Source organism: Magallana gigas, chromosome 4 (assembly GCF_963853765.1).
Source record: "Magallana gigas chromosome 4, xbMagGiga1.1, whole genome shotgun sequence".
Classification (NCBI taxonomy): Eukaryota; Metazoa; Mollusca; class Bivalvia; order Ostreida; family Ostreidae; genus Magallana; species Magallana gigas.
Genome location: NC_088856.1, coordinates 22,505,775 through 22,577,863, shown reverse-complemented (window position 1 = coordinate 22,577,863; position 72,089 = coordinate 22,505,775). Strand labels below are relative to the sequence as shown.

Here is a 72,089-nt window from a genome sequence, read left to right as displayed (position 1 = left end):
TGAAGATATGTTTACTATGTTTTGTATGATCCGGCGTAACTTCCGGTCGTCACAGAAAGTACTCAAAAAATGACGTTTTGTCTTATTGTTTTGTTTATTTCTTGGGAATTCCTTTAAAGTATAAATTATATCCGTTTTCTGTTTACAAGAGAAATGGATCTTTTGTACAGATTTATATGTGAGGAACGGAAGACCTTTTTGTTGCTATAGCAACAAGAGTCTAGTTATTATTATTTTTATTATTATTATTTTTTTCCCCGATTTTCTCAGAGATGACTGGATAGATTTTCTTGAAATTTTCAGGAATAATAGAGAATGATAAAGTGTAGGAAAAATTTTTTCATTTTTTAAAAATTCATTTCCGGTCGTCCGTTTCCTGCCCCGCAATGAAAAAGCTTGTCACCTCGAGACCTCATAGATGGTAAAGACTTGATCAAACAATTTTTGTAGGATGATAGACCTGTGTATGTAGATGTGTTTAAACACTTTTGTTTTGTTCGTCGTAACTTCCGGTCGTCACCGGAAGCAGTTCAAAAATAGTTACTTTACGCATTAAATTCATTTTCCGTAAATTAAATAAATAAGTATAATTCTATGCATAACTTATCTATGCAATGTTAAATCAACAAAAAAATTCTACTTCCGGTGAGATATCTCAATTATCTCAGGAAGCCTTTTTAAAACACATTTTGTACCCGCGAGATCTCAGAAACTATAAGTGATCAAGACACGGAACTTTCGTGGATGATAGACATTTGATTGAAGATGTGTTTAACTGGTTTCATTTTGTCTTCCGTCACTTCCGGTACACACCGGAAGAGTTCAAACAAATCGAGCTGTTTATCAGTTTAACTGTTTTTCTTTGACATTTTTAGCTAGATAAATGAAATATAACGTACAAAAGGCAAGTATACAAGAAATGTTTAATACAATTTACATTGAGCACTTCCGCATATCCGTTTCCTGTCCCACGACAAAAAACCTTATTTCGACGAGATCTCAAAAACGGTCACGACTTGAACAACCAAACTTTGTGGGATTATAGACCTATGTATGAACATGTGTTAACACTGTTTTGTTTTGTTCGGCGTAACTTCCGGTCGTCACCGGAAGCACTTCAAAAATTTTGTTTTCTTCATATTTTATTCATTTTACATAAAATGAAAATATCAGTATATAATCTTACATATGTCATCTATATAATGTTAAATTAGCAAATAAATTTTACTTCCGGTGAGATATCTCAAATGTCTCTGTGTAGCTTTCCATTTTACAAATTTAATGTCCGTGAGATTTTTGTCACTGTAAGTGATTGAGATTATTCACAATATTTATCATATCCACTTTTTTTTCTATGTGAGAGAAGCAATGTCTTACAGTTAAATTGATACATGTATATCAAAACGGAAGACCTTTTTGTTGCTTTTGCAACAAGTGTCTAGTTATTATTATTTTTTTCCCAGTTTTTGTCCACAAGATATCTCAGAGATGGCTGGATAGATTTACTTGAAATTTTCAGGATTGATAGAAAATGATCATATCTCTAGGCGATTTTTTCATTTTTTTAAAATTCATTTCCTGTCGTCCGTTTCCTGTCCCGCGACAAAAAGCTTGTCACATCGAGATCTCAGAAACGATAAAGATTTGAACATCCAAACTTTGAGGGATGATAGACCTGTAGTTGTAGATGTGTTTAAACATTTTTGTTTTGTTCGGCGTAACTTCCGGTCGTCACCGGAAGCTCTTCAAAAAATTTTGTTTTTACGTATTTAATTTATTTTCCATAGAATAAAGATATTAGTATAGATCCTTACATATGTCATCTATACAATGTTGAATTAACAAAAAAATTCTACTTCCGGTGAGATATCTCGATTATCTCAGGAAGCTTTTTTAAAACATATTTTGTACCCGCAAGTTCTCAGGTACTGTACGTGATCAAGACACGAAGCTTTTACTAAACATAGACATTAGATTGAAGATGTGTTTAAACAGTTTCATTTTGTCTTCCGTCACTTCCGGTCCACAGCGGAAGAGTTCAAACAAATCAAACTGTTTATCCGTTAAACTGTTTTAATTTGATAGTTTTAGCTACTTCGATGAATAATAATGTAAAATAGGAAAGTAACAAGATATAAAAAATTTAAATTTCATTAAGCACTTCCGTTTGTCCGTTTCCTGTCCCGAGACAAAAAACCTTATATCGACGAGATCTCAAAAACGGTAACGACTTCAACAACCAAACTTTGTAGGATTATAGACCTATGTATGGACACGTGTTAACACTATTTTATTTCATCCGGCGTGACTTCCGGTCTTCACAGGAAGTACACCCAATTTTGATATTTTTAAAAATATTTTGGTTATTTAGCATGGAAGTAACATTTTAGTTATAAAAAATACAAGAGGTCATCCACACATGGTAAAAAAAAACCCAAAAAAGATCTACTTCCGGTGAGACATCTTAAACATCTCAGGTAGCCTTCTTTTTAAAAAAAAAAAACTACACCCAAGATCTCAGAAACTGTGAGAGATCAATACACAAAACTTGAATGGATAATGGACATTTGAATGAACATGTGTTAAACGGGTTCCATTTGGTCGTACGTCACTTCCGGTTTTCACTCGAAGTGTTTAAGCAATAAAAGTTGTTTTTTTTAACATTAGAATTTTTTTAACATTTTACTCAATGTGATGAACAAAAACATATCATAGGTAAATGTACTAAAATACGTATTTACAATTTCTTAATCACTTCCGTTCGTTCGTTTCCGGGCCCGAGATAAAAACCTTTTCTCAACGAGATATTATAACTAACAAAAACTTGAACATCCAAACTTTGAGGAAAGACAAGGCAATGTATGAAGATTTGTTTACTATGTTTTGTATGATCCGGCGTAACTTCCGGTCGTCACAGAAAGTACTAAAAAAATGACGTTTTGTCTTTTTGTTTTGTTTATTTCTTGGGAATTCCTTAACGGTATAAATTATATCCATTTTCTGTTTACAAGAGAAATGGATCTTTTGTACAGATTTATACATGAGGAACGGAAGACCTTTTTGTTGCTATAGCAACAAGAGTCTAGTTATTATTATAATTATTTGACACATTCTTAATCTTCTTTAATCTTTAATATTCTATTCTCTTTACATGTACATGTACTTTCAGTCAACTAGCACGCAAAGTGAAAACAATGAGACTCCAAAAAAAATTATAAATACTTTACTCTTTATAGCATTTTTGTAGAAAAATATGAAGAAAAAAAGATATAGTATGAGTGGTAAAAAAACTTTTAAAACTATCTGGATACCCCCCCCCCCCACCCCCCTCCACCTCCGTAAAAATCGCCAAGGTAAAATTGCGTTGTTTGGGTTATTTTTATTTAACTTTTCTTTGAAAAATGTGAAATGCATTTTGAATCACATGTACGCACTTATCCAATTTTTCCAAAACTGGCCAATGAAGAATGGGAAATGCTGATATGAGGAAAATGCAGATTCTGAAGTTATTAAAGCTCAGACTGTTACGTTCTTACATGTATGTTTAAAATAAAGTATCGTTATTTTACAATTTGTATTATAATTAGAGAATGGTTTAACTGATATTCGTAAAGATGTTGCACATGAATAATTGTGTAATCTATGCATCCCTTTCCTGTACTGTCGTATGCTTCATGCTTATATTTAGGAAGTTGTTCTATTTTACCTCCATGGCCAACCAATTGAATGAATAAAATCCATGAAATACAAATAATTTATCACCCCTTCCAATAAAATGCTTAAAACACTTTCAGATCATATGTTTCAAATTCAATTGACTTTTCAATCTTGTTATCTTGAAGCAAATTTTCGTCTTTCAATTAAGCACCATTTTCATGATTACATGTGAATAATTATGGCTATTTTGTACATTCTGTATAGTATTATACTCAGGTAAGCGTCAAAGCACTTTGTCGTTTGTTAAATAAGTTTTCAAAGTGCATGTTGCATTTCAAATTTCTTATCTTGTTAAAACATATAGTAATAATTATTTTAATTCCTTATTCAAGACACATGCACAAATAACTTTTAAGCTAAATTATATCGCACTCATTAATTAACTATAGTTGTCATGTTGCAAATTTTCTAGTTGTCATGTTGTAAATATTATATTTACTGCCACGCGGTAAATTCAAAATTTACAACATGACACAATCCTTAAATATTTAAAAAAAATATCACTAAAAACAAGAAACTCACATATTTAAATGTTATTGCAAAGATCTTCATATGAATGTAATATATTAATATTCATTCTTCTTTATTCTGATACCTACGAGTTCAGCAAACCACCGGCAGTATTACAAACCGAAAGTGGATATATGCATGGGTTTTCCAGGTGACGTAGTCGATAGCTGAGTGTTGTACCTTGATCACTAAACGGCAACCCCAGATGAGATAAACATTGCTATATCTCGCCTATACGCCATCAGATGTTTTTTTGAACTTATTTGGTGCATTGCTATAAATTTTGGTTGGATATTTTATCCACTAGGGATATTGACTCGATGAGGATATCTGTTGGAAACCTGTATCATTCGATCCAACTGGTTGAGGAGAAACCGCCATTTTGATTTATAAGGTATAAACACTGTCAGCTACGATCTAACAATTCCTGTAAAATGAATTAAAGGACATCTGTATTTTAAATTAGTCTTTGTTTGGACAGCATAAAACCGTCTATAAAACCAAAAAAAACTGAACTGTTTTTGAATGGATTTATAAACAGTAGATAAACCTTGACTTTTTTCTGACTTAGATGGATCCCCGCCACAGTGCCCAGGACGTGGTCCGATGTGACCTCTGTAAGGAGAACATAGTACAGAGCTACTGTGACTTTTGTCATGTCAGCCTCTGCAAGCCCTGTATAGGAGAACATATATCGGATGAGTATGACAAACATAAAATAGTTCCCTTTAAGGAAAGAAAATCAACCTTAATATTTCCAACATGTAAAGCGCATTCCAAAGAAACATGTAAATTGCAATGCAAGTCATGTACTGTCTTAATTTGTGCTTTGTGTGCTGCATCCGAAACACATAAAGGTCATGATTTCATAGCCCTTGAAGACATCTACAAGGCAAATAAAACGGGTATACAAAAAGATGCTGAAGAAATAGAAAAAGTTATTGCCCCTACGTATGAAGAAATAAGGAACGAGTTAATTAAACAGATTGAAAGTCTCAATGGAGACTATGAGAAAATTACAATAGTTATATCAGAACAAGGTGTAAAATGGCACACAGAAGTTGACAGAGTCATCAACAAAATGAAAAAAGAAATAACAGAGATAAAAGAAAAACACCGTGATATATTGGAGAAACATTTGAATGAAATCATGCAGATCGAATCCTTGATTAGAAGAAACGTATCTACCTTAAAGGATCTTGAGGAATCTAAAGATGTGTCGGTTAGCGTAAAGTACAGAACCAAAATTAATAACTTTAGAAAAATGCCTTTCAAGGTTAATGTCACACTGCCTTCATTTTCTCCCAAGCCTATCAACGGAGATCAGGTTTGCGAAATGTTTGGAACCCTAAGACCTTTAGTCTCAACAATAAATGAAGATGGCTACAAGATTGAGTTACCAGAGGATTCATCCGGAGAACCGATAGATATACCTGAGGTTATCAACACGTTTAACACAGGGTTTAAACATCTTCGATGTGTCTCCTTTTACACTGATGAAGAAATCTGGACAAGTGCGGGCAGTGGTAATATCATAAAATGCTTTACTACAAGTGGCAAATGTATGAATACCATCACAACAAAACAAAGATATTATCCAGATGATATAGCAGTCACAAGTGCTGGAGATTTAGTGTATTGTGACCGTACATTAAAGACTTTGAATCAAGTCAAAGATGGGAAAATAGAAGCGATAATTGTATTTCAAGGATGGAACCTATGAATTTTTGTGTTAGCTCTACCGGTGATCTTCTAGTAGTTCTTTCTAACGATGACAAAACTCAATCTAAAGTTGTCCGATACTCAGGAAGGACAGTGAAACGGACAATTCAAGTTGATGATGAAGGTAAGCCTCTGTACTCCAGTAGTTTTAGCATTAAATGCGTTGCTGAAAACAAAAACCATGATATTTGTGTAGCTGACTGGGGGGCTGGTGCAGTAGTGGTGGTTAATCAGGAAGGGAAACTCAGATGGAGATACACCGGTCATCCCACAAGAGCCAAGAAAAATCTTTATAGACCCCGTGGCATCACAATAAACGGTCATAGTCAGATCCTGACGGCAGACTGTGACAACAGTTGTATCCACATACTGGACCAGGATGGGAAGTTCTTACGTTACATCGAAAACGTGAAATATCCGTACGGTCTCTGTGTTGATAATCAAGACAATTTGTATGTTGCCGAGTACTGGACTGGGGATGTAAAGGTCATCAAATATCTGAAATGAATACTGACATTTTGTAAATAATGTACGCTGTACATTACTCAGTGTTTATGGGATAAAACTGTAGTCACTTATTTGACATTAACTGAAAAGTCGAAACTCTTTTCTTGCTATTCTGATAGTGATGCATACATACACAATGCTGGTAAGGTGAAGATCATCATTTATCTAAAATATATGGCAGTGTGTAAATACGATATACTCTGATCCACAGTGTTTCTGTTTCTGTTTATTTTTATTTTATTTTATTTTATTTTTTTCTTTATATTGAGTACAGTATATGGGCCTATAAAATATATTCATTCATGTTAACTGACATATTACAGTATTGTTATAAGTGTTCTGTGTTGTGTATTTGATTTGATTGAAAATAAATACGATTTACAATCACAGTGGATGTAAGTTACTTTTTATATTTTGTACGCATTTATCATTACACGAAAAATTTACCGTTTAAGCATGATATTTCCTATGACTTCACAAAACTTTATGAACGTCGTACTTGAGAATGTCAACATGTGAAATGAGTAGGTTGACATGGTAGATAATTATGTCAACATGCAATATAATATGTTGACATGCAAGAAAATTGAAATCAAATCAAAATGATTGGAAATTAAAAAAAAAATCGCCCACATATAACTTCCGACTTGCCAGATGTTACCTATTTATGTTGACATGCAAAATGAATATGTTGACATGTATAATTTGTTTATGTTGACATGCAATTTATCTATGATGTCATTCTATTTATTTATGTTGATATGCAACTTATTTATGTCGACATGAAACTTAGTTGTGTCGACATGCAACTTAGTTGACATGCGAGGTAAAAATGCTAGCATATAGATGCCCGTGAATGGTGATTATTTGTATCAAATCATCCATTTCTACATCTGCATTCTTGACCATGACAGAATTAATTTGCCTTGATAGATCAGAAAGGGGGCATTTCAATACAACCCTGTGTTATTGTATCTTATTTGATGACAACGCTTTCAGTAAATTGCCTTTATAGAATTTACCCCCTCGCTCTCTGGGGCCCTGTGGGTAACATTTGTTAAATGGCTGTTGTATAGCTATCTAGTAAATATAAGAAAGATGCCTTAATCGTTCGTAAAGATAGCGCTATCCAACGGGGTTTCGTGCAATGATTTTTTTAATGCACACACAAATCAATGTAGAAAACCCCAAACAAGGACGAGGTCTGAATTAGCCACTTATGAACTCCTGATAAGAGAGATAACTTCTGAATGAAATAATCAAACGCAATGAAAAAGAATCCGTTTACCACTTACATATTTTCATATATAAGACCACTAAGAAAGGTTATACGGTTAATTGATGAACTTCTGTACTTAATTTGAAACTAAAAACAAAATACAAATAAACAATATTTCTTACCTCAATAAAACACGCTTTATTATGCCTTTTAATTCAAGTGTAGATAAATTGTGTAATAACTGTTAACAAGTTTAAATACATTATTCATGTAGTTAAGTTACCCCATTTTCACTTTTATTATTATGCAATGATGATTATTATTTGCGTTTTCGATTCACTGTAAAAGTAATTTTGAAATTATTTTGAGTAGACCTGATTTTAATCTCGTCCTATATTCAACTACGGTATAACCTTTCTTTGAATCTGCTATTCTTGTTATTAATGAGAATTTTGTTGTATATGAACATGTGTTCAAAGTGATTATATAATGAGAGGATATAACCGGAACGAATTAATATTAATAACAACAGAATCAGATGTGTGGTTTAATGGTGCCCGATGATCTACGTATTAAGAGTCAATATTAAATGTTAAGGATGCTCGGTGGTCAATAAATCAACCACTAGATATACATCGCATTTGAAGATATGATTTGTTTATGTTTAAATTATTATAAGCTTTTAAAAAAAATATCCATATATTTTGACTTCTTTATTTGGGTATTTTTTTCATAATTTATATATACAGCTCCTCTTTACATAAAGGAGACTCAAACCGTCTAAAAATGTCCTCCACAATCGAGCACTTTTAAGGTTAAAAACATAGGCTTGCTATTCAGTCACCCTTTCAGGCCTTCCAAAGCAAGTAATATTTAGAGTTTTTTCATCTTGCGTCTTTACCTTTTTTCAGTCACCAAAATAATTCATATGATATTGCTATCCGAGGTTGCTCGACGTAATCTATTAGTTCAAGATTCATAGCTTAAATAGCATTTGTAGAAAAAATGAGATCATAGATTGTAAAACATTAAATCCCACCTATATGGGCCCAAAATACTTAACAAAGTTCAATTTTTCTTCAAAAACATGTTCTTTATTTTTGGGTATCCGACAGAAAAATCATGTACATGATGATTAGGAACAAGAAAACATTTGCCAAAATTGAGAAAACATATGCCGCGGGATCAGAGTAACTGGTGTTGGGTCTGTTATCTGTTGTTCATGTATTGGAAAATAAATGCATTTATTCTTGGAAGTATTTTTTTTGTTATCCTAAAAAGTTTTTAAAATCCTCTTCTATACTACAGTTCAACTGTTGCTGGCAGGCAAAAAAAGTGCATCGGTCTTATGTCTATATCAAAAGCTTTGAATTTAATTATTCCATGGTATTTTTGATATAAATTAAGATGATGCCCTTTTGATCAAATTTTAGGAAAAAAATTAAAACTGCTATAAAGTTACTCTTTTAATGGTAATCTCTTGTTTGAAAGGAAAGATGGTGTCAGAGTTTTGGAAAACCTTTTTAGCAGTTTGAGTTGATCTCCCCTTAGATAAAAATCACCAACGTTCAGACACTGAGGTGGTATTAACATGGTTGTTTTTGATAAACTTAATCAACTTTACAGATCAAGTTTAAATAACATGTATTGACTCATCTACCTTCTTACAGCAGTAAAGGCATTTTTCATAGTGTCTGAAAGTGTGTGTGTGTGTGTGTGTGTGTAGGGGGGGGGGGGGCAAACCCATCCAAAATACTTTGACAAGAAAAAAAGAAATTCAGCGGACTTCTCAAAATCATGAAAATCCTAATCCGTTGTGGGGAGAGTAGGGGAGGGGGCAAAGCACAGTGTATTCATAGCTATATATAACATCTAATTTCACTGTTGGTATCCTTTCTTTCAATTCCAGCCCCCCCCCTTCCCCCCCCCCCCCCCCGATGCTACGAGCTTGTAGTATGATTTTATTTGCTCCGATTTTTTTTCTTTGTTCTTTGGTTTTAACAGATAATGTAGAATTATAATAGAAAATGTTATTGATGGGTTATACATTTACAGAAAAAAAGAATACTACTGTTATAACAAAAATGCATCATGTCAACCAGATATATTACACATTAATCCCGAAGTTATATGTATGAAACAAGAAATATTTTATTGTCTTCGGAATTGCATGGCATGCATGCAGTCTATAATACACTGACATAAAAAAATGCCATATGACAAAAATACCATATACATGTACTATGCACTGTGCGTAGGTTCAAAATTCATTCTAAAAACTAGAGTGGCCAAAAGAAGAATGCGAAACATTGATGATTATTAGGAGAATGCCGTCATTGTTAAAGTACTGCTGGGTTCTTACAGTGGATGGTTAAGGTACACGTATTTACAATTTTTGATAGAAAATGGTTGACCAAAAATAATACAAGAAAATTTATGCAGGCAAAAATGAAACAAAGCTGTTGCTTGTGCACATGTTTGCTTTCAGATCATTTTATTTAAACTAGATTTACGTTTGAATCTTCTTTTTTCCACCTTGAATATAATTTAGGTTTTCAATTCTATTATTATAGGAAGAAGGAATCATTTTTTGAGTATTATGATGTGATAATTTCGGTCGGAGCGTGGCCAAATCCAATAAAGCCTGACCATAATTATCACCTCATAATATTCAAAGTATGATTTCTTATCAGTACTTATATTTATATTATTTCTTATTTCCACACTTATTTCCGCATATTATAATTACATTCTAAAAACACTATTTTTTTTCATGTAGTACATGCTATGTATTACTACGCGGCGCAGCCGTTTATCGATTATGCCATAAGACACGCCCATTTTCTGTCGCTCATCTTATATAAAATTATTGGGCTATATTCTTAAAAATTGAATCGTAATAATATCACAGAAAAAAGTGAAAAAATGTAAATATTAAGGATTATTTCATGTAATCAGACAATTGTGTAAAATAAATACCTTTCAAAACTAAACGTTCATTTTATAAAATCTTTATCACAGAAAGCGTCAGTTGTTGGTAATATATTTGTCTTTTCAATTTTCTTATTGGGATTCCCACGGGTTTTACACAACACAGTCTACAGATTTAAAGAAATGTTTCAAAACGAAAATAGATTTACATGAAGTTTTACAAGTGACTAAGTCCTTCATTATCTGTTGTACTTTGGTCTTCATTGATAAGTTAACCAAATATTGAGATAAACGTTGCGGAAAGAACCATTTAATATGTAATATTTACTAAGGTGTTGCATATTTATAGTTTCTGGTTGGATATATTGTGCAACAGGAATGTTGTCTTGGTGATAGTACGTAATGGAAATCGGTTTTAAGAAGTATCCGCCATTTTGATTCATAAGGTAAACACTGTAAACTAAGAACTAATGATAAACGTTAGAAATTCGATCAATATTTATTTGTATTCTGTTCTTGAATAGACCAACATTGAACAATAAAATCAGAATAACAAACATGCAGGTTGAATATTCATTAATTTTACACTTGAACAGTTAAATAACCTTGTCTTTTTTTCTCGTCTAGATGGATCCTCGCCGTAGTGCCCAAGACGTTGTCCGATGTGACTTCTGTAAGGAGAACATAGCAAAGAGCTACTGTGACATTTGCCATGTCAGCTTGTGCAATCCATGTATAGGAGATCATATTTCTGATGGGTATCATAAACATGTAATAGTTCCATACAAGGAGAGAAAATCAACCTTGAAGTTTTCAATATGCAAAATACATTCCAAAGAAATGTGTAAATTGCAATGTAAATCATGTGACTCGTTTCTTTGTGTTATATGTTCTGCATCCCATAAACATAAAGAAAGTGATTTCATAGTCCTTGAAGACATCTGCAAGACGAAGAAAGGGGGTATTGAAAAAGATGCTGAAGAAATGGAAAAAGTTATTGTCCCTACGTATGAAGAAAGAAGGAACGAGTTGATCTGCCAGATTGCCAACCTAGATGGAGACTATGAGAAAATCACTACAGTTATATCAGATCAAGGAGAGAAATGGCACACAGAAGTTAATAGAGTGGTCAACAAGATGAAGAATGAAATAACAGAGATTAAAGAAAAACACCGTGACATATTAGAAAAACATTTGAATGAAATAAAACTGATTGAATCATTGATTGAAGGAAACCTATCTAAACTAACGGAACTTGAAGACTCCAATGATGTGTCTGTTATTTTTGAATACAAGTCCAGGATTAAAGAATTCAGGATACCTCCTGTCAAAGTTCACGTCACACTGCCTTCATTTTTTTCCAAGCCAATTAATGGAAAGCAGTTTTACGAATTGTTTGGATCCATTAAACCTCTAGTTTCAAAAACAGATGAAGATGACTACAAAATAAAATTACAAAATTGTTCACCCAGAGAGCTGTTAGATATACCCGAGGTCATCAAAACATTTAATACAGGGTATGAAGATCTCCGCAGTATTTCTTTTTATAATGAAGAAGAAATCTGGACAGGTGCAAAAACTGGAGACATAAAATGCTTCAGTATTGATGGCAAATGCATGAAAACCATCACAACAAAATCAGGAGAAATGCCAAATGATATAGCAGTTACTAGTGGGGGAGTTTTAGTATATTGCGACTGGAAAATGAAGACTTTGAACAAAATTAATGATGGAAAAATAGAAGAGATAAATAGAGTAAAGGGATGGACACTTATCAATCTGTGTCTTGCCTCAACTGGTGATTTTCTGGTTAGTATGAATAACGATGAAATGACTCAATCTAAAGTTGTCAGATACTCAGAAAGTACAGAGAAGCAAACAATTCAATTTGATAATGAGGGTAAACATCTGTACTCAGGGAATAGTAAAATTAAATACATCACAGAGAACAGAAACCATGACATCTGTGTAGCTGACTGTGAGGCTGGTGCAGTAGTTGTGGTTAATCAGGATGGAAAACTTATATGGAGATACACCGGTCATCCCCCAGAGGCCAAAAGGAATGCGTTTGAACCTTTTGGCATCACGACAAACAGCCAGAGTCAAATCCTGACGGCAGACTGTTACAACAATTGTATCCACATCCTAGACCAGATTGGGCATTTCTTACGCTACATCGAAAACGTGAAAGATCCGTACGGTTTGTGTGTTGATAATCTAGATAACTTGTTTGTTGCCGAGTGGACTGGGAACGTCAAGGTCTTCAGATATCTTAAATGAATAACATTATATCAGACATCTATGATGACTATAACTTTGTGTAAATAATGTATGCTGCATGTATATATCGTTCAGTTTTATGATATAAAACTGCATTTATTTCACATTGACTGAATGATTTTGTTTTATCTACATTTGATTCACGTAATAAAGAAACCTCATATTGACATACATGCAGTATATTTGATTTGTCATTCATGTTACATATGTACGATAAATGACAGTTTACGTACGTATGACGTATGTAAACTAATACAGTACACATGCTCTAAAGTTTAAAATCACTTATTGGTTGGCAATCTCTCTCTCTCTCTCTCTCTCTCTCTCTCTCTCTCATTTGGTTTCATTAAGCATAACTCATACATGAACCGGTATCTGTAGTTCTTTTCTAAATCGCTCTTTAAATCTTTTTGCGATCCTGATTTATATAATACGTCTTCCTATGACCCAAAACAGCTAACATCAAACTGCAGGTCTGCAGAAAAAAGGGGATGGGTAATGTTTTTAAAGAACTCAATAACACTGGTGTGTGCTTTGGAGGATATTAAGTGGTGTGCCTAATGATATCGAACTGTCAAAACGACATCTACATGTACAGTAGTTTTTGACTCAGTATATCAATTTTCCACCAATATGGAATCATTAACTTCTGCCGGGAACTCATCTTTTGTTTGAAGCAAAATGCTTACTTAAATTGATGTCTTTTGGTAAGTTAAATCGATTTTTTTTTTTGGAAATACATCGTATGATTTAAAATATTTTAAGATATGATTTGTATACCTATTTACTACTAAACTTTAAAAAAATCCATCAATTCTGACTTTATGGTTTTGGTATTTTCCTATATTTTTATGTCGAGCTCCTCTTAAAGTTGATGACATAGATCTGCCATTCAGTCACCTTTTCAGACCTTCTTAATCAAATACATGTAACATTCAGTTTTTCTTGTGTATTTACCTGTACTATATCTTCATGGTTATCCGCGGTTTCTCGTCGTCAATTGTCGTCATTTTCCGTCATTAGTCGCCATTTGTCACTTTTTATCAATTATAAATGTTTGAACATTTTCAACTTTCCTCCTGATACTATTAATCTAAAATTTATTAAATTTGGTGCGTAGCTTGAATAGCTTGTAAATACTAGTAGATGAGATCATTGATTGTAAAACATTAAGATCGTACCTATATGGGCCAAGAATTCAGTACGAAAGTCAATTTATCTTTTTACATAATATGTTTCTTTATTTGCGTGTAACTGACAAACAAATCATGTACATGATAATGGTGATCAAGCAATCTACCAAAAATTGAGAAACTTCTGGCCCTGGGATCAGAGTTTTGGTGTTGGGTGGGGGTCGTTTTTGTTCATATTTTGAATAATGAATGCATTTATTCTTTAAAGTTTTTTTAGTTAACCCAAAAAATCTTTAAAATCCCCTTTTATACATGTACTAAAGTGCAACTGTAGCTAGCAGGCAAAATGAGTGCATCGGTCAGATGAGTAAGGGTTTCCATTATATCAAAAGCTTTAAAACTCATGGTTCCAGACATTTTTGGCCGTAAAAAATGCTTTTTATCAGATTTGAAAAAAAAAATCAGACTGCTATAAAGTTTCTATTCTTTAATAGTAACCCTTTGTTTACAAATGATAGTATTAAAGTGTTGGAAAACCTTTTTCACAGTTTGATTTTCATCGACCCCTTTCCTCCCCTTTTAATAAAAATCACCAAAGTTAGGACATTGCGAAGATTTTATTTTGATAATATTAATCACTTTTTCGGATGGTTTGAATAATATGTATTGATTAATCTTTCTTTTTTAGTTGAATGATTTTTTTTCCTCTGCTTTAGAGGAGGCCATCCCTCTTTGCTTTTCCCCAATAAAATTATTATTGAAAATACGTCATATACCTTAAGAAAAGAAGTATACAACTGTCTTAACAAATAAGCATCATATCAACAAGTCATGCCACGCATTTAGCAGGACGTTTGATAAGTAATATGTATGAAACAAGATATTTTATTCTTTTGAACTGCATGACATATAGTCCATAACATACTGATAAGCATATGACATAAATACCAGATATTACGTGTTTAAACTGTATGTTTAAAATTTATTCTACATGTAAGAGCTAGAGTAGCCAAATGAAAAATGTGAAACATTGATAATTATGAGGATAATGCGATTTCATGCACTGTTATAACATACTATTATAAAAATTTCAATCGATAGATAATGTTCAAAATAGAGCTATTTGCTATTTTCTTGGAGTCCATCGTTTTGCACCAACTTTCAATTTTGGCTCAGTTTAGATGTGGAATTTTACCATTGAGAATTGAGACGGATAGATACCACGGTGAACCTGTTGAGGAGCGAATTTGAACTTTTTGTTGTAAAAACAGTGTAGCAAACGAAATTCACTTTTTATTACATTGTCCTTTATATAACGATTATAGAAGAACCCTTTGCGAAAATACTGCTATACAGTTTAATCTGTCCCAAGATATTTTTGCCGCATATTTCCTTAAATTATTCAATATTTATAAATACCTCTTCAAACGATGTTCATTCAATAGTATGAAAAAATCCAAAGATTTCCCTTTTGAAACGCCCCCTCTCGCTTGTTCGGGTATCAATACACAGCTAAAAATAAAAAGTCTACGGTATTTTTCCATTGCCAAGAAGATGAAGAAGCCCAGATGATAAAGTTGAAAAATTGCACGAGGTGTCCCGGTTACTTCCGAATGGAAAAAAGATGTCAACATTCCCCATTATAAATCTCCGTAGGAAATCTGTTTTAGCTCCAGTGAATATTTACGAGGGGAAAATGATAATGTGTGAATGAAGTTATCTTGGTAATTTTCCATTTCATCGATATAATTGCACTCCTGTCACAGATATGTGTATTTTTATTAAAAATTGTTCAAATATGCAGCATCAATATCTTGGGACAGACTATATAAATGTCAGATACAGATGCACTAATTGTTCTTATTTCAAATTGTCCTCGGTAGGTTGCCAAATACTTACTGTAGAAGCACATATATTCGTTGGGTTAAAATTTCGTTGTTTTTAAAACAAATAAAATTTCGTTGGGATATCATATATTCTTTTACACGTAGACAATCTTTATTGTTCAGGAAATAAACATATACTGTATTATATAAACTGTGCAAACTCAAGGTTCTAAAGGAAGCTTTATACTTATACATGTATTATTTCAATCATATCTTTGTTTACCGCTTGATGCTGTGTTATTTTCTTTTCTTTTTTCATGTATAATGTGTTCAAAGTGGCATATAGACCCGATCGACAGGCCGGGTTCTAAATCTATGCTTACTGTTTTTGATATTACACTTGGAAATGTATACACGTCACTATAGATAAATAAAATAATTACTTACTTACTTACTTACTTACTTACTTTCTCTTGTGTTCTTACAGTAGAAAGTAAAAGTACGCAGCACTGTTAAGGTTTACTGTGTGGTCGCACCGACAAGAAAGTACGGGAAATGTTAACGATGCCATCATACAAAACAACAAGTCGTCAAAAATGCTAGTAAATAAAGTAATTTCTGATTGTTATGGTTACAAAAACATTCAACAACATTTAGAATTACCCATGTGTGCAACTTTGAAGTCAAATAAATCCAACAATGATAAATATAAATAACTGACTGATCGAGGTGCACTTGCCGATGTCACGTCATGCTGTCAATTTTGACGCATATTTTGTGTAGAGAGAGGCGGATCAATCAATTTTTAGCTCACCTGAGCTGAAAGCTCAAGTTAGCTTTTCTGATTACATTTGGTCTGTCGTCCGTCTGTCTGTCTGTCTGTCTGTCTGTCTGTCCGTCCGTCCGTCTGTCTGTCTGTCTCGCTGTCTGGCTGTCTGTAAACTTTTTACATTTTCAACATCTTCTTAAGAACTGGGCCAATTTCAACTAAACTGGGCACAAATCACCCTTAACGTTTAACACATGCACATGCCAATATCTGTGAATGATACTGATCGTTTTTGGGGTTTTTTTATGGTCAGAGTGAACGAGTCTTTTAAATTTAACAGGGTAGGAAATGGCTGAAATACAATGAAACCTATATTTGCATCTCCTTTTACATGTATGACAACCCTTTAAAAATATAGCTCTTATATGAATTTAACCCCAGGTGGCCCCATGAAATTAGAAGTAAACATTATGTAATAAATCAGACAAAACACATTTTCTTCACTTTAATTCACGATAGAAATCGATTTATGGTTTAATGGCTTTGTTACTTTGAGTCTTATAAAATGTTTTTATACAATAACTTTGTTACTTGACCTTTTAATGCACTCTAATTTATTGGATGTTTAAATATTAATTTATGTAAAGGTATGTAACTTACCTGTCATGTAGTAAACACATAAAACGATAAGCATGTAGGAGTGTTTTAAATAAAACGCATTTAGTGTATTTAAACTTTGAATTTGCAAGAAAGGTCTATCCCAAATATTTTAAATTTTATTAACTATTAAATGTCAGAAGACACCGCCAGCTCTCTATATAAGGTATTTAAGGAAGGACACCTACACGCTTGTTTTTTTTTCTAGTTTGAACGGGGAGTCACCTAGATTTTGCGGCTATGGCTAATACATAATCAAACCGAATTTGATAAATGAACCGCTAAGTGCTCTTCTTTAATGGTGGATTTTTGTATTTTCCTCTTGGATATTCTATGCAAAAAGATTGACTGTATATTAAGTTGGAATTGAATTTAATTTGTTCCAACAGGCTGAAAAGTGTCCGCCATTTTGGATGACAGGGTAAACTTAAACTAAAAAATGTTTATAGGAAACATAAGTTTCCGATCAGATCCTATGTATAACTAGTTTAAAACGATAACCAAGAAAAAAGTTTAATGTTGCAAGTTAAATGTTCCTTTAATTAATACTGGAACAGTAATATAATCACGCTTCTTTCAGAATTAGATGGATCCCGGCTTCACTCTCCAGGACACAGTACGATGCGGCCTGTGTACGAATAACATAGTACAGAACTACTGTGACGTTTGTCATACCAGCCTATGTAAACTATGTATAGGAGAACATATCTCAAATGATTATGACAAGCATAAAGTAGTCCCTTTTCAGGAACGGAAATCAAGCTTGATATTTCCAACATGCAAATTACATTCCAATAAAACGTGTCATTTGCATTGCAAATCATGCGATGCGTTAATTTGTGTTTTATGTATTGCATCCGACGAACATAAAGGTCACGATTTCAGAGTCCTTGAAGATATTTACAAGACTAAGAAAGAGTGCATAGAAAAAGATACTAGAGAAATAGAAAATGTAATTGCTCCGACATATGAAGAAATAAAGAACGAGTTGATTTACCAGATTGCAAGTGTAGATAGAGAATATGAGAAAATCACAAAATGTATGTCAGAACAAGGAGAGATATGGCACACAGAAGTTGATAAGGTCATTAACAAAATGAAGAATGAAATAAGTGAGATTAAAAAGAATCACCGCGCCATATTGGAGAAGCATTTAAATGAAATCAAACAGATCAAATCCTTGATTGAGGAAAACTTAGTAACTTTAAATAATATTGAGGAATCAAATGATGTATCGAAAATCGTGAATTACAGAACAAGACTCAATGAATTCAGAAAACTTCCTCCTAAAGTACATGTCAAGATGCCAACATTTTGTTCCAAGCCAATCAACGGAGAGCATTTTCATGAAATGATTGGAACCCTGAAACCTTTCGTCTTAACATCACATGAAAATGGTTACAAAATGAAATCACAAGAGGTTTCATCCAGAGAGCTATTAGACATACCTGAAACCGTCAGCATAGTTAAAACAGGGTATAGGCATATCCGTAGTATTTCTCTTTACAGTGAAGAAAATATCTGGACAAGTGGTAAAGTTAATTATATTAAATGCTTTAATCCTGATAGCAAATGCATGAAGACCATTACAACAAAGTCAGGAGAATGGCCAAGTGATATAGCTGTCACAAGTGGTGGAGATTTGGTGTATTGTGACTTTAAAATGAAAACTTTAAATCAAATAAAGGATGGTAAAATAGACGAAATAATAAGATTATGTGGATGGACACCAATCAATCTGTGTGTGACCTTGTCAGATGATTTTTTGGTAGCTATGTGTAGCAATGACACAACTCAATCTAAAATTGTTCGATTTTCAGGATATATAGAGAAACAAACAATTCAATTCGATGACAAAGGCAAACCTCTTTACTCTGGGAATAGTGCAACTAAGCACATAGCGGAGAACAAAAACCATGACATCTGTGTAGCTGATTGTGGGGCTAGTACAGTAGTCGTTGTTGATTTGAACGGAAAACTCCGATTTATTTACAGCGGTAATGCACTGGAGTCTAATGCAAATCATTTTTACCTAGTGGCATTACAACAGACAGTCAGAGTCGCATTCTAACAGCAGATTCCAACAACCAGTGCATTCACATCCTTGACAAAGATGGATTGTTTTTGCACTTCATCAAAAACATAAAAAGTCCTCATGGATTGTGTGTTGATAAACTTGACCAAATTTATGTTGCCAACTACCTCACTGGAACTGTGAAAATCGTCAAATATCTTAAAGATATAACATGAGACTGCAACAAGCATGGCGTCTATTGTCTGTTGCCTGCAATTGAAATCAAGCAAGATGTATCACTGTTGACGTATTTAAACTGAAGAACTTACACGAAGTAGGGAAGAAAATATTCTCCTTGTTTAATATTTTAAGCAAAAAAGATATCGCCCAAATCAGAAAAAAGCTCTATTGTTTCATTGCATATATTAAAATTGAACAGCGCTCGTAAGTAGGCACCGTCACAAAGATATATACAACTTTCAATTTGATTACATCCGATTGTACATCTAAAACACGTGACCGCCGAAATTTTCCTATTGAAATTTATCAAAACATTTTGATATATGATAGTGTTTAAAACAAATAAATATGTAGCATTTTATAGCACGTTTATCAATTTGCATAACAAATTATATTACATATCTGTGGTGTGAACTGCTAGTTTTAAATACATCCAAATTAAAGAGTGTCTAAATGAAGTATGTAAAACACTAAGGCTAGGGAAATACAGAATGTGTTAAAGCACTGTTACATGCATGTTCTTATGATTAACGGATTGTAACGAAATTCACAATTTGTACAAGAAATAGTTCAACACCTTAAAAAAGCTTTGAAAAAGCATATACAGGCAACAATAAAACAGAGTTTTTGCTTGTGTGCATATTTTGATATACGTTCCTTTATTTCGTCTACTGACACAAGTTTGGTGCTTACATTTAGAACTTGCTCTTTTGTACGTCCAACCAAATGAAATAAGATATACATGTATGAAATACCAACACAAGTATATACGACGGTAACCGTTCTCCTTCTTTAATCAAGTAAAAGGCTAAAAATCTTTCAAATCAGAATTTTCATCCTCGATTGACTTCTAAATTTCTGTTTTCATTTAACATATTTTTGTCTTTTAATTTGGCATTATCAATCATAATAACATGTATTTTGTTCATCCTTTAAAGTCATTTTCTAAGGCAACTGTTTAAGGCAACTGTCTATGGCAACTGTTTTTCAGATATATATGTAAGAAAGACATATATGCCTTTGTTAAAAGGAATTGTAATGCCCCCATGAACTAAAACTATTTTTTAAATAAATATTTTATTGAACATATCTTTTAAAATCTGGATCTCATACTGTTAGTTTACGTTTGTAGATGCATATATCTTATCTTTACGTATGCATGGATACCAACACTATACAACAATTACATGCGATGTACTAGTAAGTATATGTATGTTGAAATGCAGGATACATGTAGTTATTTTATAACATGCATTATAACTATAATAACTTGCAAGAAAATTGCAATCAGAACATTTTTTTTTAAATTCTCAACAACAAAAACGACTTAATGCATGTTAAGTGCTACTTGTTCATGCTGTCTTGCGAGATATATATACTGGTATTGACATGCAACTGATTTTGTTGACTTGCTACTTATTTATGTTGACATGCAATTTATTAAAGTTAAGATGCAACTTAGTCTACATAAATAATTTGCATGTTGACATAAATAAGTTGCATGTTAACATTATAATCTCGCATTTCAACATAACTAAGTTGCATTTCATCAAGGAAAAGTCGCATGTAGACATAAATAAGTAACATTTAGCATGTTTGAAGTTACATGTGAGTGGTATTTGATATTGTGTTTTAGATTTTTATTCTTTATTCTGATCGCAATTTGATATTCTTTGTGATGAGATTTTTATTGGTTTAAGCTGATATCAGTTTTCTTGCAAGTAAACACAAGTTTGGTGCATGTTGATATTACTATCTTGCATGTCTACATATTTATCTTGCATACCGACATATTTGGTAGAAAAAATAACTCAAGGGGTAGAATGGGCAGAGGGGCAGAACTATGCCACCCTACATGAATTTTTACAAATCACATTCTACAAATACATCTATTAAAACGAAAGTCGATTTGCAAGACATGGGTTTTCCAAGTAATCAGGTCAATACCTGAATGTTGACTTTTGTCATTCAATGACAACCAAAATTGAGGTAAACGTTACCGAACGCATCATCTTATTCATAAAAGTCACTTGCATGGTGTTTATGGATATTTTGTGCAAACAGAAAGATTGACTGGGTTATAGGATTTGCTGGATATCTATGTTTATTTATTCCAAAGAATTGAAAAGTATCCGCCATTTTGATTCATAACTAAGGTAAACACTGTTTTATATATATTAATACTATTCTAAATTAAATTAAATCAAAAGACATGCATTATTTTTTGTTTAAACAGCATAAAACATTAAAATCAGAAAATAACAACAGTTCTTTAAATGGAAAGTGTTACTTTGAATACTAGTTATCCCTAACCACGCCTATTTTCTGACTTAGATGGATCAACGTCGCAGTGCCCAAGACGTTGTCCGATGTGACCATTGTAAAGAGAACATAGTACAGAGCTACTGTGACTTTTGCCATGTCAGTCTCTGCAAGCCCTGTATAGGCGAACACATCTCAGATGAGTATGACAAACATAAAATAGTCCCCTTCAAGCAAAGAAAATCGACCATAAAGTTTCTTACATGTAACACGCATTCCAAAGAAACGTGTAAATTGCAATGCAAGTCATGTAACGTGTTTCTTTGTGTTATTTGCTCTGTATCACATGAACATAAAGATAGTGATTTCATAGTCCTGGAAGACATCTGCAAGACAAAGAAAGAGGGTATAGTAATGGATACTGAAGAAATAGAAAGGCTTATTGCTCCCACATATGAAGAAATCAGGAAAGATTTAATAAACCAGATTGCTAGGTTGGATGGGGAATATGAGAAAATTACAACAGTTATGTCAGCAGAAGGAGAGAAATGGCACAAAGAAGTTGATAGAGTGATCAACAAGATGAAGAATGAAATAATAGAGATTAAAGAAAAACACCGCGACATATTAGAGAAACATTTGAGTGAAATAAAACAGATCGAATCATTGATTGAAGGAAACCTATCTAAACTAACGGAACTTGAAGACTCCAATGATGTGTCTGTTATTTTAGAATACAAGTCCAGGATTAAAGAATTCAGGAAACCTCCTGCCAAAGTTCAGGTCACACTGCCTTCATTTTTTTCCAAGCCAATTAATGGAGAGCACTTTTACAAATTGTTTGGATCCATTAAACCTCTAGTTTTAAAAACAGATGAAGATGGCTACAAAATAAAATTACAAAAGTGTTCACCCAGAGAGCTGTTAGATATACCCGAGGTTATCAACACATTTAACACAGGGTATGAAGAATTCCGCTGTGTTTCTTTTTACAATGAAGAAGATATCTGGACAAGTGCATACGCTGGGGATATAAGATGCTTTAGTACTGTTGGCAAATGCATGAAAAACATCACAACAAAATCGGGAAAAATACCAAATGATATAGCAGTCACAAGAGATGGAGATCTGTTGTATTGTGATTCCAATGTAAAGACTTTGAATAAAATAAGGGATGGAAAGATAGAAGAGATAATTAAACTACAGGAATGGAAACCTATCAATCTGAGTGTCACATGTACTGATGATTTTCTGGTAAGTTTATATAATGATGAAAAAACTCAATCTAAAGTTGTTCGATACTCGGGAAGTACAGAAAAGCAAACCATTCAATTTGATGATGAAGGTAAACCTCTGTACTCAGGAAATAGTTATATTAAATACATAACTGAGAACAGAAACCATGACATCTGTGTAGCTGACTATGGGGCCGATGAAGTAGTGGTGGTTAATCAGGAAGGGAAACTCAGATGGAGATACACTGGTCATCCCTCAGGAGCCAAGAAAAATCCCTTTACACCCCGTGGCATCACAACAAACAGCCAGAGTCAGATCCTAACGGCATACTCTAACAACCGTTGCATCCACATCCTGGACCAGGATGGGCAGTTCTTACGTTACATCGAAAAGGTGAACTATCCGTACGGTTTGTGTGTTGATAATCATGACAACTTGTATGTTGCCGAGTACTCGACTGGAGATGTGAAGGTTATCAGATATCTTAAATAAATACTGACATTTTGTAAGTAATGTATGTCGTACATTACTCAGTATCTATGGGGTAAAACTGTAGTCACTTATTTGACATTAACTGAAAAGTTGAAACTCTTTTCTTACCATTTTGATAATCATACATACATACAAAATGCTGGAAATGTGAAGATCATCAAATATCTCAAATAAATGGCAATGTGTAAAAACGATATGCTCTAATTATAATCCACAGTGTTTCTGATTCTTTTTCTCTTTATATTTACTACAGTATATAGGCCTTTAATATATATTCATTCATGTTAACTGACATAGTACAGTATTGTTATAAATGATTTGTGTTGTGTAATTGATTTGGATGAAAATAAATGCAATTTACAATCACAGTGAATGTAAGTTACTTTTAATATTTTGTACGCATGTATCATTACTAGAAAAATTTACTGTTTAAGCGCATAAAAATGCATGATATTCCATATGACCTCACAAAAATTTATGAACATCGTACTTGAGAATGTAAACATGTGAGATGAGTATGTTGACATGGTAGATAATTATGTCAACATGCAGCATAATATGTTGACATGCAAGAAAATTGAAATCAAATCATAATAATTTGAAATTTAAACAAAAATCTTTTGACTTACTAGATGTTACCTATTATGTTGACATGCCAAATCAATATGTTTACATGCAATTTATTTATGTTGACATGCAATTTATCTATGCTGACGTCCTATTTATTTATGTTGACATGCAACTTATTTATGTCGACATAAAAATTAGTCGTGTCGACTTGCAACTTATTTGACATGCGAGGTAAATATGCTAGCATATAGATGTCCGTGAATGGTGATTATTTGTATCAAATCATCCATTTATACATCTGCATTCTTGATCATGACAAAATGAATTTTTCTTGATAGGTAAGAAAGGGTGCATTTAAATACAACCCTGTTTTATTGTATCTTCTGTTATGACAATGATTTCAGTAAATTGCCTTTATAGAGTTTAACCCCTACCCCTCTTGGGTCCTGTGGGCAACATTTGTTACATGTCTGTTGTATAGCATAAAGAAAAATACCTTAATCGTACGTACAAGATATCGCTATACTATGGGGTTTCGTGCAATGATATTTTTAATGCACAAATAATCAATATTTAAAAAAAAACAAATAAAACAAGAAGAACGAGGTCTGAATAAGTCACATATGAACTCATGATAAGAGAGATAACTTCTGAATGAAATAATCAAACGCTACGAAAAAGAATCCGTTTTACCAGTACCATATTTTCATATATAAGACCACTAAGAAAGGTTATGCGGTTGTTAATTGATGAACATTTGAAATTAATTTGAAACTAAAAACTAAAATAAAATAACAAATTAACAATATTTCTTACCTCAATAAAACATGCTTTATTATGCCTTTTAATTCAAGTGTAGATAAATTGTGTAATAACTGTTAATAAATTTAAATATCATATTCATATAATTAAGGACCCTCATTTTCAATTTTATTATTGATGCAATGATGATTATTTATTGCGTTTTTTATTCACTGTAAAAAGTAATTTTGAAATAATCTTGAATAGACCTGATCTTAATCTCGTCTTATATTCAACTACGGTATAACCTTTCTTTGAATCTGCTATTCTTGTTATTAATGAGAATTGTGTTGTATATGATTATGCCTTCAAAGTGATTATATAATGATGGGATATAACCGGAACGAATTAGTTTTAATAACAACAGAATCAGATGTGTGGTTTAGTCACACCTCACAGCCTACTCAATATTCAGGGTCATGAACCCTGGGGAGCATTCATTATTGTCCCCAAGAGAGACAACTCTTGAAAACGTGCATTAACTATAGTCCGTTTCTTAATCTTATTAAAATAAATAAATTGAGAAAAGTTTTCAAAGTATTTTAATTATAAATAATACATAAAACATGAGTAAAAGGCATTAAAAAGGCATGAAAGAAGTACATTTATTTATCAAATATAGTAGGCTGGTACATGTACCCGGTCAATATTAAATGTATATTACTTGTAGGTACATGTATAAATCTACACAACTACATTCAATTAATACACTGTGTTATGTAATCTGGAAAAAAAAAATACACAGGTTGTAAGAGATCTTTTTTAAAATGAATTTTCTTAAAATGAAAAATAAATTAATGAAATTGCACATATCATTCTAAAAAAAATTCATAATACTAATAGACACGAAGTTCAACATAAATAAAGTGATACATTAGATGGATAGGATATAATGTACAGCAATTTAAGATTTAGATGTCATTTTTCATATGAAAGGTAATTAAAACTCCATACCATTTAAACAATGAAAAGGTTGCAGAAGGCCTATTTGTATCTAGTTGAATATAATGAAAAAAAATTAATGACCTTGTATACTTCATTTTAAGAAAAAAAAGTAATAAACATGCAGTTTAAGAAACTTAAGTGATATATTATAGGAATCAATAGGATATACTGTACAGCAATTTTAATTATATTTTGGATTTGTTTCCAAACATTGGAATAAAGGAAAAAAAAACTTTTATAACTTATTTAGATTAAATAATATTCTTAAAAAATATTTATATTTGTATTTCATGGCTAAAACTGAATATTTTTCTGTCAATTTCTTCTGTTCAAGAACAAGACCTATACTTTTATCAGACACTTTTATATATATTATGTCTATTTCCCATTGTAACTAAGTATTTTTTGTACTGTTTGTATACAAAAGAGTATATTTAAGGGACTTAGACACGATTTGAGCTTAAAATTCAAAATTTTATGTTTCCATTTTCAATATTTAGAATGGTTGATATGGGTATTTTTTAATGCTTTGTCAAAATTTGAAAGTCAAATACTGAGTTAAAAGAAAGATAAAAAATTAAATATTTTTTGTTTTGTAAACAAAGCGCGAGTCTTGTTATTATTTACATATGTGTTTTATTGGTGTAAGTTTAATTCAAATGTTGCTTTTTTCTATTAATAATATCATTTATGATCACATCGAATCAGTTTACCTTCTTTTCTATGAATCATTTTCTCAAAGAATTGGTAATTTCATACTTTATATTATTTGTAAACAAACATAAGACTCGAGTTTTGTTTACATAACAATAAATTCTTACCCCTCTATCTCTCTTATAACTTGACTTTTAACATTCAAATTATGGTCAATTATTCAAAATGTGCAAGTAAATCATTTTATGCATAAAGATATTGAAAACAAAATTTTGATCTAAAATCGTGTCCAAGTCCCTTTAAAAAAAACTTGAATAAAATAGTAACGCTCAATTCCAATTCAAAAAAAATAGCTGTTTCCAAAAATGTTACATGTATATGAATATATTATATAAAAACATATGTTAGATGGATGGGTAGGAAAAATACAAATTAAGTGCACTCGATAAAAAGTTTGCTGGTATTCATTATGTGAACACAATTCATCCAGTAACATTTAAAGTTATGCAACATAAATAAGAATGTTATGAATGATGTGTATAGAACAAATTCTTCTGTGGTTGGCTCCATGAAAAGATGGTGTGAGTTGGTAAAAAGGCAGAATAAGGTTCCATTCTAATCCTCATGCATTCCATTCAAAAAGTATTCATTAATGTCATGGTCTGGAAACTAAAATAGAATAAACATAAAGTGTTAAGAGAATTACATGTAATTTTTGAAACATTGTGCACTCATCAAATACTTACATGTATATATTCAATGAAGTTATTTATGGAATGTGCAATTACTAACAATGTAATCTTTTCTAATATTGTACATACATGTATTACATCATTTGCCACTAATTTTAAACCCAGCTGACAGTTTCTTGTTGTTATATATACAGCGTCAAAAGATAGTTGCATCATGTGCAGGTACTTTCAGTAATTTTAAAAGCCTGGCATAAAAACATTTCAGTACTACAAAACACTTTAAATTTGTCAAATGATTTTACAAATGAAATATGTACTAATATACCAGTAAGTCACAAGTGATATATACTTTTTAAAGCAGTACAATGTATCACTTATATGACAACATCAGGAAACCTGGCTCAATCAATTCTGCACACACATGATAACTGTAATGAATGTGTAACTTCAATGGTGTAACTTCAAAGATATTTAGATATCCAGTGGACAGAAAGATATTAAATATATTGAACAAAGATCAAAGTCATAAACACTTATGTAACACTTATGTAACATATGATTGTCAGTATGAGTTTCAACTATCAACATTCTATGTACACCAAAATATGATTGCGTCAATAACAAAAACTAATCTGAAAAACATATTTCCAGCATAAGAAATTCATGGGATTTCTGCAAATCCCATTCTCTCAGAGAGTGTAAAACACATCTCTTAAAGTTTATAATATTTCAAAACTCCTGGTATTCCTTTCAGAGGTTCCCACCCCTTAAAATACAGATAATCAAGCAGATTTGCAACAAGATGCCCATATAAACCTTTCCCTTTTACACAAGACATTGTAGCTATTTAGATGACCTTGCTTGGCTTTCAATCAGCTTAAACCAAAATTTGAAGTATATCTACGGTACATATGGAAGACAAGTTGTAAGTTTATTACATGACAAAGAAGTACCTTCTGGGCTTCAGCAGACATGACTGGGTCATTAGCAATATCAAATTGACAATATTTTCTATAATCCCGATCTTCAGATCATCTGAAAACCGCAGGTAAATCTGTAGATTAGAAGAAAAAAGATACACTAGCTATCATTACAAAGCTAAATGCTGTCATTATCAAAACAAAAGGGTGTGTCCTAGATTACACTTTTTTATGGGCACATGCAGTATCTGAGACATGGTCAAAACATTACCATGATAACAGCTATAACAACTCATTAAGTGGGAAATGACATATAACTATAAAATTTGTTATATATATATGGTTCATGGAAGCAAGGCAATCAATAACAATTACATGTACACTGTAATTACACACACACACACACACACACACACACACACACACACACACACTCTCTCTCTCTCTCTCTCTCTCTCTCTCTCTCTCTCTCTCTCTCATACTCTCAATCGTATAATGTTATATTTACATAACAAATGCAGGCCCTTGAATCATAAACACTTTCATCGTTAATAGATAAATAAGACATAAAGTTAACAGTTTGAATGAGATACAGATATCAAAACCACATGTGCAGTGTACATTGTACGTGTCGAGGAAATTCTGTATGGAAATGGCTGAAAGCATGATTGACACAAACTCAATATTCTAGGAAAAACATACAATATTTTTTTAACGTATGCTACGTAACAATATGTGTAACTAAAAACTGACTATAATACACCTGCATACACATTTCATACTAAAACATGTCTTTCAAGTCACATTTCACAACGACCATTAATTATCGACATTTTTGTAACATGTGTACTATAGACTTAACGCATTGTATGCTTTTAAAAGAGTTTTTGAGTAGTTTAACAATGTAAGTAAGTATGTTCTTACCGACGAATGACTACTCCTTAGCACGTTTTAGATTGTTGACAAAATCGAGGATTGCTGTTCAGACTGTTTCATGCTGAACAAAATTTAACGAGATAAGGCTAATCACCCCAAACTTCGACTTCACATTGATAAACAATTTTTCTGCAACTCTAAATAATTTAAAAGCTTGCCAATATAAGAAACAAAAACTTTTACTTACTTTTTCCATTTAAACTCCTCTCTCGATTTTCACGAGTGTTAGACTGGTCTCGTTAAAATCCCGAGATATACGAAGTTTTGACTTTCTCGGGTTTTTTCATTCCTTCGTGAATATAAAAATCAGAAAGGTTCCGATTATGCTAATAAGGCTGTGAGGTGTGTTAGTAGTGCCCGATGATCAACGTATTAAGGGTCAATATTAAATGTTAAGGATGCTCGGTGGTCAATAAATCAACCACCAGATCTACCTCGAATTTTAAGATATGATTTGTTTATGTATAAATTATTATAAACTTTTAAAAAAATCCCTAAATTTTGACTTTTTTATTTTGGTATTTTTGTTATATTTTTGTATAGTGCTCTTCTTTTACATAAAGGAGATCGATACCGTCTAAAAATGTCCCCCGCCATCGAGCACTCTCAAGGTTAATGACAAACGCTTGCTATTCTGTCACCTTTTCAGACCTTTCAAACCAAATAGTATTCAGTTTTATTTTTATCTTGTGTCTTTACCTTTTCTTAAGTCACCATAATAAATCACATGATATTGCTATCCGAGGTTGCTTGACGTAATCTGCAGTCGCGTACTGTCGATTATAAATTTTTGAACATTTTTAACTATCAGTCCAAGATTTATAGCTTAAATAGCATTTGTAGAGAAATGAGATCATAGATTGTAAAACATTAAAATCCCACCTATATGGATCCAAAATACTGCACAAAATTCAATTTTTCTTCATAACATGTTCTTTATTTTGGGTATCCGACAGGAAAATCATACACAGGATGATGAGGAACACGAAACATTTGCTTAAATATAGAAACCTATGCAGCTAGATCAGAGTATCTGGTGTTGGGGCTGTTGTTCATGTTTTGAAAAATAAATGCATTTATTCTTGCATGTATAATTTTTTATCCTAAAAAGTCTCTGAAATCCTCTTCTATACTACAGTTCAACTGTTTCTAGCAGACCAAAAAAGTGCATTGGCCAGATGTCTATATCAAAAGATTCCATTGTATTATAGCATAAATTAAGATGATGCCCTTTTTATCAAATTTTGGAGAAAAAATTAAAACCGCTGTAAAGTTACTCTTTTTTATGGTACACTCTTGTTTAAAAAAAGATGGTATCAAAGTTTTGGAAAACCTTTTTTGCTGTTTGAGTTGTCACCAACCCATCCCCTCCACTTAGATAAAAATCACCAACGTTCAGACACTGAGGTGATATGTGCATGGTTGTTTAAACAACAATGCCAATCACATTTACAAATCAAGTTAAAATAACACATAATGATTCATCTACCTTCTTACAGTAGTACAGGCACGTACCATCGTTTTTTAAAGGGGGGGGGGGGCAAACCCATCAAAAAAATCTTGAAAAGAAAAAAAGAGGAGAAGGGTGGAGGAAGGTTGGGGGGCAGGGGCAAAGCATAGTGTATCTATATAGCTATATAGAACATCAATTTCACTGTTAATATCCTTTCTTTCAATTCCCGCCCCCTGATGCTACGAGCTTATAGTATGATGATTTTTTTGGCTCTGATTTAAAAGAGAACATTCCGCTTTGGTTTTAACCGATAATACTGAATTACAATAGAAAATGTTATTGATGGGTTATACATATACAGAAAAAAAAATACTACTGTTTTAATAAATAAGCATTATGTCAACCAGACATGTTACACATTTATCCGGTTATATGTTATGAGTTATATGTATGAAACAAGAAATATGTCTTTGGAATTGCATGGCATGCAGTTTATAATACACTGATATAAGGAAATGCCATATGACATGAATATCATATTCATGTACTATGCACTGTGCGTAGGTTCAAAATCCATTCTAAGACTTAAAGTGGCCAAAAGAAGAATGCGAAACATTGATAATTATTAGGATAATCCCAACATTGTTGAAATACTGGTGCGTTCTTACAGTGGGTGGTTAAGGTACACGTATTTACAAATGTTGATAGAAAATAGTTGACAGAAAATAATACAAGAAAATTTTATGCAGGCAAAAATGAAACAAAGCTGTTGCTTGTGCACATGTTTGTAAGCATCCCCTTCCTCTACTAAAAACGAGTATAAAAACCTTTCAAATCATTTTATTTAAACTAGATTTACGTTTGAATCTTCTTTTTTCCACATTAAACATATTCTAGATTTTCAATTTGACTTTATTATAGGAATAAGGAACCATTTTTTGAGTATTATGAGTTGATGATTTCGGTCGGAGTGTGGTCAAACCCAATAAAGCCCGACCGAAATCATCACCTCATAATATTCAAAGAATGATTTCTTATCAGTACTTATATTTATGTAATTTCTTATTAACAAACTTTTTATAACACCATTCTGAAAACACTATTATTTCATGTAGCACATGCTAAGTATCCCTACGTGGCGCAGCCAATACCGTTTATAGATGATGTAATAAGACACGCCCATTTTCTGTCACTCATCTTATATAAAATTATTGGGCTAAATGCTTCAAAGTTGATTCGTAATGTTATTACAGAAAAAGACATTTGAAAATGTAGATATTAAGGATTATTACAAGTAATCAGACAATTCGTTGTGTAAAATAAATACCTTTCAAAACTAAACGGTCATTTAATAAAATCTTTATCACAGATAGCGTATGTTGTTGGTAATATATTTGTCTTTTGAATTTTTTTTAATGGGATACCCACGGGTTTTACAAAATACAGTCTAGAGATTTAAAGAAATGTTTCAAAAAGAAAGTAGATTTACATGGAGTTTTACAGGTGACCAAGTCGATCACTATATTTTGTACTTTGGTCTTCATTGATAACAAAATTGAGATAAAAGTTGCGGAAAGAACCATCTAATATGTAATATTTACTTAAATGTTGCATATTGGTTGGATATATTGTACAAAAGAAATGTTGACTAGATGATGGTACGTAATGGAAATTGGTTTTAAGAAGTATCCGTCATTTTGATTCATAAGGTAAACACTGTCAACTAAGTACTAATAATAAACGTTATAAATTCGATCAATAGTTATTTGTATTTTGTTCTTGAATAGACCAACATTGAACATTAAAATCAGAATAACCAACATGCAGGTTGAATATTCACTAATTTTGCATTCGAACAGTTAATTAATTAACCTCGTCTTTCTTCTCATCTAGATGGATCCCCGCGACAGTGCCCAAGACGTTGTCCGATGTGACCATTGTAAGGAGAACATAGTACAGAGCTTCTGTGATATTTGCCATGTCAGCTTGTGCAATCCATGTATAGGAGATCATATTTCTGATGGGTATCATAAACATGTAATAGTTCCATTCAAGGAGAAAAAATCAACCTTGAAGTTTCCATTATGCGAAATACATTCCAAAGAAACGTGTAAATTGCAATGCAAGTCATGTAACGTGTTTCTTTGTGTTATATGTTCTGCATCCCATGAACATAAAGATGGTGATTTCATAGTCCTTGAAGACATCTACAAGACAAAGAAGGAGGATATAGAAAAAGACACTGAAAAAATGGAAAAAGTTATTGCTCCCACATATGAAGAAATAAGGAAAGATTTAATAGACCAGATTGCTAGGTTGGATGGGGAATATGAGAAAATTACAACAGGTATATCAGCAGAAGGAGAGAAATGGCACAAAGAAGTTGATAGAGTGATCAACAAGATGAAGAATGAAATAACAGAGATTAAAGAAAAACACCGCGACATATTAGAGAAACATTTGAATGAAATAAAACAGATCGAATCATTGATTGAAGGAAACCTATCTAAACTAACGGAACTTGAAGACTCCAATGATGTGTCTGTTATTATAGAATACAAGTCCAGGATTAAAGAATTCAGGAAACCTCCTGCCAAAGTTCAGGTCACACTGCCTTCATTTTTTTCCAAGCCAATTAATGGAGAGCACTTTTACGAATTGTTTGGATCCATTAAATCTCTAGTTTTAAAAACAGATGAAGATGGCTACAAAATAAAATTACAAAAGTGTTCACCCAGAGAGCTGTTAGATATACCCGAGGTCCTCAAAACATTTAATACAGGGTATGAAAATCTCCGCAGTATTTCTTTTTATAATGAAGAAGAAATCTGGACAAGTGCAAAAACTGGGGACATAAAATGCTTCAGTATTGATGGCAAATGCATGAAAACCATCACAACAAAATCAGGAGAAATGCCAAATGATATAGCAGTTACTAGTGGGGGAGTTTTAGTATATTGCGACTGGAAAATGAAGACTTTGAACAAAATTAATGATGGAAAGATAGAAGAAATACATGGATTAAAGGGATGGACACCCATCAGTCTGTGTCTCACCTCTAGTGGTGATTTTCTGGTTGGTATTAATGACAATAACAGAACTCAATCTAAAGTTGTCCGATACTCAGGAAGTACAGAGAAACAAACCATTCAATTTGATGGTGAAGGTAAACCTCTTTACTCAGGGGGTTATCAATTGAAATACATCACGGAGAACAGAAACCATGACATCTGTGTAGCAGACTGTTTGGCTGGTGCAGTAGTGGTGGTTAATCAGGACGGGAAACTCAGATGGAGATACACCGGTCATCCCTCAGTTACCAAGAACAAATCATTTCAACCCCGCGGTATCACAACAGACAGTCAGAGTCGTATCCTGACAGCAGACTATAACAACGACTGTATCCACATCCTGGACCAGGATGGGCAGTTCTTACGCTACATCGAATACGTGAAAGATCCGTACGGTGTGTGTGTTGATAATCATGACAATTTGTATGTTGCCGAGTTGACTGGGAATGTAAAGGTCATCAGATATCTTAAATGAATAACATTATATCAGATATCTATAATGACTATAACATTGTGTAAATAATATGCTACATGTATATATCGTACAGTTTTTATGAGATAAAACTGTATTCATTTCGCATTGACTGAATGAAGTTTTATATTTGATTCACGTATTAAATAAAGAAACTTCATATTGACATACATGCAGTATACTTGATTTTTCATTCATGTTACCATAAATGACAATTTACGTACGTATGACGTATGTATACTAATACAATACACATGCTCTAAAATTTAAAATCAATAATTGGTTGGTAACCAAAATCTCTCTCTCTCTCTCTCTCTCTCTCTCTCTCTCTCTCTCTCTCTCTCTCTCTCTCTCTCTCTCTCTCTCTCTCTCCGGCTCTCTCTTACATTTGGTTTCATTAAGCATAATTCATACATCAACCGGTATCTGTAGTTCTTTTCTATATCGTTCCTTAAATCTTTTTTGCGATTCTGATATATATAATACGTTTTCCAATGACCTAAAACAGCTCACATCAAAATGCAGGTCGGCGCAGAAAAAAGGGGGTGGGGTAATGTTTCAAAAGAACTCTATAACATTTGCGTGACGGTGTGCTTCAACTTGTAGGATATTAGGTGGTGTGAATCTAATGATATCGAACTATCAAAGCGACATCTACATGTACATTAGTTTTTGACTCAGTATATTAATTTTCCACCGTTATGCAATCACTAACTTCTACCGGGATCTCATGCATCTTTCGTTTGAGGCAAAATGCTTACTTAAATGGATGTCTTTTGGTCAGTTAAATCGAATTTCTTTTTTTTTTAAAGAAATACATTGTATAATTTTAATTCATAGCGAGCGCGGCTCGCCGGCGTGCAGCGCCGGCGCGAAGCGAGCTCTACCGGCAAGGCGTGTGTGAATAGAAAATTCAGACTATAGTCTGTCCCAAGTTATTGCTTCCATCAATTTTTGATGATTTTTAATAAAAATACACATACCTGTGAAAGAAATACAATTGAAATCGATAAAAGGGAATATATCCAAGATATCTTCATTGAAAAATTATCCCTTTTCACTCGTGAAATTTCACACGAACGAAAACAAGTTTCTTACGGAGATTTGTAATGGGAAATGTTTACATCTTTTCTCCATTCGGAATACACTCGGAATACATCGCGCAATTTTTTAACATTATCATCCGGGCTTAGTAATGGCTGATGCAATGCAAAATCTCCGTAGACTTTCAATTTTTGGATGTGTATTGAAACCCGAAGCGGTAGAGGGGGCGTTTCAAAACAGATAATCTGGACATTTTTCATATTAGTGGATGAACGTAGTTTGAGCACAAAGGTATTTACTATTATTGAAATATAAAGCAAAAAGTGGTGGAAGCAAAAACTCGGGACAGAGTATATACTCTGTCCCAAGATATTTTGGATTCACGTTTGGCTTAATTGTTTAATATTTATAAATACCTCAGGATCCAAACGATGTTCATTCAAAAGTATGAAAAATTTCCAAGATTTCTCAGTCAAAACGCCCCTGTTAGCTTATCAGGTTTCAATACAATGCTAAAAAATGTGATGTCTACGGAGATTTTGCATTGCAGTAAGCCCGGATGATAACGTTGAAATATTGCGCGATGTATTCCGAGTGTATTCCGAATGGAGAAAAGATGTAAACATTCACCATTATAGCGAGCGCAGCTCGCCGGCGCGCAGCGCCGGCGCGAAGCGAGCTCTACCGGCAAGGCGTGTGTGAATAGAAAATTCGGACTAGTTGCACATTCATTCAACGGATTTTTTTGGCGTCAGTAAATCGGACCAGTAATGCCTTGTTTTAATCGTCCCAGTAATTCCCTGTAAATATGGTTTCCCATTTCACACTCTCACGAGAACAAGATAAAGACTATGTACATCATGCATGGTAAATAAAATAATTCCATTACATAAGACTAACAGAGTTGTCGTTCCTTCGAGTGACGTCACAATGGATTTCTTGCACATTGATCCCACAGAATTTTTCGGAGTCAGTAAATTTCGACCCACAATGCAATTTATCAATGTCGGACGATCTCACTAGACTTGATTCCTTCTCGCGAGAATCAAAGTAAAACTTTTGAGAAACAGATAAATTGTGTAGTTTCAAGAATTTAATCCTTTTTTAAAGTAAACAAAACAGTATATTTCACTTAGTTGTTTTTTTAAAGAGACAGACGACACTTGACCGACGTAAACTTTGACGTCACAATAAGGGGAAATTACTCTAAGTAGTTATTGTTAATCTGCTGAAATATAAATATCAAAATATTCTCAAAATCTTGCAAAGCTAACGAATGGGGACATCTTTTTTTTTTAATAGGAAACAGTTGTAACCTGCTCTCATTTGGATGAATGCTCACATTTATTTTATTCACTATATATTTACAGTAATTTCCAGGAACGTTTTTTTAAAAAGGGGGCGTCATTCAAAAAATATTTACGAGCAAAATGAAAAAGAAATTCTCAAAATCAGGGAAATTCTAATCCGGGTGAGGAATGGTGAGTGCGTAGTATGCATAGGCGTCGGAACCGGGGGGGGGGGGCTGCCCCCCCCCCCCACTTTTTTTTGCAAAGTTAGACTTAATCATTAGGCACAAAGCATCATAGGGGTATTAGCCCCCCCCCCCCCCTTTTTTATCGCCGGTAATGTAATTGTTCCTTAATTCACCTTGAATGATTGAGAAGTTGGAGAAATAGGCATACTAGCCGGGGGGGGGCCAAAACCTTTTTTCTTATATGATCAGCAAATTTTTTTTATACGTAAATTATATATTTTTTTAAACGGGGTGGGGGGGGCTCTATGATAAGTCAATTTTTTATATGTAGGTTTAAGAAAAATGTCTGCTGCTAGAAAAGAGGAAATAAACTGCAATAAACATTATGTTAAAATTTTTATTATTCAACAACATTGTATCTGAGATAAACAATCTTATAAATTATGAATAATGAAAATTAACTAGAAAAAATAGAAAAAATAGGCATGTTTATATTTTATTTTGCATTCAAATTCATTTACGGTACGTTGATACTTTTATTTTTATTGATTTATCATAATTCATTATTTGATCACATGCTGCGCTCGCCCCAACGGTCGCACCGTAAAACATATTAAATCTCCGTAAGGAATCTGTTTTCGTTCCTGTGAATTTTTCCGAGTGAAAGATGATAATGTGTCAATGAAATTATCTTGGAAAATATCCCTTTCAACTATTTCAATTGCACTTCTTTCACAGGTAAGTGTATTTTTATTAAAAATCATCCAAACGTGAATCCAAAATATCTTGGGACAGAGTATAGTTGCACATTCATTCAACGGATTTTTTTGGCGTCAGTAAATCGGACCAGTAATGCATCGTTTTAATCGTCCCAGTAGTTCCCTGTAATCATGGCAATTTTTATCACTTCACACTCTCACGAGAATCAGCAAGACAAATTTAGACAGTAAAAACAATAACGATGTAAGCGACATACAGTCAATGTTACCTCTAAAGTTCACCTCAGTACACTTTCAATCAAAAATAATCGTGTGACGTCACAAACGTTTACACATTGATCCGATTAGTCTCGTTCAACCAGACGCTCGGCTGTCTCCGTAAAACTCCGACGGAGTTTTACGGAGGCAGCCGAGCGTCTGGTTGAACGAGACTATGATCCGATATATTTTTTCGGAGTCAGTAAATTTTGACCCACAATTCATAGTACCAATGGTTTCCAGCCTCACGTTCCAACATCACGTTCTTCCGAGAATCAAAGTAAAACCTTTGGAAAGCTTATAAGATGTGTAATTTTAAGAACATCATGCTTTTTAAGTAAATAAAACAGTATACTTCGCATACTTTTATTTCTCAGGGGAGTTTTAAAGAGTAGGACGACACTTAACCAACGTCAGCTTTGACGTCACAATAAGCACTGATAAGGGGAAATTACTCTAATTGAAGTTATTATAAATCTGCTGAAATGACCAAAATCCTCTTAAAATCTTGCAAAGGCTAAGATAAAGAACAGCTGACGAATAAGGACATTTCTTCAGATACAGGAAACAGTTGCAAATTGCACTAATTTGGATGAATGCTCACAAATATTTTATTCAATGTAATTACGGTAATTTCCTGAAACGTAACGTTATACGTAGCAGTGCCTTTTTTTAAAGGGGGTGGGTGGGTGGATGGCATCCTCATCCAAAAAATCTTTGCAAGCAAAAAGAAAAATAAATCATGAAAATTCTAATCCTTCAGCTCTTTAGCAGTTCAATGGTTTCTTTATTTTCACTTCCATTTATTACATGCAGGGGGGGGGGGGTGGGGGGGGGGGGGGACAACACCATGTTCTTTTAACATGATAAGCAAATATTTTTAAGCGTAAATTAAAAATAAAATTAAACATTAATTATTTTTTTTTAAGTGGAGGGGCAAATCCATGGTAAGTCGATTTTCTATGTATAAATTAACAAAAATGAAAAAAAAATTAGCATGGGGGGAGCTCTATGATGAGTCAAGTTTTATATGTAAGTTTAAGAAAAAATGTCTACTGCAAAAAAAAGGGGGAAATCAATCAATCAATCATAATCACAATCACTTTAAAAGAGGAGATGCAGTGCAATGAATATTTATATATTAAAATCTTTATTATTTACAACATTGTATCTGAGATTAAACTATTGTTCTACATATAAATAAATAAATTATAACAAATCTTATAAACTATGAATAATGAAAATTTACTGAAAAATAGGTATGTTTTATTTTTTGGCATTCAAATTTCACGTTGTTAATTTTATTTTATTAATTTATTATAATTCATTGTTTGATCACATGCTGTGCTCGCCCCAACGGTCACACCGTAAAACATATTAATTTAAAAAAAAAACTTTCGTTTTTATGCCTATTTACAATTTATTTATAAAACTAAATTGCGGGGAGGGGAGGTCAAAGGTAGAGTTTGTCGATGTACGACTTACTAATATGTATTATTGACACGTTCTTTACTTCCGGTATTTTGTGCACACAACGAAGAAGATGGAGTTCGCCGGCAAAATGATTTCTCTGGTTGTTCTACTCATCGTTCCATTCGTAGTGCTAGGTAATTTATATCATTACTTTTCTGTTGTTATTATGGATTTTAAAAGTTGTGTTTATTTATTTGGCTTAAGAACAGAGATATCTTAATGATTGTGCACAAACTTTATGTACGTGGCACTCAACCGAATTTTCTCGTGTTTTTCTCTCGTTCAATGTGGCATGTTTTACTTTTTGTTTTAATCTCCACTTATATTTTTAAGTGTATACTTGACATTGTATTGATCAGCTCATGTGAAATTTCTTGCTTAGTATATATCTTGTCTAGAGTAGACTCTTAATCATGTTTATGGTATATTGTATTAAACATATGTTGACATGGTTGAATTGGTATTAAATTCATGCGAATAGTACATATATCTATTACTTCTAAACAACATATTATTTGCATAATAAATAAAAAATATATCATCATATTACAAAGGTAATCAATGTATGCAATTACATGTGTATTTACTCAAATCATGTGTGACACACATGTTTTTGATATTTTTTGTTAGATCTAATTTGAGCTAAGGTTTTATAAATTTGAATATAATGACATTGTAAACTTTGAATATTGAACTCCAAAAACCTTGGATATTGACTGTATTATTTTTTTTTAAAGTAAACAAACATGTATATAAAATCCATTTGGACTTAAATACTTGCAATACATGTAATGAATAATTTTACATTGACTGTTTTTACAGGAGACAGCTGTTTGTCACCAGAGGTCAAGGCTGAAACTTACACCACCACAGAGGCCATTGTCTCCACAGAAACTGTGTTTATTGTACAGTTTACACTCACCTGCAAAAATAAAGTCAGGGTATGTTCGTATGTATATATTATGAAATAAAAACATGGGGGATTTTAAATTATGCATTTGAACATAACATGTCTCTGGGTTTTTTCAATTTTTTTCTCCTCTCCTTGTGAGAACTATTGACTGGTTTGGACAAGTGCAAAGTCAAATACATATATATGTTATCAGAATCAACTCTTTAATTATTTGTTGTTAATTAATTTCCTATGTATTTCTTCCGTATTTTGTCTGAAATCCAACACATTCATGATAGATCTCTCAGAAAGTGCTCTCTGTCAAATGTTTACCTTAGGTTATTTTTAAAAAGTGTGACATGACACACATTAAAAGTTACATGTATATATTTATGTACCTTCTTTATCTTTAGGATATGAATCTGTATGCTGATATCAGTGGTAGAACTTTACCTGTCACCAAGACCGACAAACCTGATTTGTACCAGGTAAGGCATGTAAATATCCCAAAATACATGCTGTTTTCAGAAGCAGAAGAATTTGATATAAAACTGCATTTACTCAATATTTACTAACTTAAACAAGTCTCTTATATTCTTATTTTTGTAAATAAATATTTTACTACATGTATGCCCAGGGCCTTTTCATATAACAAAATAAAACACCACAAAACTATTTAAAATCATATACATGTATGGATACAATTTTATTCCCAAGGAAATTTATACTTTTACAAATTATCAACTAATAAGAACGTATAAATGATAAAATTTTGATTTTTTATACAGGTTAGCATCAGTGACGATCATAAAAAGCTGTCCTCAGGTAAATATGAGGTTCGTCTGTATGATGAGGAGGGATACTCCATGCTGAGAAAAGCCCAGAGAAGTGGAGAGTCTGTAGATGCCGTCAAACCTGTTACCTCTATTACATTTAACCATCCAGTAAGTAATCCCTTAAGAAAGAGAACCACTGTTATAACCATTTTCATACCACCATCTCAACACTTGCACGAGCTTAAAGAAAACCTTATTATTTGGTTTAACTGTGGGAAAAGGGAGAATGAATCAATCCTTTTTGTTTATTTTCATAAGGAAATTACATGTACTGATTTTAATGATCATTGATCATAATGAAAATATGTTGTTCTCTTTTTAATTCTTTTATCAATGAAAGTGAAATATGTGCTTGATATTATGGGGGGGGGAGAAAAAAAAATTGGGCAGAAACAAATTATATGTAGAATTCAGGTTATTTTCTCGCAGACAGAAATTGGTTTTCTTTAAAGCAAATAACTGCCATCTACATCTGTGTCACAAGAATGACATGATGCAGAATTACAACTGTTTTTATCATGACAATCTCAATATCATCAAAGTTAAAAACTTACTGACATTTTTCGAAAAAAAAAGTCAAATGCAGAATGAGTGTATATATGTGTTAAAATTTAAATAAGTTGATCATTTAGTTATCCATTACTTACTATGAATAAATGTCATTACATGTACATTGCACATGTATTTGCTTGGATATAAAGAGATAACTTCTTTTGAATGTAGTAAAACTTGTAACATAAAATCACAACTACCCGGTAATGTTTTAATTTTCACCGTTTGTTTTAAATCTACGGGAATTTTGATACTCGTTACAATTTTAAATGATTATTTAAAGAATTAGTTCTTTAAACTAGCTTTGATTTCAAGTAAGTAATTCAATAATATTTGTTCTTTTCAGGGAGTTTCTAAAGGTCCTTTTGTGCAGAGTGAGTTTGTTGCTGTGGTTATCGCTGTCCTTGTGTGGTATTTTGCCTACAGCACCAGAAGTCAACTCCAGTCATCAAACTAGGAACAAATTTTTGACATTTACAATAAATTTTAAAAGACATCATTAGAAGAGAAATTAAATTTTATACATTTTTTTTTTTCTTTATTGAAGTATTTTCCACCTGCCATCATCAATATTTTATAATAAAAACCATTCCATCTATGAAGAAAAGTTGTGTTGTTCTTCGATTCATTTTAGAATCACTTTGAAAAATGAAGAGTTACCCCTCTTTAAATGTACGGTAGTTGATGTAATTTTCCATATTCTCTCTTACACCTTAATTTTTTTATTCCCATTTTAATCAAAATTAGGTCCATTAAACTGCCCCAGTAGATCACCACACCTTGCCTACAGATTGTTTGGTTTTTCATATGTTCGAAGTAGGTCTGTGTAAATACAGGGGTCAAGCACAGGGGCATCGTATCCGCTCTACACTCTCTATATAAATAATACGTAGAGTGTAGAGCGGATACGATGCCCCTGTGGGTCAAGGCAAAGCAGATAATGTGTGTTTGGGGGTGGGGGTGGTGACGGGGTATCTTTTTTTGTAAATAGTCTTTTTCCCCTTTGTATTTATTTATAATGGATTTTTAAGCAAACTGGCCCCTCCTCTTATCTGTTGTTAATTAACTATACGATAACGTTCAGAAATGATATTGAATGGCATACCGTGAATAATAAATTAAAAGTTTTAACTAGTAGATAATTCCTTTTAAGATTCTGACTTTGGATTAGTATTTTATTTTTGTTTGTCAAAATGGGGGGGGGGGGGGGTTATTTGTGCCCCCCCCCTTTCCACTTTGTGGAAAACGATTTCAAGTCTACGTGTTGCAAAAAGGCAAAACTGACTTGTACATGTAGGTCAGGGGTGCAAATATATTTCGTTGGAAGTACAACTACCTACATTAATTGCCGAAGATGTAGTATGAATGGAATGATTAATAGATATATATTAGATACATTTTATTTGGGCACAAAGAACGACATGACATAATATTTCAACTAAAATAGTACGTTTTCTTAAAACTGTAACTCTTGTCTGATTTAATATTTTGTGTGGTAAAAGTGTAACATGATGAACATTAAATTAGATCTCATGTCCAGCGGACATCGGTTTACCAGTAAAACTTGATAACCAGTTGAAAAAATATTCGTGCATGGGACATGGGCACTAATTCTTTATTAAAGCTACGGAAAATTGATACATAATTATAACTATATTATTTGATCAATAAAGAAATGGGTTTATGAAATAAAATTTAAAAAAACACGTCAATGGTCACGAGAATCATAACAAACAAGTCCTACATGCACCTCTTTAGTGTGGGTTTACATAATTTTATAATTAACTTAGTTCAAAACGGATCCATTATATATGTAGATTACTTCGTCTTTGATTTCATTTAAACAATAAAAATGCTTTATTTACAGGAGAAAATAAACAGTGAATGTAAATATAATATAGTGGATTATTTGATACAAAGTTATGTTTTATAAAGCTTGGTCTTTTTCCAAAAAGTTATATATTCAATTTTAAGAATAGATATTTTTATTCAAAATTTCTGTTCTCTTTTCTTTTATTAGTTTTTGATTTTTTAAAAAGTGGCATACATTAAACTTGTGTAGTCTTTGTGTCAGTTATTTTATTGATCCACACAGTAAACATCGATAATGCTAATTAAACGTTTAAACCCGGCAATGAACTAGTAACCATATATTCACAATTTTGGAAATTATATGTTAACTAAGTCTTTTCATGCCTTTATTCCTTTCAACGTTGGTAGAGAAAATGACAAGGGAGTAATAATTCTTAGAAGAAAATTCACGACATGGGCGGTTAATTAATGGAGAAGGGAATTTATTATCAGTTTTAAAACACTTATTTCCTCATTAGCTATGGAGTTTAGTAAACTGTAGATGTATGTACATGAGCGTGTTATAAAAACAAATTATGTCACCAGCATGCGAATTATTTATTTAGCTGAGAGGGTAATATATACTACTAAGTGTAATGGATGGAGATATGGAAACAGTGAAATCTGTCAAAAACAGAATAAATGACCGCTAGCCTCGTGTAACATACACAAGGATGCGGTTCGTGACACGGTCCACGCGATTTACGATCCCTGGGCAGAGAAAAATGTCTCCAGCATGTCCTTAGATAAAACTGAATCTCCTACAGACAATGCATCTTTTGTCAACTTTTCTTCGTGGTTTTCACTAAAATTGCGCCCCCAGTAACCCCCCAAAGTGTACGAAGGGGGAACATAAAACCAAAAACAATTGCTTAAAAACAGTAGTCTTGAGAGACAAGCTGCTATTTTTTTTTTCATTACATTTGGGAAAATTGGATTGAGTGTGTTCCCAATGGAGTTAATTTCTGTGTAATTTACTTGAGAGAGAGAAAAAAGGCTGGAACAACAATGGGATTTTCTCATTTACAAGTTAAATTAGGCATAGAGCGGAGACTTACATTGCTAAAAACCAAGTGTTTAAATTACATGTACTTGCCAAGTACTCTATGAGTTGTGTATAGTGGGTATATATAAATAAGATATGTACATCAACAAGTGTTGATGATGAAGATGAGTTTCGTTAGTCGTGAAGCTATAAATGTTTAGTGGTTGTGTTTTGAACTCGCAGAAGCACAATGAGTTGAAGTACCACATCCTTGGAGGATAAAACGAAGCAGGCGGTTATATGACAACTGTTGGCTGAGTATTATCGTAATAATCCAAAGAGGAAATTACCCACAGATAATAATGGTTTTCACAGTTGTGTGTTGTTTTTGGCGAGCATTGTTCAAGAGTTGCAAATCTAGCTAGCGCTGCAATGAAATTAGTCTCGTGACAGTCTGAAAGAAATCGAATATTAATGTACTTTTACACGGTGTAATAATAATTAAAAGAGTAAATAGATAAACGGCTCTTTTTACTGTTTAATAATCGATTTATTCGTGGAACTACCGATCTCTCAACCAATATATTCACGGAATGACTTCATCGTGTAATTAAATCAACCTCGACCGTGTGTATTCTGGAGATTGAAGTTCCCGGATTAGGACAGACTTTTAATGCTTACAGAAAACATTGGGCATTGAAAACCAGTCAGACGGGTCACCGCTGTGATATATCGTCAACCCGTCCACACCCGAGCACCGATCGACCACCCGTGAATTTATTTATAGAGGAAAGAGAAAGTGTGTGTATAGTATATAATGTAATAACGGAATATGAATATTAATTAAAAAGACCAGAGGATATGGCATTAAATGGCGGACAAGTCTGAAAGGTAAGATTTTTTTTTGATCGATGTAACGGTTAAAATGGGGGGGGGGGGGGGGCAGGGGGGGGGGGCATGTTTGATGGATTTGTCACTCTAAACGTTGCAGGTGACACTAGTACCTTGTATATATGTATAAATGTCAGTGTCAGTGTAACATGTATATGGAATGCATGACAGCATACCGGCTACCTGAAGTTAACCTCAGCTGATTCTCTCTCTCTCTCTCTCTCTCTCTCTCTCTCTCTCTCTCTCTCTCTCTCTCAATGCTCAGTGTTGAAAATGATGCAAATTACACAAACATGTAGCACGACGACAAAACATCCAGTACAATGCTTTGTATAAAAATATAAATGGAGTCACAGCAATGACTGAACAGAAACCTCTCTCTTCCCTTATCGATGTGATCTCAATTGTATATATGACCCCGCCCTACCCTACACTGCACATACACCCTCCGTATACTATCTCCAGCTCATATTTATTGTTTGGGACCCGAGGGGTATATATACCAGTACATGTTGTGTTATAGAGAGATAGAATTCTTGCACTCATCTCTGGCCAACCAACACAGTTTCATATTGTAGTTTATAAATGCAGTTCTACGCCTTGGAATTTCGCCACTCTCTCCACCTAGTTCTATCACAGATAGCAATATCCATCGGTTTGCATACAGCTGAGCACTTTAAAAGTCATTCGGGTGTTGACTTTCGTACATGAATAACTTTTGCATTTTTTAGAGCATCGGTATTTTCTATAAATTGACAACTTTTAGAATTCATTTGAATTTTATTCAAATTTGTGTGTAATACATGTAGTACGCCGTGTAGCACTTTTTGATCTTTATTTCAGGTCGTATTTTATTTCATTCCAGTTAAATTTTGATTTAAAATTCACTGAAGTTGTACGCAATTGTTAGCTTTGATCTGTAGAATTTTTGCACCAACACTTGCTTTCGACTTTTTATCAACTTTTAAAATTGAATTCGGAGCAGGTGCTTTATTTGATGCAAACTTAATTAGGAAAACGGTCTATTTGACTTTGGAGTATTAAATCATTTTCATGTGAGATTTTCTTTAATTATAACGTTTTTACGAAACGTAGAAGCTGAACGGTGTATAACTGATTTGTTTACCTGTTGTTTTTTTTAAATTCCGTATATATTTATCCTGTCTGAAAGGTGATAGAACCCAAATTCCACCCCGCACTCATTCGAAAGGGGGCAAAGAACTTATCATTAAGGTATTTCTTTGGACCATACCATTAATTATTGTGTCAACAATATAGTAGATGTGCTTAGTCATCATATGGTTTCTACCAGAGACCGACCCTTAATCTATACTTTAAAAAATGTGTATCTGAAGGACCAACGCACACGCAACGATTATCAGTCGTTAACATATGCAGAAATAGAGATCTCTATTTTAATCCTTTGTAAGAATTTGCTGGTCTGTGTCAGAGATGAACTGACAACACCCCTGTATAATTACCGAAATTCCTGTTACCCACAATTATGTACCAAGGCCACTTTAGCAATCGTCTTTAAATAACAGATATTTTGAAACTCTGAGAGATGTAAACATTGTATTTAAAGCATACATACATCGGCGTTTGCCGATTTTATTATGAGTATACGTTTACTTACATGTTGTTCATTATAGAGACTTAATTCTTGTTAACATTACTACAAATGTACATCAACTGTCTTCTTTATAAATGCTTTTCAGTGCATTTTATATAATCAGAATGTATTTCATCATCAGATGCGTACATACATGTTATCATGATTTGCGAATTTTGCTTCCCAGACTTCGCCGACTTAACTTTTTTAAGAAAAATATTTCAGTGCTCCTTCCTTTTACATCATGATGCCCTATCGGAAACCAATAACACGGATAATTCACAGATACAATACATTACACAGTGAAACTAAGGCAGCTTATTGAGACCGCATGTATTGGAACTCCATGTATATGTAAATCCCCATCTGTATATTCATAACGTTACGTGTATCGCGTCAGAAATAAAAACATCATGTGAAACGTATGTACATCAAGCTTCAGGTATATTCACACTACATTTCCAGGAACTTGACACATATGTACACGGGTTGTTTCTTACGAAAGCGTTGTCATGGATATCCTCACTATGTCGTTTGTGTTTACCCTATGATTTGCTATATAACCTGATATAAGAAGGATTGCTTAAGGCTGAAGTTAAATTAATATTTTTTTTTTATCTTTATTACTCAATCTATTTTTAGAAGGCTACCGTTATCCGGTCTATTTCAGTTCTCATTAATTGTGTCTTGTTTTCATCAGGCGCAGTTCTTGAGATTACGACAATGACGTGACATTATTCCTACCAGAAGCCGTGTCTGTCCCCAGTGTACACATTGATGGAAACCACCATCCACTTCACCATGTTTCTTCAGTTATCCGTCATTTTTAGCGTGGTGCTGTTGTCAAGGAAACGGGCGGAAGCGGAAGTCGTGACGCCAGTGTACAGTGCTGGTGGCGACCCCGGGGTGGTAGGCTTATTGGACATTCACAGATTCACAGAAAACGAAATGTGCATAGAATTCTCGCCAAGAACAGCAGAAATGACTTTTGCTCTGGAATGGTTCCACCAGGATATGGTCAAAAAAGGGATAAGTCCTATTCCAGGTTTGTAATGACGCACTTCCCTTGGTGCAATTGCGGTTTCCTCTTTCTCTAGATCGAGTCACCTTGCTCATTCTATCGTGGAATTTTAGAAGTCGGTCCAATATAGAAATATAAGAATTAAAAAAGTTCCCTTGTTATTGGAATAATCGATCTGATCTAGTATGTGCAATTTTTGCTTGCATCATGACATGTACACTTTAAAATTATTCAATGAAGTATACTAGATTTTTCCATTGATTATTCATGCAATGCAATTTTGTGCAACGACAAATTTATTATATTATTAATGAACTGATTTGTGTACAGGGTTGGTGATTTACGATACCTGTGGTGACGTCAGAAGAACGCTGGTTATCCTGGGGTCCCTACTAAGCTCACAAAGTAGAAACATATCGAGTGAGTACAAAAGCTTCACGTTTACTGTGAAGAGACACCACCAATTGCATGGTTGACTAATTGTTGTTTTACGTCAAATCGGAAACATCATTTCATACAAAAATTTTATATCGCTATGATGGAGACTATGTTCCTATACAGTTCGCTCTTTAACAGAAACAAAAACTTTTGTTAGGAGTTTGAAAACCGTATACAATAAAAATGTACGTACAATGAGTGTATGTTAGTGAGTTTTTTTAACTAATTTGTTTTTCTACCTGTAGGTGTGATATCGTACGGACACCCTGCCTTGCAATCACGTATCTCTCAGTTCCTGCAGCCTTTTGGGATCCTTCACATCAACATCAACCAAACAGCTTACGTTTCTACCCAAGGGGACCGATCAATAGATATAAGCACTGTGTCTCCTTGGAGAGTTTGGGTAAGTCGACAAATCAAATTGTGACTTAGAACCATTTTAACAAGAGCTTGGGCTTTGGGTAGTTAATTGTGTTAAACAGCATTGTGACTAGGCCTTGTCTCTTTGAAATTAACAAGATTTGTCTTGCTTTTGAGTTAAGACTACGCAATCGTGTTTATTTCGCTTGACATCAGCTCATTTTAACTTGTTTTGACGCAAGGAATAGATGGTTACATCCTACTGAAAGTCCAAGGTCTTGTTAAAATGGTTCTAGATATATAGTTTTTAATTTATAGTAATAATTACATGTTGAATGCTGTTTCAATTGCATTCTGGCACTAAAACAAAAATCTTCCATTTATTCTTAATTGCTATTTTTAGGATATTCTGACGATTGTGATGGAGTTGAAATGGAACAACTTGGCTCTGATTTCCTCACAGCATCCGTCAGCCATAGCATCACGTGATCTATTTCTTAAGATGGCTGCTCCCTATTCTCTTTGCATATCATCTGTTTTCATCCATGACAAGGACAAAGAATATGATGATTTTCCAAGTCACGTGATATTGTTTGTGTCAGCAGACGACAGCTATGACGATATAATTTCCTCTACATCTTTTGCAAACAGTTTTGTTTTATTAACGTCGGATCATTGGGAAGACCTGACTTCAAATTTCACGGACAAATTCTTATACCTGGAACACCTGAATACATCAACAAATCTAGTTAAGTTTGTGAAAGATAAAATTGAGGATTTTTCAGACAACTCTACATTCATTGAATCCTACAGAAATAAGTTTAACTGTATTCAAGATGCAAGTGGTGGGACTTGCAATGGACAAACAATGGCAACTTTTCTTCCATCCCGATTTATGGGGAGGGACATTGAAGCAGCAATATCTGCTCTGACAAATGCGCAAAATCTTTTGAAACACTTTGATTCGAACAACTGCTCGAGTTTAGATTTGTTTCATTGTTTAGGGAGAAACACATTTCGAGCGGTTCACGATGGCTTGTCTGAGGATATAACCCCTTTCACTGGGATGTACCAACTGATGAAAGATGTTGGTGGAGAAATGACGTCGTACATTAACCGTGGATATATTGTAAGTACATGTAGCGTTCAGAAAGACAGTTAGTTCTGCACTCTTTTTTTCAAATAAGTTGAAAGCTGATTTAAGATGTTAAGATATCTTTGGTACCATTTTTTACAGACTGTTGCAGAGGTTTATGGAAATGAAATAAGTATTAGAAATACTCTTACATGGAGTCGAGTGAAGAGCCTTCCCCATGACGCCTGTCCGAAGAACCAATGTGGCAACTGTACAACACCTTCCCCACCTCTAACAAAACCTGAAACCCGTCTGGTTGAGGGAGATATGATAGTTAGACTTCAGCTCCCACTTACCCAGAAGTCTTTACTAGGAAAATCTTGTGACGATTGGAAAACTGAAGGAGTAATTTTGACAGAAGTTTTCAAGCATGAAGTTTCAAACTTTGCAGGACAGTTTCCAAACATGTTAAAGCATATCAAGCTGGGTGGCGTTGCTTTTGACTCCTGTCAAGGAGACCCAACGAGAAATGAAAATATTACAGCAGATATTGAACTCATAGATGATGATGAACTTTTAACTCCTAAACCATTTTCTTCGGGACAGCGGTTCACTGTGTCTTCTATAGGGGTATCGTTTGGTGACCCGGACAGTTCCCAGTTCGTTCATGCAGCTGTTGAATTACTTAAGTCATTGAGATGGACATACGTTCACGTTGTGTTTTCACCTGGAGAGACTCTGATTACAGACTTTGAAACGTACCTCAAAAAGACTGGGCACGATATATGTGTCCCAAATAAAATAGCAGTTGAAAACAATGCAACAGATATAGCAATAAAACTACAAAAGAGTTTAACGAAATCAAGCGGGGGTGCTTTCTTGTTGCTAACAAATGCCAAAGACACTTTGTTTTTAAAGACCTTATTCTCCACTATTAACAATGCTTTCAGTGGAGTCAACCTGATCACTTTTCCATGGAATCGTAATATCATTACATATCCGGGCACCATCTTCATTTCAAGTTCAACCTCTTCCGTGGATGATGTGGTATCTATAGTGCAAAATCTGAAACCAGATTCAAACTATACAGACATTATCTTGAAATCTGTTCATGAACACCGATACAAGTGCAGCATAAATACGCACCAAGAAATGATTTATCCAGACATTTGTTCATCCTACCCAACGTTAGCAAATGATACATTGCCAAAACCATTGATATCTGACTTGCGAAAAGCTGTAGAAGTCGTGACGTCTCTTCTAGATAGGTACTATAGAGCAAGTTGTCCCAGTCAGACGGGAAAGTGTAACAACATGACAAATCGCGTGGACCTCTCCAAGTTTCTGACAGCGACTGGAGATAGTTGGAATTCTTACAGGGAGCTGATGACAAAGAAAGATGTGTACATTTATCAAGGGAACTCTATTTCCGGAACAGCGGTGAAGGTAAACTAAAATGGCATTGCTTAGTTGAAAGTTTTATGTTATCAGTTAGACTCGTAACGTTTTGCACTCAAAAAAATTGTATATGGTATATACATCTTCTATTTGATATAGAGTAATTGATATCTGAAAATTTTATTATTAACTATTTAATGGACTGTTAGATGATAGAACAAATGATAAACACCTGTGTTTGCAAGTCCCGCGGCATTGTCATGCAGGAAAACGCTGCAATGATCACTCTTTTTGAATGTTTACAACCCATTTAGATTTTGTTAACGACAAGTACATATCTTCACTTATTTTATTAACAGGTTGGGTCTATAAGCGAGGATGGAGTAGTGTCAGTCAGTGCTAATAACGTCATAACTTACAACCCGGATTTCGTGTCATATACTGCCGTCCATCAATGCCATGATTGGTGCCCAGAATGTCATGGATGTTCGTCACCAAGTGCCGCGACAGTTGAGAACCTGTATCAGTCGGGTGACATAGTCATTGCTGGTTTGTTTCCAGTTCATAAAAGCCAGTCGTCCTTTTGCGACGCTCTGAATACAGATGTGCGAGCTGATACAATGGTTGATGCTTTCTTGTTCGCGCTTGCGTCAGCAAAAGAGAAATATCCGTATCTTCTGCCTGGAGTTAACTTAGGCAGCCTCCTTCTTGATACGTGTTCAGACGGCAACATGGCGGCACAAACCTTAATGAACTTTGAAACGTGCCAAGCAAATTACAAGGACAAACACATGGTTGCTGGGCCTCAGTTGGTGACTATGTATATGAGCACTGATTCTATGAGCATCTCAAATCAAATTCAAGACACTCTACAAAAATATAACAAATCGTCTTTCGCCATTAATCATGAAACTTCGGCTGTAAATAATGATATAACATCTAGATTTTACTCCACTTACTCAAAAGCTGGAATACGAACCATTTTCGAAATTCTCAATAAAACGCAATGGTCCTACATTAATATTGCTCGATCTAACAGTTCTGTGTTCGATTCTGTGGTGGACGAATTTCTTTGGCAAAGTAGAAATTACAACATTTGTGTACACGGGGTTTCTTCCATCGCACAGTACAAGGTTGAGAGGTTGTCGACCTTATCAATGACTGTGATATTCGCAAATATCAAGGAAATCGAGATCTTCTTCAAATCCCTCATTGCATCTCCCACAGATAACTCTTTTATCATTGGTGAAATTGGACCGTTATGGGCTGATGTTTCAGACATTGTCGTTCCAAATAATGTTCGTATTCTTGCTATAGAACGTTCAGGAAAAATCAACACCGATTTGGTGAAAGCATTTTCCGAGGGTCCATCTACAATCTTCAGTCGAAATCCGTGGAAAACTGAGTTCGAAAAAGCTCTATCTAGTTGCATTTCTCCATCTTGTTCATCAGGCGTCGATCTTCAGTTGGCTTCTAACATTGTATTTGGTGTTGACGTTATGCTCCATGCCTTCCACAACCGATTTGAGAAAAGTTGTTCAAACTATTACGGAGTATGTCAACAACTTGCGAATGAAAAAGTACAACTTCAAAAGGAAAATTTCAACAATATATCATTTACGTATCTGAATAACATCCACATCAATTTCCCACCGCGTGATGTGGAATCTTGGGCGTTTGTGGTGAAGAACTTCAATGGAGGAACGTTAGTAGATGTAAGTATACGATTGTTTAACCATTCTGTTTCTAAAACAAAGGAATAGCAAGAGAAAATGTTTTATTACCTATTTAGTATCTAGAGTGTAGCAATATATGAATATATAGTTTATCACTGATACAGAGAGTTAAGCAATATGTTATAATTACATGTGTGATGTATAAAATATGATTTTATGTACATACGGATTTTTATTTTCTTTCCAGATGGGTAATTATTCTGACGGAATCCTACACTTCGATCCTTACAACATATACGATACAAATGGCCGAAAATTCCATATGCAGGAGTCTCGTTGTTATAGCAACTGTCGCTGTATTGGATTAGAGGATGAAACCAACAGCACGTTTGAGAGTACGGAAGATCCATTTGCAAACATGGAGTTGAAATTCTTTAAATCATCATCGATGCTAAACAAAGACTTGTGGACGATCATTGTGCTCATCATCAGTATTGGGGGAGCATTCGTTGCATTTTGTTTTGTGATTTTCGTTTTACAGAAAGTCTTTGCGGGACTCCTTGCCAAACGCTACGTAGGGCTCGGTATCCTGCTCCTTGTATCCATTATATTTTTGTTTTTATCTGTTCTACCCTTTGTTTTCACTCCTAGCAATGTCGTCTGCTCTACCAGATTCTTCATCCCAGGCTTCGCCTATTCCCTGTCGTTTGCAACTTTGTTGGTCAAGATCATGTCGCTTAGATCATACAAACTGATTGGTCTGGGTGGCGAATTGTCTAATATAAATCAATTCCTTACGGTGCTATTTATTACGGGTGTTCAGATTTCAATGGGAATTCATTTCTGGTACATCGAAGACCAACAATTAGGATTTATGCGTACAAGACTGAATGATGTGAATAAACTGGAGTACGCATGCGTATTTGATAGAATAGAATTTGTTAAGTATTTAGTATTTGTCATGTTTCTTATCTTGCTCTGTGCAATATATTCTATTTTTGTACGAAATGAAACCAAAAACATGGGCGAGGCCAAATTCATTATGGTGTATTCGTGGTTGTGCATTCCTATTTGGGTGGCATGGGTCGTCTGCCTAATTGTTTTGCCGCGCTTTTGGGCGGAAGTGATCGTCTGCGTTGGCATTCTGACGTGCGCAACGCTTATGACATTGATAGTATTTTTGCCAAAACTGCATCGTATTTCACGTTTGAAGTATGACGTCAAACGCTCAGGGATGGAAAATGGCGGGTACAAAGTGGACACAGACTTTATGTTTGAGAGACCGTACACGCTGCCGACATCTTCCAGGTCGTCCAATAAATACTCCGTCAAATCCAATCCTAGGTTTATATCCTCGTTCGATACAAGTTTAAGTTATTAAAGAAAATATTTGTTTGAGTTATTTAAGAAAACATTTACAGTTTAACATGCATAGTTTCTAATTACTAAAGTCTTATATATTGTAATACTCATGCGTGTCTTAAAATCATTTGTTTACGTTTTCAAAAACAATGTGCTGCTTTTTTTAAAACTATTAAATGTGTATATATAATTGCTTGTAACGAGTACTGTTATAAAGTTTTGATGATTTTTGTTTTTTTCTAGAATGGATATTTTTACCAAAGATATTGATCAGAAAAAGTGATAATGCGTTAATTATTTGATCAGATTATCGCTATGTAATCTATCCTTATGCTGCTTAAAAACATTGTTATATTGTTCCTGTATCATTATTTAAACATTTAAAAAGGTAAAAAGGTTGTTTGTTTATTCTAAATATCACCAACAAAAGAATCCATAGAGACTTTAAGCGTGTATGTGTCTTATCAATTATTAATTATATAAATACATAATACAAATGCATTTTTATCAAAGTAACCTGATCCACGGAAGACTAAGTGACGAATGTTTTTGAGAATGGTTTTTAGTTGGTTTGTATGATGTACCTAATTAACAAATAAACAATATATAAAAACATGAAAACATGAATTTCATACGAATTGGAAATTAACTGTACATTGATATATTAAATAAAGGTACTTACCCTATAAATTATTATTTCGGGGGGGGGGGGGGGGGGGCTTTATTTAAAATTTTCTTATCAGATATGCGACCAAATAAGGGGCAGAACTCTTCAACCCTTCTCTAGTCAATCGATCGGCAATGGGCGCCTTAAAAACCGTGTGTGTTCGTGTACGTTACTTCAATGTCGAATACTGGGTATCTTTTCTTTGGTCTGACATTTGGTTCAGCTGTTTAGAGAAAATCTTATGACGAAACACTGTTTTGGGACTCGGAATAGTTTTTTGAATATTTTCATATTATAAATGATGTTAATTTTCTTTTATTAAAAAAGCATGCGTCTTGGCAAATGTATGCAAAGTTTCGAATTCCTTTGTAACTGCTACCATACATTTTGATTATGTCGTGTCAGTTTAAGACAGAGTCTTTAACCAGTTATAGTGTTGTCTGTCAACCTGTCTGTATACATGTATAGTCATTGTACACATACAAAATTGTACAGCTGTACTTTGAACAGGAAAGATACGATATCAGAAATTCTCTTCCGAGGTTAGTATGGTACATAGAATGTCGATGGGTGAAATTATGTTAATAGGCACATTTGTTTTTGATGCACATATGTCAACATATTTGTTTGATTAGAAACATGAACTTATATCCCCATTTATGCGCAGATCAAGAATGTTTTGTTCTGGACGTGGGGGCATCTAATGTTCGCTGAGGGAGGGGGGGGGGAGGGGCATATTTTCGACTATGTACATTTCATTTTAAAAAAATAAAAATATTTATGGATTTCTTCAGGGAGGGGGGTGGATCCACCCGATTCCTCTACCTAAATCCGCGCATTCAATTAAATGTAGCCACAATTGAGGACATGTGATATTTAAAAAAAGGATAGCTGTCGCAAGTGAGCGAGCTACTAAGTGTTCTTGGTTACCGTTATCTTGTTTTATGATAAAATTTATATACATAGTTGATAATTTTTCGCGATTTTAGCGAGTAACATACCTATTATTGCATAACACTTGACCAGATCGGCCCGATGGTGGCATACGGTTGTATAGTCTGATATATATCGCAGTTGGCATTGAACCACTGAACCATTGAACCAATATCGGATCAACGGCGTAAATATTACTGTTGGCGCGATGACATTGTTGGACCAACATAGTTTATCTATCCTTGGGATGCACACGTTGTACCAACGTTGGGTCAACATCAAATTGATCACTGCTGGCATTAATACGCTGTTCCAACATAATTGCGCCGATGAGCAAAATTATCATTTTACAGACAATGGGCCAACGTAACGCCAACTTATTGGTGCAATGTTGCGCCGATAAGCAAAATTACATTTTTCGGCATTTGACCAATATGAATGATTATACACTGGTCCAACGGTGGGGCAATATTAGCATGCTATCTGGGAGCTCGCGTACGAAAAATCATCGACGGGAATCTGTTCATACAATTATAATAAGATAGCCAGTCAAAGCAGCTGTTACCCACCATAAGTGTTATTGCGATATGTTTTTTTCCGGGGATTTTTCCCGGATTTCAGCAGGGCAAAGCTTATATGTGAATTTCATTCTTGCATATGGCGTAAAAGATTTAATATATGCAGGATGATTGAAATTTTCGCACTTTTCCTCGGTAATGCATCATTTTTGAATCTCTGACTTGGTTACGAAAACTGGGACTTCTTCCCTGACATTAGATCAATCATACGGTATGAATTGTTTTTAAGTTTATCTGCAAAAACAAATGCACGTGCATGGTCATATTTTGCATATTGTTATGCAGGTTGCAAATAAAACAAAGCGCGTGTCTTTCTTTACTATCGTCCCATTTCGTTTCCTATATAGTCTGATCGTGCTAAACTTACTAGTAAACTATATAATACATACGATCTATCTTGCAAAAAAGGGCCAAAAATCTCATTAAAATACCATCTCATCGACCGGTACCATACAAATCCCGGTAGATTCCCCTCAATGGCCCGTTATACGATCGAATATCTACCTTCTAGAATATATTAGCTACCTTATTATTATTTACAATATACACGTCCAAGGTCAATGTCTCTGTTTACCCGAATTTGCTCTGACCGGCTCCCTACGTGCATCGAGGTCGTACCCGAGATGTCTCCCCCACCGTTTAAATGCTAATCACCGAACAGTGTGTCAATCCAGAGACATTGTGGCAAGATAATCTGTAAGCTCGTGTGTTTATGACAGTCATTTGAATATTATCAAGATCTATATATCTGTGTACTTACGGATGCTTACAAATCATTATGACTTAGTACTATGAAGATTGTTATCAGCATGTATATACATTCAGGTAGATAGGCATGTAATACATAGACGGTTAACTATTGCAGGACCCTTCTGACCTGGCAAAATTACAATATAATGAATATATCCTAACTGAAAATACATTATTTTGAAGGTTTAGCTTGTATATATACCGTTTGGAATTATATTTGGCCTTTCAAAAGTACTAGGTCAATATTATTTATATAAATTTTTTTTCGTTTATTTTTCCAGCCCCCCCCCCCCTCCCCCCCTAAAAAGACTGTTTTCAGCAACTCTATTCTACCTTTTATCTGTGATGACTTTCACGGATCTGAAATGGAGACGGGTGCTGAATTTCTTTAATATGCGTACATAAGTAAAAATCCTGAAATATGCCTCGAACCCCCTTCCCCCCGGAAAACTTCAATATTTTTCGGAACCCTCCCCCGAAAAGTTTTTTTGTCCGCACATGGGTACATAATGTCAGTTCATTTTATTTTTTAAAATGAAAAATAATTGGGTTATTTCTCATTATTTTTATGCATGGTACCGGGGATTGTCCAATGCTTTGGATTTTTTCAAATCAAATTTGTTCACACACTATAGAAGATGCAATTGGATATTTCAGTTTGGTTTTTGTGAATCAGCTGATTGATCTTCAGTTGGGGTCTCTCTCTCTCTCTCTCTCTCTCTCTCTCTCTCTCTCTCTCTCTCTCTCTCTCTCTCTCTCTCTCTCTCTCTCTCTCTCTCTCATTAACATACACGGTACATTGGCCTTGTGAACTATATGGACGTGTTTACACGGCAGATAAAACAGGCATGAAGGTGTCGAACACATTATACATTAATTTTCTAATTCTAGTAATAATCAGACATGTGATTAAGATCCATTGTCTTTTGTCTTTATCAGAATAAATCTTAACGAAGTTCCGATAAAAATAAAGTAGAATAAAGATAGAGCCGTTTATTCTGCGGATAAATGATGCTAATTCACGTTCGCAGTTATTGGTTGAGAGAGAGTTTTTAGGGGTGGGTAAATGTAGGTCAACATTCTAATTCGATCAATTGTGGCCTAATTTATGCATACGTATATAGTATACCATATAAGCTATAGATTCTCCTCCTTACATAGACCTCGTTTAAAATCATCATCATGGCATGGGTCTATGGTTTGTATCTCGAAAACGCATGTAAAATATCATTACGTGGAAAATTTGCGTCTTTGTTTGAATGTTTTAAATTACTCAGCATATAAGACTTATTATCGCATTTATAAAAAAAATCAAAGTTCACCATAGATTTCTATATTGGTAAATGTTTTAATATCAGTATTTTTTGCGTTTCTGGAATTGAAAGGTCAATTCCTTTCGCCCAAATATTGTAATAACTTAATTTTCCAAGAAAGAACAAGATTAACAAAGAACACCACATACGTCATTCTATGCTTACATTTGATGTATTATTTTGGCATATTTAATCTACAGTGAAGTGTTCCTGTTAACAGACGACCAAACCTTGGGTTAAAGTTTATAAGCGCGGCGGCTAACTGTATCCGCACTTTGCACCGCTGTGATGTTGATCTATGATATCATTGGGAAATCTGGTTTTGTCAAATGTTTAGATGTATGGTGTCACTCTTTCTTTAGGTATCTTTTAGACATTTTTGTTTTAACCGTTTCTCAATCTAATTAAAATTCGATGTGAGATCCGCTCGCTTACTTGCATCTATCTAACATTTAATTTTAATTAGATTGGCCATTTCTAAAACCAAAAAAAAAATATATCAAACAAACAAATAAAGACAATAAAACATAAAAGCTCGATTGTTTTAGTACTTGTTTTCAAACCCAGCTGAAATTTACCGAGATGATTAAAAAAAGTTTTTGAAATATATAATTTATATTATTGTTTGCATATCATATCATTGTATTCAAAGTTATAACTTTGACTTCAAACATATTACCATATCCTTCTGAAATATTTTTCATTTGAAACTTTATACGTATACACAATGTTCCGCTCTGCCAGAAATGTTCACCTTTGGAAAAAAAATCGGGAAGAATCTTTGAATGTTTCCTTTTTTTGCAGTTGCTGATCTTGATGGATGAAAAAAAGACATATATTAGTTGGTCTTACTTCCTTGAGACCCTTCTGACACCAATACATTATACAGTGTGCACACATAATAAGTAGTCTATCGCAGGCTCCTGCTTTGAAATTTTAAAGTATATCAATAAAAATGTGGTTCAATTATTTTCTGTTTTTGTTGTTCAATATTAATGGTAGTTTTATAGTCTTGTTTCTCTGCATAAATTTTATCTGAAACGTCTGGATAAAGAGACGATATTAAATGCTGTGTTTCTTCTTTAATGTTTACATTTTCCAGTGTCTTTGTGATAACACCACGAATCGACTTTGTAATGTATGGTCCAATACAGGTCATTAATGATCATTTCAATATCTAACGGTACAACAGCTGAAAATTATACAGTATAGAATTAACTAGTTAGGAACCAGTCTTTGAATATTATGAGGTGATAAAATACGGTCGTGCTCGATTAAATCCATCATAAAGTATAATTATACCGAGCGCAGCGAGAGGCGGGCGAAGCCCGCCTCGCGAAGCGAGGATTAATGGTAACACGTATATATAAGAAAATCAGTGAAAAATGAAAGTTGAATCAGGGGTACTAAGGCCAAAAAAAGTTTCTTCCAGCCCTGGGCGCCGCCATCTTGGCAGCCATTTTGTTTTTAAAAAGTTAGTTCGATCATTGATTGATCAGTACTTATCGATGTTTGTTGCCCCTAAACTCGATTAAATAAGTTCCAGTGTTTCAATAGAAGGTAATTCGAATTAAAAGATATTAAAAAGGAAACCAGATAATTTTCAATAGTGCTTCAATAAAAAAACACGACATGTTCTATGTTTGTCTTATCAAATTATCAGATGGAAAATCAAAACATTAAGGTCAAGGAACTGATCTTTTAGATACCGAATAAAGTATTTAATTTTATTACAGCGGCATTCATATGAATTAAATTGATAAACAATGAAAGAAGAAATAAAAAATAGCTCGGAATAACGTTTCTCTCTTCGGCTATTTCCGAAGACAAAACTTGAACGTTTTACGTCTGAAATATGACGTCACAATGTAGACTGAGCACGCGACGTTTAGTAAAACTTTGGCTAATGATCTGAGTAGGCAACCAGGCGAATCCTACTGTGTGCGTTTCAAATAAATTTTATTCTACAAAAATCAAACTGCACTGTGGTAAATCTGCGCTCGGTCCAAACGGTCACACCGTTTACATATTAATTATAGTACTACAGTGTATATATATACATGTACTAGTATCTTAAATGTTACGTTGCACAAGAATACATTTGCAACTCAGCATATTCAACGCGATGTTATTCTGGTATTCTAATGAGCCATTTTACTCTAGAAAACCTAAACAGTTTTAATATTTAATGCATATTATTTTGTATATTAAGATAACACCTAACATAGGTTTGAATACTAAAGTATTATGATACGTCGGCGGATTATATATTTATTACCATGTTATTATGTGTGATACCGAATTGCATATTGCAAATATATAATTGCTTTTAGTATTTTAAACTTTGCCTTACATCTTAAACTTTGCTTCACATATCACGCTGTTGTAAAATGCAGAATGATAAACTATTTTTAACAGTCATTTCCGACATGTTTGACACAAATAATTTCAAACGATTGTACGTTAAAAAACATGACTTTCAAGCACCTTTCCGTTAATTAGTTAGCGCTTGTTCTTTTTGTGTGTAATGAAACTTCTTACTCCGTTGCAAGTACATGAAAAGTAATATGTAAACGGTGTGACCGTTGGACCGAGCGCAGATTTAACACAATGCAGTTTGATTTTTGTGTGATAAAATCTATTTAATTTTAAAACGCGCACAGTAGGATCCGCCTGCATGGTTGCCTACTCAAATCATTCGTCAAAGTGAAACTAAACGTCGCGTGCTCAGTTTACATTATGACGTCATATCTCAGACGTAAAACGTTCACGTTTTGTCTTCGGAAATAGCCGAAGAGAATTACGTGATTCCAATTTTTTTTTATTTCTTCTTTCATTGTTCATCAATTTAATTCATATGAATGTCAATGTAATAAAATTGAATACTTTATTCAGAATCTAAAAGATTAGTTTCTTGATGTTAATGTTTTTATTTTCCATCTGATAATTTGATAAGACATACATAGAACAAGTCGTGTTTCTTGATTGAAGCACTTTTGAAACTTATCTGGTTTCCTTTTTAATTTCTTTTAATTCAAATTACCTTCTATTGAAACACTGGAACTTATTTAATCGAGTTTAGGGGCAATAAACATCGATAAGTACCAGTCAATCAATGATAGAACTAACTGTTTAAAAAGAAAATGGTTGCCAATATGGCGGCGCCCAGGGCTGGAAGAAAATTTTTTTGGCCTTAGTACCCCTGATTCAACTTTCATTTTTCACTGATTTTCTTATATATACGTGTTACCATTAATCCTCGCTTCGCGAGGCGGGCTTCGCCCGCCTCTCGCTGCGCTCGGTATTATATTTTGAAGTTAAAATACTTTCATATAGGAAAAGCTTCTAGATTTCCGGAGGAGAGTGAGGATATAAGTTTAATTGGAAGCTCAGCTTGTTCCACATATAATATAGCACTTAAACTATATGTATTTTTACTAAAATAAACAGATATAAAGAAGGGAAAGTTCATAAGATATCCGTAGTCCTTAATTTACTGTCCGTGTGTATATATGTTAATGGAGAGCTGCATTAGTTTGGCTCCAGGGATGATAGGAAGTCGACGACATGACAACGCACTTAATGACCTCCATAAAACCGCCATTACTGAATGAGGAGATTTGTAATCTGTACCTTTGGTATTTTTACCTTGACTTTTACGGTATATCTTAATGTCAAAATGTTCATGTAAAATTTTTAACCTATAGAAATAAAAGCAATCGTCATTAAAAAGAACTGTTCAAAACTATTGATAAATAAATTATCATTTTGAAAATTAAAACAAGTGTTGCGGTATATTTCTATAATAAACTCTTCAAAAATTCCCAGATCGATGTGCTTTTCCGAGAAGAAGCTAAAATTTGACAAATTTTGTTTTACTCTAAATATTTCAACTAAACAACAACTTTGCATCACTTTGCAATTGTATTTCTTTAAAAACGTCATGACCTCTGCATGCAAGATAGAGAAGGGGGCATTTTATACCGGTATCTCGCATATATACCTTAATGGATGACAAGCATATAATATACCACACCAGTCGAAACCCTCGTAAAAATTATGATACAGCATATTTTGATATTTGTCCTACATTATGTTAATTGATATTATATGTCCAGGTGTCGCCTAAAAATGTCAAGCTGCCGGTGGCCATGATGGAGTGTGACGTCACGCATCTGTGACGAGACGGCCTGAACTTTGACCTGAAAAGATCCCATTAAAGGAAGAGAACTGCGGTTGAGCGATAAGATACATATGCATCGTATCGCCCGAAGTGGACTTTAATATCACTACAAAATGAACTTATCATTCGAAGGTAGAAAATGTTGAAATTATTGTTGTATCGTTTAGATCTTGATAAGGTTTTTGATTAGTCTCCCCACAAATTTTGTTTTCTCTTTTTATCAGTAAAAGGTATGACCTGACCTCAAGTACACAATTCAAAGTGATTGAGACAATTAAATAAACAATTCTTTCTTATTATCGTAATACATATAGAAAATCTTAACAGATTATACTTTTTTTTCTGATGTATAATTATTGATGTGTACAATACGGTGACATTTAATTGACCGTTTCAAAGTTGACGCACTAAGTTATAGCATCTCTAAATTTATAGCTTTTAAAAAGTTACATAAATCACAGGGTCAAAATAAATTTTTTATTTCAAGTGATTTCTTTAATTCTTTCTCCCCCCCCCCCCCCCCCCCCCAACAAACACACTTTCAAATACGATGCTACATGCATGATTACAATGTTCAATGGAGTTGCTACTTCATGTACATGTATATTTATTTGATATGACAGTCCGGTTCTTTCTTTCTTTCACTCTTTCTATAACCTATAAATGCAATGTGTACTCACTCCATTCCCCTTAATATACAATGGAACTGGAACTCCTGTATTTACGATCTTTTTACTTATTTAAATACTTTTAAAAAAAAAAAGTAATTTGATGAATTTGTAAATTTATAGGGTAAAGGGTTTCGATGAGAATGCATGCTCCTATGGACCTTGAATGTGCAAAGTAACAAAAATTATCCCATTAGAGATTGATTTTTTCTGAACCAGTTTAATGATAAACAAAATACCAACATATTTGATCATGACGATGTTTATACATGTGTACATCTGCGGGCTCGCCGACAGTACATGCAGACCTCAATGTAAACCTGTACTATTTATTTTGGCGCGTTATCACTTAGGCGTTGGTCCAACAGTCGAGTACCTGTGGTCTGTCGGTGTAACGCGGGGTCCACATTTTTCGAGAGATAGCGACCAGATAACCAATGACCCAAGCTCAGGTCCAACTCAAATTGAAAAGTCCCCGGTCTGTAGCCTACTCGAATTATATGCTTCACATATGTGCATTGCTTTTACGATATAATTATAGAATTTGTAATGAAACGATAATTTATTATAATTTATAGTTTATTAAGGTAAGCGAGATTGATAGTTTTTAGGATTTTACAATATATGATCTGATTTTTTGGGGGGTGTGGGGGGGGGGACATAAGTACAATAGCAAAGAAAGCGTCTCTCAGGCGATCGATGCATTGCTGAAAACAGGACTAACATAGCAAGTACCTGTCACAGAAGACCCCATAGAGGTGAGGTCGGTGAGGGTGGGGCGCATTTGATTCATGGTTGATCCTGGTTATTGTAAGATTGACGATTTTAAATAGTCATTGTATTTGATGATTTAAGTTGACGTTGCGGATGTTTTCATCTATTTCCTTTTTATATTGACTTGTTCAGAAAGGAAAGAAGAAATAAAAGGCCAACAGGAACATTTTTATAACTTCCTTGACATTGTGTCTAGAAACGGGTGAATCATTTGAATTTTTAAGAAAGGTCATACATAGCCTTCAATATTGTAGATTATAAACTTAGAAGGAAAATATTTCCTTAGAAGTGACATATTCTAACGTGTTGAACAGGAAAGTTATATCAAGTTAATTAACTTCCTTTTGCTAGCCTTACATTGTATCGAGAAAAACTTGTTGGTTAGTGAACTATATAACACCCCAGTCCACTCCCCTACCGACCCTGACCCTCCTATGCAACTACCAAAACGAGTGTTCGTTATTTCACATTATATGATCCTCTAGTAGACGTTTCTTTTATTAAAAAGATTATACAGTCATATTTTGCCCGAAGCAGGCCATTTCACGTCGAAATATTTTGAAACGAGAATGCAGCAATAATTGTAATAACGTACATGTATCCACAAAAGAAAAAAACGCGATATGGCGTATATATACACGCATGATAGTGAATATTTTCATGTAAATATCTGGATATAAGTGTTTGTGCGTTGACGTGTCTGTTTCTGCTGACCTACATGTACACGTACAGATTGTACATGTATGTGTACGATATATATGTGTCATGTATGGAGTACAGTTTGTTAAGGATGTCAATGGGTAACCAGAGAGAGGACGATATACTTATTATTACGTCGTTATGATTTTGATATCGCGCGATATAGATAACAAGTAAAAATCTGATCTATGTGAGAAAAAACCCATTAAAACATTTGAATAGCAATCTGTGTTTCGATTACAAACCATTTATTTTTCCATCCTATATCCCAGCACACAATAAAAATGCATTATAATGCATTGAGAGAGAGAGAGAGAGAGAGAGAGAGAGAGAGAGAGAGAGAGAGAGAGAGAGAAAGAGAGAGAGAGAGAGAGAGAGAGAGAGAGAGAGATTATCTACTGTGAACGAATGTTATTTGTTACGCATGCCATGCATAATCCAAGTAAAGTATAAGGACTGGTGGGTATACGTAGAAGCTGGAAATGCCGTCTAAGATACTTAACCTCCTCACTAGTTATTTTGCGCTCGACTCTAGCTCTAAATAAGTAGGATTTGCATGTAAATGGCCTTAATGTCGTTGGCTATATCTTCAGCAATAATGCCTGCTTATTTCGTCAACTGGTGCGAATGTGTCAATAATACTTAGTTTTACATCTGTAGCTTCGCTGGATGATACCGGTATATATGAATGCATATGTAAATAAGTTATAAGATCTATCCTGTCCTTGTAACCCATGATTTGATATGTTTCACATGTAGATCTTGAGCTGGCCGCGTGATTGCATCAACTTAGAAAAATGGGCTAGATACTATCCTGGTTAACTATAACAAGTGCATTAGATAAATATGAAATATGATTTCTCAATCATACCCGGCTGGCAGTAGTTCAAATATTGATTTAATTGTAGGGAAATGTGTATGTTCAGAACATGTTTTAGTATATGTTTTATCAACATTATCAAATATCATCTCGCTTTAGACACGTCAACTAGCGACAAGAAAGGGGCTACCCCATTCGATTACATGTAGTGAAAATGTTATATGAGAGAGAGAGAGAGAGAGAGAGAGAGAGAGAGAGAGAGAGAGAGAGAGAATATAATTATTTATATTTCAGCCGGCTGAAAAATGTTGACCATTATATCATTTTGAGTGCATATAGGTTTAGAAAAAAAGAAACCCAATACAATTTGTAAAATCATGTTTAAGATTTCATTGGTGTAAATACTAAGTTAACATTGATCAATTCATTAATCTAACAATCACGAGTTTTTAAACATGTTTAGCACCACTAAAATTACACATGTATACATACAGCAATATATAACATGAATTAATTGTAAAATAAGACTTGTGATGTAATTGGAAATAGAGTGCATAGACTATTAAACTTACAACACATGTACACACTGAACAAAAATATCCCATTCAAATCATACATCATCAATAACAATATATCCAACACATGTAATGAATCAATGAAAGTAATTAAAGTCGAATCAGAGAGTTGCGCTCAACGCAATAAAACAATTTTTGTTTCATTAAGAAATCTAATTTATATGACTTTATGCAAATTAAGTAATTTAATGTAAATTGTTTAGCATTCCAGAGAGCCATGCCATGTTTCAAATTCGCAACGTTGTTCTTTCTTGATGCAAAAATGGAACCTTTTAGTCTGGTTTTTAAAAGTACGTGTAGGGGAAAAATCCGTTGTGGATTTCGTAATACTATAAAAATCGACCTATTCCGATGTTGCACAAGTTAAAAAAAACTTGCTATACCTGTTTAGGAATGTTGTATTCATATAGAAAAATGATACACGTTTATACATGACCTCTGGTGTCAAACAAGGTGAAGGGGCACTTGGTACTCCATTCATGTTAATTCAACATACACAGACTCAGACGTGTGCATCACACCTAGTCACATGTTGGGCTTAATAAGACAAATTATAAGGAGGTCAAAACAACCTGTCGCATGGGTTTTCCCTTAGGTAACGTTAACACCTTTTTAAGAGACAAAAAATCAACAACTCAAAAAGGTATATGCAATTGTTTGCATGGTGTAATTTAAGAACTTAAAAAACGAGAAATTAACTTGTGAGTTCCATCGTGTTGTTTCAACATGGCATGGTAGGGACAAACTCTAATAAATTACTTTGTTCAGCTTTGAGTAGGTAAAATGATTCGGCGGAAACCAGCCCAGCCGATTAGTAATGCAATATGATTCAGTCTGCATTTAAGATTCTTTCTCTCTTTTTCTCTCGATCTCTCATCTCTCCCATAAACCTACTTAATTGTAGAGAGACATGCTTCATGTTATGTAGCATATTGCACTGTCAACATTAATATTATCTAACAAGTCAATAAATATTTTGCAACATCTCCCGGCAAGTATATGACCAAAATAAAATGAGAATTAAATAAAAAGATGAATTTATGCATAGACTTTTATACGCACCACTTACGTCTCTCTCTCTCTCTCTCTCTCTCTCTCTCTCTCTCTCTCTCTCTCTCTCTCTCTCTCTCTCTTCACAATGGAATAAGAAATAAGAACACATAAAAAATACAAATGAGCACTTATATTCATTCACCTATACAGCCAGAAAAACCTTTCTCACGTTGTCATATACAAAAGGAAAAGAAAAAGAATTTCAATTAATTGGACTAGGGGGACTTTTTTGACACTGTGTATAAAATAAATTCTAGCTATGCATGGACAGATAATGAATGGTTCTGATAGCGTTGTTGTTTTCGGAATAATCAACATAACTAAATGTTTCAAATATATGAATTCTTGCCTGGGGCTGTGACACGCACTAAACAATGGGACAATCTACACTATCACAATGTGCTTTTAGAGCTTTTTTTTCTTCTTCGAATACACTACCATATGCAAAACAAAAGGACATACATGACTTTACTGATGAGATTTAACTGAAAACAATTACCTATGTGATGAAATAAATGAACTGGATGGGGGGGGGGGGTTATTTTTTGACACGAAGGGAATAAAAATGAAAGTACAACCTTTTACATCTGGTGCTCAGCACAGATTATCGACTTACAAAGAATTTCGGTGGAATGCATTCTGAAAAACCATCAGAGAAAAAAACCTTGAGATCCGTACCAACTGATAGCAACAGTGTTATTGAATGAAGTCGATTTTGTTTTACATGAAAGCATGCGTAATATGACGGCTCGAGACAGTTTTCTACATTTAAGGCTCTCCCTATTGATTAATGCTTTATAAGAGGATAGTTCTGAACTCAGGCTTCTGAATATCTCGTCGAGTTCCATCATCGATCAAACTTGGTCACGCCATTCTATTCTCTACCATTTTTATCGAGTATGTTTACTTCATATATTTTTCAGCAAATCGAAGGCAGCCAAGACGAAGAATGATGAATCTTAGACTCCCAACAAGCACAAAATGCAATATTCATGAGTTTCGGTTGATATAACACATACACACTACTTTTTATCTATCTGGATTTCATTTTATTCTTTCCTTGCTTCCAAGTTTTCATTTTATAGCACCATATTGTTTAAGTATTTTTCTTCGAACACACGCTGTTATCTTTGTTAAATTGCTATATGTATAAAGTTTTGGCAGGATACCGGATTTCAATATTTATATATAGGTCACATAAAAATTATCGTTTTCTATGAACTTTTAAATGCTTCGAAAGATGGTCGGACCTCGAAAACTTTTTCTCACAAATTTTGCACTGATACGGTTTAATTCCTGAATGCGATCGTTTATGCCGTGCAAGTTCATCCGAGCGTGAAAACCTCCATCCGCAGCCGGGCCAAGTGCAGGAGAATGGTTTCTCACCCGTATGTCGCCGCAAGTGAGCTTTCAAATGAGAGCTCTTGCTGTAAACTTTGTTGCATCCATTATAGGTACAGTGGTATATTTTCTCGTCGTTTTTGGGGTCTTTGGTTCCGGATGCGTTTGTTGCTCTTGGAATCGTTGGTTTCGAAACAGCGCCTGCTGAGGCAATGGTATTGAGGAGACTAGTATGCGAAAGTAGCGAGTTAGCAGACGAGTGAGACAGCGGTTGCCTAGTGATACTAACGTGATGGCCTTTAGAGTAAGCCACAAACTGAGTATTTTTAGGTAAATCTATCTTATATTCACTTACATTGTTTTCGTTGGTGGGCTTTGCACAGTAATTATGCATTAAACTTTCCAGTCCAACTCCCAGTACAACGAATTCACTGTCCGGCGACTCGGGACTAGAAGATTCCTCTTCGAAAACGTCGTCCCTACCGGAACGGTCACCACACGACGACGCTGGCGACAGCGATTGGTCAATGTTAAAAAACTGGCTACAGTACGAATCACAGAAGGAAGAGACTTTGGGGCTACATTTGGTGACGATTTCTGGACTCACCGGGTCGGGCTTTTCTATACTGTCCGCGAGTCCCTGAGAGAACAAGTATTCCAAGTACACTTCGTCGTCCATGCTATCTAAACTCCAAACTGAGGAAGATGGACTGCTGCTCCGGCATCCGTCGTACGTTACTTCCGCCTCCTCACCGGATGAGTTGAGTCGCTGTAACGTGAACTGCTCCCTCTCCAAGCTAGAGCACAGCGGAAGGAAATCTTCCATGGCCGCGAATATATTACCTCACTCCGGATCAATGTGGTGCGTGTCCCTTCTTCTGTCTATCCGTCCAGTAACGAAGTTGTTCGATGTCAGTACATGGGCAAAGACGCTATCAATTTTATTTTTTCCGCCGTCACCAATCAATGCATTTAAGTTTCTTCTACTAGTCTATGTGTGTCGTCTGTAAATGTTGTAGGTAGATTTTTTTCTGTCTATTTTCTCTCTCATTCACTCCACGTGGTGCAGTATAAATAATATTGTCGTTTGCTTGAATAATGATGTATATACCTGTTGGGCTCGCTATAATACGTCAAGGCGAACGAGACACTTCTGTGGCCTGCCGGTTTGTAAATGTATACGAGGCGACTTAACGTACAATGTCTTATGAATGAAAAGAAAAATAATTGTCTTATCACTACTCGTTATTACACGAATCATAAGTGGTAAATGTAGCGACCTATTAATATCAGCGGCGATTGGTGGATGGAGTCATTAGTCCCCCCATCACGAGATTCAAGTGAGATTACGGGGGGACCCTCTCCACTTTTATGCCCCCATATTTGCATATCTTACCATCCCCTTGCTTACACTGTGTGAATTATATATATATCTATGCCTGGACCTGTTGGATGGAAAATCCAGGTCAAAACTAAGGGATGCAGATACTGCATGCCTCAATATAAACATAATCTGATAATAGTCACCGGCCGGAGATATCGCCCCAACATCAAGGGGGAACTTTTATCTTTTCTTCACTCACATGTCTGTATATCATTTAGCCATCCCCTATACCTATCACGGTGTGTGGGGTTTGTTCTCACCCCCCCCCCCCATCCCCTCCAACTCCCTCCTTTTTTGCTTCCGAGTTTTACGAAGCAATCCAATATTTCAGCAATGCAAGATTGTTTACACAATCGATTAAAGATCAAGTATTCATTTCTTTTATCTGTGTTTCTATTCATTTCTCACATGGAAAGGCTTTTTTTTCAATACTTGGTCAGCTAGGTCTACTTGGTATGTATCGACATTAGAGCACTCGTTTAATTGTAGACGAGTCTATATAGTAATTAATGTATTGGCACTCTTAATAATGCGAGTATTAGTATTCGTTTGTAATTCAGAGACGTAAAAACATTAATTAACGATTCATTCATCATAACACAATATACGCATGAATGGGATGTGTCCTTATATAGAATACATAAATCTCTGTCTTACAAAAATCCTGAAATCCGTCTTTTAAATGCAGAGTTAAATATAATTGTAAAATTTACTGAAGTATATATGAACCTTGCATTTAACGTAATTGTTTTTCATTTCAAATCGTGCATTTTAATATGCAACATATTACGACTTTTGACACCCATTATGAATTTAAGTACACTTTACATGCGCATAGGTATAAGTGTATATTTGTATAAATTTCATTTTCATAAATGTTAAACGTAGAAAACATGTAATTAATGGGATGGTCCTTAATCAAAATATTAATGCATTTAATACACGTACATAAACCTTTCAGTGCACATGTATGGAATTTTTTGTTTTGTTTCTTTTTTTTCTTATTTGTTTTCAGATTGTTTTTTTTTTCGGGGGGGGGGGGGGTAGAAAGTGTGTTATTAACCTAGCAAATCAATAGAAAGAGAAAAAAATCATTCCATTGAGAACACTCCTTCCGTTTCCTCACCCAGGCATTGCGGACGGTTAGGGTCCAAGTGGATCTTGTGTTTACACTGGTTAGATCGCTTGTGGGCAATCAATGATACAGAAGAACACCACGCAATGCCCCAGTATTGATACTTTGAGCCCGCTTTTTTAACGTTATCGCGTACGTAATAACTTGGGATTTCATACATGTTCTGGCCGCCCTAGTGCAGTTTATTATTGATAGAATGTAAAATGGACGACCTCGTCGTGTAACGGACATATTTTGACCTTCTTAGTGCAGTGTATAACTATAAGCATGTGTTAAAAGATTAATATAAGGTATGCATACCTGACCTAAAAATCATGAATCAATACTAGTATTGTTTCATTCATATGTGCTGTATTCTCTTAAAAATTTGCAAACCAGTTTATATTTGAGTAGGACAAACTTCTGATCCTTTTAAAGTGGTATGGCCGGGATACCTCTCGATATCGATGTCGATAAAAGTACATTATAATCAAAATACTTTTCACCGTTTTAAAACCTTTTAAATCATACACGTACAATATTTGACGAAACCACCCCCCCCCCCCCCCCCCCGCAAAAAAAAAAATTGTTTCAAAATTGTTGGAAAGATAAAAGTTGTAGAAGCCCCGAGGGGATTCGAACTCGTGACTTAAAAAATTGTGGTCAACGTACCTACGTTACCTATTGCGCTACGTTTTCAAGCAACACTGTTTGGGAAGAAAAATTGATAAAATTATAATTGATTTTTTAATTTGTTTTGATTTGAATTATGTCACAATATAAAGACGTCCATACCATCTTCAGTTTGGGCCGGGTGCATTTCGTCTTGGAGATTTTTGCAAGCCTCTAATTTGTTTTTAACCTAGATGTATTTGTCTCTTCGTGAACGTTTATTGGGCATCTTAATACAATAAAACAAATAAGCAATAAAGATGCCGTGTACAGAGAATTAATTATAAAAATCCTCTGAACATTGTCACTTTTTAAATTTTAAATTTAAAGTTGAAATCATTACATGACGATGATTTTTAACTTTAGTTTGACGATAAGTTAAGGGACTGTATTAGAAGCTCATGAATATTTGATCGAATCCTTTTTAAATTGCTGTAGTTTTATGCTGTCGTCCATTGCACACATTAGGTCGATGATAAAGTAAACTTCTCCCCTCTTAACGGCTTACTCAGCGATATTGCATTGTATAATATTACAAGTGTTTTTAATGCAAATTTAGATTATATAAACGATATCCTTGATTCTCTTAAAACGTAAGATCCATCATGTCGGCAAT

General features: G+C 34.0%; 5 protein-coding genes and 1 long non-coding RNA gene across 7 annotated transcripts; 4 read left to right on the top strand and 2 right to left on the bottom strand.

Annotated features, from left to right (window-relative positions):
• The first annotated feature begins 4,415 nt into the window (after positions 1–4,415).
• On the top strand, positions 4,416–6,709 carry LOC105329443 (tripartite motif containing 13). Its single transcript, XM_011432312.4, has 2 exons — positions 4,416–4,621; positions 4,799–6,709. Exon 2 carries the CDS (start codon positions 4,799–4,801, stop codon positions 5,948–5,950), a length of 1,152 nt encoding a protein of 383 aa, XP_011430614.3. The 5' UTR covers positions 4,416–4,621; the 3' UTR covers positions 5,951–6,709.
• A 4,131-nt stretch (positions 6,710–10,840) lies between these two features.
• Positions 10,841–12,949, top strand: LOC105330559 (uncharacterized). The gene is made up of 2 exons (XM_066083470.1): positions 10,841–11,052; positions 11,234–12,949. Exon 2 carries the CDS (start codon positions 11,234–11,236, stop codon positions 12,884–12,886), a length of 1,653 nt encoding a protein of 550 aa, XP_065939542.1. The 5' UTR covers positions 10,841–11,052; the 3' UTR covers positions 12,887–12,949.
• Positions 12,950–25,457: 12,508 nt separating this feature from the next.
• LOC136274559 (uncharacterized) lies at positions 25,458–29,375 on the bottom strand. The gene is made up of 4 exons (XR_010712982.1): positions 29,221–29,375; positions 29,022–29,094; positions 28,131–28,231; positions 25,458–27,154 (listed from the first exon to the last, which is right to left on the bottom strand). It is a non-coding gene; the product is annotated as an uncharacterized lncRNA (long non-coding RNA).
• Positions 29,376–38,994: 9,619 nt separating this feature from the next.
• LOC105344405 (translocon-associated protein subunit delta) lies at positions 38,995–41,887 on the top strand. Its single transcript, XM_011452183.4, has 5 exons — positions 38,995–39,134; positions 39,823–39,941; positions 40,306–40,380; positions 40,681–40,836; positions 41,627–41,887. Exons 1-5 carry the CDS (start codon positions 39,071–39,073, stop codon positions 41,735–41,737), a joined length of 525 nt encoding a protein of 174 aa, XP_011450485.4. The 5' UTR covers positions 38,995–39,070; the 3' UTR covers positions 41,738–41,887.
• A 1,970-nt stretch (positions 41,888–43,857) lies between these two features.
• LOC105329440 (uncharacterized) lies at positions 43,858–54,570 on the top strand. Of its 2 annotated transcripts, XM_011430691.4 has the most exons (9): positions 43,858–45,007; positions 46,179–46,240; positions 47,320–47,664; positions 47,971–48,060; positions 48,324–48,481; positions 48,842–49,567; positions 49,676–50,959; positions 51,271–52,626; positions 52,835–54,570. In XM_011430691.4, the coding sequence occupies exons 3-9, from the start codon at positions 47,397–47,399 to the stop codon at positions 53,966–53,968; spliced, it is 5,016 nt and encodes a 1,671-aa protein (XP_011428993.4). In that variant the 5' UTR covers positions 43,858–45,007; positions 46,179–46,240; positions 47,320–47,396; the 3' UTR covers positions 53,969–54,570. The 2 variants fall into 2 exon arrangements, with proteins under 2 accessions (XP_011428993.4, XP_011428992.4); XM_011430690.4 differs by lacking the exon at positions 46,179–46,240 and having other exon boundaries at positions 43,859–45,007.
• Positions 54,571–65,697: 11,127 nt separating this feature from the next.
• LOC105329439 (uncharacterized) lies at positions 65,698–69,650 on the bottom strand. The gene has a single exon (XM_011430689.4). The coding sequence runs from the start codon at positions 69,127–69,129 to the stop codon at positions 68,167–68,169; it is 963 nt and encodes a 320-aa protein (XP_011428991.3). The 5' UTR covers positions 69,130–69,650; the 3' UTR covers positions 65,698–68,166.
• Positions 69,651–72,089: the final 2,439 nt, after the last annotated feature.

Coding starts and splice junctions, on each gene's coding strand:
- LOC105329443 (XM_011432312.4), top strand. CDS start 4,799: ATGGATCCCCGCCACAGTGCCCAGGACGTGGTCCGATGTGACCTCTGT.
- LOC105330559 (XM_066083470.1), top strand. CDS start 11,234: ATGGATCCTCGCCGTAGTGCCCAAGACGTTGTCCGATGTGACTTCTGT.
- LOC105344405 (XM_011452183.4), top strand. CDS start 39,071: ATGGAGTTCGCCGGCAAAATGATTTCTCTGGTTGTTCTACTCATCGTT. Junction 39,135..39,822: donor CGTTCCATTCGTAGTGCTAG/GTAATTTATATC, acceptor CTGTTTTTACAG/GAGACAGCTGTTTGTCACCA. Junction 40,837..41,626: donor CTATTACATTTAACCATCCA/GTAAGTAATCCC, acceptor TGTTCTTTTCAG/GGAGTTTCTAAAGGTCCTTT.
- LOC105329440 (XM_011430691.4), top strand. CDS start 47,397: ATGGAAACCACCATCCACTTCACCATGTTTCTTCAGTTATCCGTCATT. Junction 48,061..48,323: donor ACAAAGTAGAAACATATCGA/GTGAGTACAAAA, acceptor TTCTACCTGTAG/GTGTGATATCGTACGGACAC. Junction 50,960..51,270: donor TTTCCGGAACAGCGGTGAAG/GTAAACTAAAAT, acceptor TTTTATTAACAG/GTTGGGTCTATAAGCGAGGA.
- LOC105329439 (XM_011430689.4), bottom strand. CDS start 69,129: ATGGAAGATTTCCTTCCGCTGTGCTCTAGCTTGGAGAGGGAGCAGTTC.